At 35.0% G+C, this 72,089-nt stretch overlaps 4 protein-coding genes and 1 pseudogene across 5 annotated transcripts in view; 1 reads left to right on the top strand and 4 right to left on the bottom strand.

The window, feature by feature from the left end:
* The window catches only part of LOC132035486 (F-box protein CPR1-like), a 3,393-nt gene extending 898 nt beyond the window's left edge, over positions 1-2,495 (bottom strand). The window contains exons 1-2 of the mRNA XM_059425769.1: positions 2,407-2,495; positions 1-441 (exon numbers count right to left, since the gene is read on the bottom strand). The exon at positions 1-441 is cut by the window's left edge and continues 898 nt beyond it. Of these exons, the coding sequence (XP_059281752.1) occupies positions 1-409 (409 nt within the window). The 5' untranslated portion in view covers positions 410-441; positions 2,407-2,495. The remainder of the gene's footprint in view (positions 442-2,406) is intronic.
* Positions 2,496-5,862: 3,367 nt separating this feature from the next.
* On the bottom strand, positions 5,863-7,080 carry LOC132034938 (F-box only protein 8-like; annotated as a pseudogene).
* Positions 7,081-22,981: 15,901 nt separating this feature from the next.
* Positions 22,982-31,519, bottom strand: LOC132034000 (probable galacturonosyltransferase 10). Its single transcript, XM_059424205.1, has 2 exons — positions 31,094-31,519; positions 22,982-24,634 (listed from the first exon to the last, which is right to left on the bottom strand). The coding sequence occupies exons 1-2, from the start codon at positions 31,244-31,246 to the stop codon at positions 23,183-23,185; spliced, it is 1,605 nt and encodes a 534-aa protein (XP_059280188.1). The 5' UTR covers positions 31,247-31,519; the 3' UTR covers positions 22,982-23,182.
* An 8,795-nt stretch (positions 31,520-40,314) lies between these two features.
* Positions 40,315-56,903, top strand: LOC132033999 (probable protein phosphatase 2C 11). The gene is made up of 8 exons (XM_059424204.1): positions 40,315-40,723; positions 43,689-43,831; positions 45,202-45,300; positions 45,392-45,550; positions 50,392-50,478; positions 51,518-51,609; positions 53,691-53,762; positions 56,256-56,903. Exons 1-8 carry the CDS (start codon positions 40,524-40,526, stop codon positions 56,382-56,384), a joined length of 981 nt encoding a protein of 326 aa, XP_059280187.1. The 5' UTR covers positions 40,315-40,523; the 3' UTR covers positions 56,385-56,903.
* An 8,811-nt stretch (positions 56,904-65,714) lies between these two features.
* Positions 65,715-72,089, bottom strand: part of LOC132033998 (ras-related protein RABC1) — a 7,505-nt gene continuing 1,130 nt past the window's right edge. For both annotated transcript variants that reach the window (XM_059424202.1, XM_059424203.1), the window contains exons 3-7: positions 70,302-70,370; positions 68,047-68,112; positions 67,322-67,443; positions 67,028-67,156; positions 65,715-66,011 (exon numbers count right to left, since the gene is read on the bottom strand). In XM_059424202.1, coding sequence (XP_059280185.1) covers positions 65,904-66,011; positions 67,028-67,156; positions 67,322-67,443; positions 68,047-68,112; positions 70,302-70,370 — 494 coding nt within the window. In that variant the 3' untranslated portion in view covers positions 65,715-65,903. The remainder of the gene's footprint in view (positions 66,012-67,027; positions 67,157-67,321; positions 67,444-68,046; positions 68,113-70,301; positions 70,371-72,089) is intronic.

The following is a 72,089-nucleotide window of genomic DNA, read 5'->3' as shown; positions in this document are numbered from 1 at the left end:
ACTCTCTGGTGGCCGGATTCCACAAAGCCAAGCTAACATCATCTTCAGAATTAAGCTCCACTTTCTCCAATAAGAATAGGCCGTCAACTGGGCTAGCAACAGAGTTGAAATCAGTGACCCTCCGAAGCTGATGGAGAATTTTTAGTTCAGGATGTACATCTGGAACTATTTTGTCGGGAAGTAAGGAGAAATCGATGGACCTTCCTTCATCTAATGACATTGTTAAGTTACAAATGAGGAGACGGGCACGATTGTTCTTGTGATGAAAATGCTTTTCTATGAAACTCGGACTTTTGATGAGAGCATACCAACACTTGGAAACACGTCTGAAACGCAAGAGTGGTTCCACAGGCAACCTCAATAGAATATCCACTAATATATCTTCTGGAAAATGACGTCTACCAACCATAATGGTGGGTCGCTCGCTTCCCGTTTTATCTCCTGGAAGTATAAGCAAAAATATCTAAGTACATAAAAAAACAAAAAGGCAACAGACAAATTTATTAAAAAAAGAACAGATCAAGGAAACAAGCGTTATATTACATGCAAGTCAGCTTGGGCTTTATATTTGGAACCCAGTTTTGCTACCGCTAGGACTGATCACTAAAAGATATGGCGGGGGAAGATAGGAAGATATGTAAGAAGCAGTTTCTTCAGATGTGTATCCCTTATGCTATAGTAGTTCATTCTTTTCCTCAATTTATTATCATTGTTTGCTTCTTATCTAGTGTATGCTGAAAAACTTTATTAGAAAAATGTTGTTTAGTTAGACTCGGTTAAAAAAAATATGAATTTCCATTTGCTGCCTCGACTCAAAGACTTTTACCTCTCTATTATATTCTGATAAAGATAGGCGCTTAAATGTTTTCCTTGAGGTTATGCATTCGACCCTGCTCAGCAACATAATATTTTGGTGTTAACTTTTCAAAAAAGAAAAAAAAAAAAAATGTTCGGGTAAAGGTGAGTTGATGTTTGTGGTCCCTATCATTATGTAAGCAGCACGGTCTAAGATCTTGGACTTTCTTTTGCCAAATATAGATTCATATTTTGCAGACTTCCCTAATGCAGAGAGGCTTGGTCGTCCAGAAGAAAAAGGTAGGGTGTCATGACCGAAGTACTTGAGGTTAAATAGAATTTACACCCCCCAACCCCGCCGCCCCCCCCCCCCCCCCCCCCAAAAAAAAAAAACCAACCACAAATAAAGTTGTACATAAAACCTATGTTGCTTGGACCCTTCAAAATCCCTGCCGACACAATTTGGGTGTGGGTGTGGGATCTATTATGGATTAATTTGGTCAACAAAATTCAAAGAACCAGAATAACCTAATTTGCTTTTGAGGATCAACTACGCTGAAAAATTAAATTCCCGAATTGCCCTTCTTAACAGTTAACTTTCTGTTTGTTTATTTATGTTCTGTGAGTAGTTGGATCAAAATCACTCACATCGTTTAATTGAAGGTTGAATGTGTTTAGTTGAATATCACGAGGACTAAAACTGAAATATAGTACTAACACAAGGACTAAAAGTGTTATTTCCCCCTATAAAGTATGAGAACGCTTTGCTATTACACAAGATATACATGTATTGACCACATCCCAGCACCCGTATCCGCACTCGAATCAATACTTCGAATCTTGAATTTATGTGATGAGGAATTCAACCTCTAGATCGGCGCCCGTATCCTGTACAGGCATTGAGTCCAAGCAACATAGATGTAACCATTTTCTTGTGCTAGAATCTAAAAGCTGATTTTCATTTCTAAATCATATACAGTTAAGAAAACAAAGAAAAGGCATATTGTCATAATTTAATAGTAAAGGCATATTGTCATAATTTTTAATAGTCTTATTAAGATATTTACCCAAATGGGATATAGAAGATTGGAGAAACAAAATTTGGACAAGTCTTCTTATAAGAAACCTACTGTGGAGCAAGAAAGAATGATAAATTCAGATTTCCATCTTAACACTTTTAAGTCTTCCCATTTCCTAGTAAAGAAGTGGTCATTTGGTTTTCTAGTATTTTCATTAGCCAATCAATGATTTCCTCTTTGCTTTTTCTCTACACCTCAACTTAGCTATATACAACCATTTTGCAGGTAATTTAAGGAGCATTAAACAATAAATACACACCCTTTTGGACTAATATCAATCCACAACACTTGGAAATGGAACAAGTTTAACTTAGCACAACTTGCAAATAATCCTAGCAATTGAAAACTGTAAGAAGCAAAGAATGGTCAAAAGGGTGGTGGGATCTAATTTAATAGCAAGATCATTTCCACTAATACACAACCATAAAGAAGATAACAAAAAACCATAACAGAAACAAAGCAGCAAAACCCTTTATCACAAATAGACCAAAAAATTTTTTAAAAAAAAAGTAGAAAGAATTTGAGATCTAACCTTATAAGCTGATACAGAAGAGCTGGTGCAAAGACAGAAAAATGCAAAAGCTAGTCACTTTATCAACTTGGGTCTCCCCTTTTTGTTACTAAGTACAGGATTAACTGAGTGGGTGTACGAGGTAGGTGGCCACACCTTTAGGGGTCGTTTGGTAACTACGCAGGTATTAGAAATGCAGTTATTAGTTATGTATGTAGGATTTAGTTATGCATAAATTATTGGCCAAAGTCATAGATGGACCCTGAACTTGTCCTGATTTTTCACTCCCAACTGAAACATTGACCATCTGAACCCCCGAACATAAGATAAACTGTGTCATTTGAACCCCCTCGCTTACCGGCACACACGTGAAGCTCAATCGCTTTTAAACAGAGTGAGAGACCAATTTTTTTTTTTTTGAATTTTTAATCATTAAAAATTAATTTTAACAAAACTTATTTTAAAATCTATTTAAATAATTAAAAAAAATTGAAAAACCCAACCGATCCTTCCGATAGCCCACTTCACCTCCGCCACTGCCTCCACTGCCTCCTTCGTCGCTTCTCTCCTCTCTCGCCGCCTCCGCCGCCGTCGCTTTTTTCTTTTTTTAAATTTTTAATCATTAAAAATTAATTTTAACAAAAGCGCTATTTAAATAGATTTTGAAGCGGCGGCGGGGGCAGTGGCGGCGGTGGCAGCGGTGAAGTGGGCTATCGGAGAGAATGGGTTGGGTTTTTCAATTTTTTTTAATTATTTAAATAGATTTTAAAATAGAGTTTTTGTTAAAATTAATTTTTAATGATTAAAAATTTAAAAAAAAAAGAAAGCGGCGCGGGGCGCGGAGGAGGCAGCGGCGGCAGTGGCGGTGGCGAGGTGGGCTATCGGAGAGGATGGGTTGGGTTTTTCAATTTTTTTTAATTATTTAAATAGATTTTAAAATAGAGTTTTTGTTAAAATTAATTTTTAATGATTAAAAATTTAAAAAAAGAAAGTGGCGGCGGAGGAGACAGCGGCGGCAGTGACTGCTGCAAGGTGGGCTATCAGAGAGGATGGGTTGGGTTTTTCAAAAAAATTTTAATTATTTAAATAGATTTTAAAATAGAGTTTTTGTTAAAATTAATTGTTTTTGTTGACATGACTTATTTTTTTTAAAAAAAAGGTAACATGACATGGCTCCATGTCAGTGGTCTATTTTTCCATGTCACAGCAAGTGAGCTTCATTCGTGTGCCCAGCTGGCACGAGGGGTTCAAATGGCACATTTTATCTTATGTTCGGGGGTTCAGATGGTCAACATTTCAGTTGGGGGGTCTAGATGGAAAATCAGGACAAGTTCAGGGGTCCATCTACGACTTTGGCCTAAATTATTTCTTTGGATGTTGGTTTGTTATATTAAAAGTTAATAAATATTATTTACTTTTAAAATTAAAATATCTGTTTACAATTAAAATAAAAATATTAAAATATTACATAAATATGTAAAAATTTTGTTTAGAAAATGAAAGTAATTAAGTAGAGAGTGATAAGGGTAATATTGTCATTTTAACTTTTTATTCATGTGTTGGTTATTCTATTTTCTATCCCGCATAAAATAATATATAAATTCCCTCATAACTTATGCATGTATTAGTTATGCGGATTTCTAAATTGCAAACCAAATATCGTACTAATTTTATATATGAATAACTTACTTCCTAACTAGCTACCAAACACTGTATAACTATGCAAAAATTAATACATGAATAACGTGTCTCTTTACTAGCTACCAAACGTGGTATGAGTTAATGCCGAAATTAATATATGGATAACTTGCTTCTTGTCCAGCCACCGAACGACCCCTTACTCTTTAACTACTTGTATACTCACTTTCCTTGGATACTATGATGCCACACTTTGTCATTTTATAGAGAAATACTAGTTAAAAATAGAACTGTAACCGGTAATCCAATCGCAAAATTGACTTATTGGTATTAAGTTATCGAATTAAAAATTTTTAGTTAATGATTTATCGGTGCAGGATGGATTACTCAATTTTGCTATCGGGTAAACCGTAACTCATTAAGAATTATCTTATTTATATTTCTACCCTAGGTATATAAAGTATCTATAAAATTTTGGCCAGATTATCCCTTTATCTTTGAGGGTTGGTCTAACTTTATCTTCCAAGTATAATCTTGAGCACTATTTGTCCCTTAAATTTGCAAAAGCATGTTTAGTCTAACAAACAAAAAACTCCTCATCTGTTAAAAAACTAACAGCAATACATGAACCTGCACGTAAAATTTATTAAAGAAAAAGCCAGCTCTCTGTCATCCCCAGAACAGTCTATTGCCCTCTTCTTTCAAGAAATTGGTCTATGGAGAAAATGACTATTTCCATGGTTTTTAAACGGTATCCAAATCGTTGCGAACATACTCATATAATTCTCTGATAAATACCTGAAAGACAATACTCCATATCTGCATACCAATTGCATATGGATCTGGAAGCTATGATATCAATAATTGTTGGGAGAAGATGGATTGCATGTTGTGGTTTTAATTTTTATTGTCTCTTAAATTTAGCAGATATACCACCCGATAACCGCCCCAAAAGTGCTAATCTGATACCGAACCCACCGATATCTATCGGTTGGCTAGCGGATTAGTATATTTAAAAGCCGATAATCGATAAGCCGAGCTGATAAGCGTAATCATCCGTCCAATAAGCAGCTCCAAAAATACAATTCATATAATTTAATTTAAAGTTTTTAAATATATCTCTTATATTAATTCAAGGGGAAAAGGGTCAAAAAGGCCCTTAATTATGGGAAATAGAGCAAAATTGCTTTTTTTTTAAAAAAAAAACTTTAGTCTCAAATATACCCTTATCACTGATGGATTGGTTTAGATTTGCCTCTTAACTATGGGGAACAGAACAATTTTGTCCTTCATTTGAATTTGAACCTAAATTGCGCTTATCATGAACCGACTAGCTCATATTTGCCCCTCAAACGGAGGACGCATTTGGATAAGTTTCAACTTGGAACTTAGCTGCTCAGCAGCCCACCACTAAAACGGTAGATTTCGAGTAATTCAACGTGACTGCCTTTGAAACTTAATATTTTTTATCTTTGAAAACTTTAGACATCATGTGTTTCAACGAACGTATCTTGTTATTTGAATCAATGTCTTGCGAAAATATATACAGTTTATTAATAGACTAGAAAGGCAACTGGACATTGAAAAATTGGAAATTTTGAAAAAAGAAAAAAAATCAGATAACTACTTGGTTCTATATCGCATCCAGTTTCTTGCTCCAAGTTGAAGTTGGGTTTTTAGTTTGAAAAAGTGGGGAGAATCAATTTTTCACTGATCTTTTTTCCACTCACAATACTTCAACTTTTTTTACAAGCAAAATGCATGTCATTAACTTCCACTTCAAATGGTTTTTTTTTTTCGAATTTCAACCAAATCCATGTCTGGACTGTTCTTTATAAGCTATTGAATGTTCTTTAGGTAACAACCCCCAGCCCTGGATGTTCTTTCTAAGTTATTGAAGAAGCGATCAATGTGCTCAACTGCATTATCCTTGCTGTCATTTCCACCCTTTTATTGGAACTAGGCTCTCCTTGTAATGGAAAACCCCTGAGCGACCCAAGGTTAAGTCCAGCTGAAACCCAAGATCTGTAACTTGTCTTGTTGTAGGGTCATATAGCACCAGTTGCGAAGTTCCAGTTATTTGGAAAATCATCTTATCATCCTCCAGACGCCACGAGGCCAATGAGCAACTTTTATTAGAGGTAGAACAGTAAGAACTTTGGTCCAACTATCCCCTTGTTGGTTCATTACCCACACATCATATATGGATATCACTGGTTTACCAGGGTCGACACCAACTAAGATAGCAAGTGTGTCACCACGCAACATGAGCTTTCCCCACTGTGCATTTGGAATAACTGGTCCTTGCATCTCCCCAAATTGTTCGCTGCACATGTCAAATGAGCAAATGCGGCAGCTTTTTTTGTCTAGGTGCCCAGAGAGCCAATAATATACCCCGTTGAGATATGTGGAACCAATGGGCTCGTGTAAGCTACAACAGTAAGGGAATTCAGGTCCCACGAGTTGTTGCGTAAGGAATAGACACTGACAAAGCCATTAGGGGAAACGCCCAGTCCCCAGTCATCCCAAAACATTCGAATCCATAGAACCTTATAATCTTGAGTCAACGGGTCAAACCCCAACGCAAACTGATTATCATGATCTTTGAATGGCTGAAGCTCAAAAGCCATAGGAGGCAGAGGCCAGAACTCTCTGGTGGCAGGATTCCACAAAGCCAAGCGAGAATCATCTTCATCAAAAAATGCCGCTTTCTCCACTAAGAATAGGCCATCAACTGGGCCAGCAACAGACATGAAATCAGTGACCCTCTGAAGCTGATGGAGAGTTTTTTGTTTAGGGGAAACACCTGGAACTATGTTGTCAGGGAGCAAGGAGAAAGCAACGGACTTTCCTTCATCTGATATTCTTAAGTTACAAATGAGGAGACGGGCAAGATTGTTCTCGTGATGAAAATGCTTTTCTATGAAGCTCGGACTTTTGATGAGAGCATACCAATGCTTGCACACGTACGCATTTGAAACGTAAGAGTGATTCCACAGGCAACCTCAATAGAATATCCACTAATAGGTCTTCTGGTACATGACGTCTACTATCCATATGGAATCTCTAGCATATAAGAAACAAAAAAATGAGCAAAATGAGACAGCATACAAATTTATTTAAAGAGAATAGATCAAGAAAACAAGCATTAACACAATACCAAGTACAATTAGAAAATATCAAGCAGCACTATATAATACAGATTTCCATCTTGTCTTCGCATTTCCTAGAATAGAACCCTGGTCATTTGGTTATCTAGTGTCTAGCCAATCAATGATCTTCTTTTTACTTTTGCTCTACATCTCAACTTAGCATATACAACCATTTTGCAGGTAATTAATAAAATAATTTAAGGACCATACACAGAATATACACACCCTTTTGGACTAACATCAATTCCTAACACTTGGAAATGGTTTTCACTTAGCACAACTTGCAAATAATCCTACCAATTGAAAATTGTAAAAGATGCAAAGAATGGTCAAAGGAGGGTGGGATCAAAAGCATAAACATAAAGAACATAACAAAAACCCATAACAGAAACAAAGCAGCAAAACGATATATCACCAAATAGAAAAGAATTTGAAATCTAACCTTATAAGAGAAATGGGAGAGGAGAGTACTGATTTAGTGAAGAAGAGGCAAAAAGCTCGTCAATTTATCATCATGGCTAGTGTACCAGGTTAGTTGGAATTTGGAAAAAGCTAAAGTCTAGATATGACATTTTATAGTATTTCCTTTTATATGTTCTATGGTACGGATACTGCTTTCATTCTAATTTTCCTTGGAGTCTGGGACTGGAAGTGGAACTATATTACTTTACGTTTTAAATCTCATTCTTATATTAATTCTATTCAACACAATGATGGACCAAATGAATAAAATATAAATAAAGCTGTTAAAGCTAAAAGGAATGGAAGTTCAAACCGTTGGCTTTCTTTGAAAAGCATTGGTCAATTTTTATCTATTTAAATGCTCATTCTAGCCGCCAACAAGATATACATATAGTAATAAGAGAACAAGATATAAATACAGTAATAAGAAAGGCGAAGGGTTAAATTTACCCTTCAAGTATAGTTTTATAGTTTAAATTTGTCCTTCATCAAAGTTTGAGATCAAATTTGTTTTATGGATGGAAGTCAACATCACAAAAAAAAAAAAAAAATAGACACATTGTATCCACATCAAATCCACGTAGGCAACTCATACCCAACACAATAAACCCATAACCCGACTTGTATCTCATCCCATAAATATTTTTTCTACCCTAGTTCATTTTTTTTTCTTCCAGAGAGGGAATACAACAGCGATTAGGCATCAAGACATCAAATTCCTCCGGCAAAAAGCAAACATAATACTTTGCTAGAAGACGTTTTAGCACTGAATTTACCAGAAGTGAACCTAAATGAAAACATAGCTCCAATAAGAACATAATTTTATCAAGGTAAATTGCCATTTCAAAAACCATTTTGCTGATCCAATTATGGAAGATAAAGGATATATAGAAGCAGAAATATTTAAAAGAACTATCCTCCATAACAATGCAAACAGTATAAATTACGTAAAAAAAAAAAGTTTAAACACAAAGCAATCCACAAAGTTTAATATCAAATTTATCACTATTAAATTATCAATCCACAAAACTAAAACCCAGACAAGAATCTCTCCGAGGGAATCAAACATGCAGCAAAAGGACAGCGGGTGAAAACAGTGAGGAAAATTCTTTCATATAGACTATAATCTAATCTGTTGTATTCCCTCTCTTTCTGGGAAAAAAAAATGAACTAGGGTTGAAGGAATATTTATAGGATGGGGATACGGGTCTGGTTATGGGTTTATTGTGTTAGACATGAGTTGTGTACGTGGATCTGATATGGCTATTTTTTTTCATTTTTTTTGTTATGTGTGTTTCCTTCAAATATCTTAACGAGAAAAGCAAATTTGATCCCAAATTTTGACGGAAGGTAAGTTTAAACTATAAAATATATTTGGAGGGTAAATTTGACCTTTTTCCCTAATAAGAAATAAGTTTTTATTCCCACTTTTTGTGTGCCAATTCTTATTTCATTTACATATATTGCTATGTCTTCTAGAAACTCTTTTTTTTCTGTTGGGTTGAATTCTTGTGGTAAAAAGAATCAAATATTGCAACTAGGCATTATATTATTATATCTTATAAATGGAACTTTCATTAAATCATTTATATCTTTTAATTTCCTAAAAATGTCTTGCCTACCCTTATTTCATTTTTTTCGCAAAACTTTCGCGCATTTTTTGCCCTTTTAGAACTTGCCGTTATATTCCTACAACAGTTCTATCATAAATTTAATTGAAAAAACTGAAGTATTTTAATTAAACGCAAATTAATAGTATGCTTGTTATATTTGTAAAAGTGAGGTAGAATTTGGTATAAAAATACCGTAAAAGATTATGTTTTTCATTAAGTGGACTTAAAATATAAAGAAGTATAACACATAGAAAAGTTGAGGAGATTTAACATGTCATTATAAATATAGACAAAATTATCCATCGACACTGTACAATATTTCAGTAAAAAAAGTCTCAATTGACTCTCCTTGATAAGGGTGGCTTCCCACTACTTGTGAGTAGAATAAGTTGGTAGGATAACCTTCTAGTTGAAAAAAAGGGTGGCTTCCCCCTATGTGTGAGTATAATAACCTTCTAGTTGAAATATGCTCTCAAACTTTAGTATTGGTGAATAAATTCTTTAAGGAAATATGCTCTCAAAATATGGTTTTCTTTTGAGCCGAGGGTCTTTTGGAAACAGCCTCCCTACCTTTCAAGGTGGGGGCAAGGTCTGCGTACACTTTACTCTTCTCAGACCTCACACTGTGGGATTCAACTGGGTATGTTGTTGTTGTTGTTGTTGGTTTCTAACTCGAGTTAGAATGTATCTTTACTGAAGGCTAGAGACCCGACTGAAGGCTAGAGACCCTTTACTAGAAACGATGTGCAAGGAAAATTCCTACTAATTGTCTCTGTGACACAAAAGAGAATTCCAACAGTCACAGAAACGTTTTTTTTTTTTTTTTTTTTTTTTCTCTTTTCTGACGGTACTAAATTCACACATATAGTGAAAATACATTGGGTTAGTTGGAACACTTTGTAAGACTCAATTTTGAACCAACTATTCATTCTAACTAATCTATCTATGTTATAAATATTATTTATTATTGTGGATGTCTACCTTTAGGAGAAATATTAGGGTTTGGTGACTTTGGGATCAAGTCACTTTTCCCCTATAAATATAGAGGTTCTCCTTCATTGTAAATAAATCCCTAACAAGAGAAACAAAGAATTTCTCTCTTCTCTCCTTCTCTATAAATATTCTTGTTCCAGCACGAGTCTCTAATTTTTGAGTAAAATTTAATTTTCTTCCTCACTAAAGCCAAACTCAGATGGTGTAGATTTCCCAGAGAAGAGAATGAAAATCATCACAATACATCAAAAGCTGCTTTGGTCGATTTGGTAGGCGGTATCTTATCCCACTTGAATGGGATTTTCGTAAGGTATTTTGATATTACTTATTCTGTGAAGCATTCTTAATAATGATCTAATGGAAGGCTCTCTTAAAACGATGCAAGTTTTATTTGATATATATTAGCAAGTCATGTGATTTTATTTGTTGGAAAAAAGCAATTTTCGCTATTATATTGACACATGCCACTGCTCGGAGTTTCTTAGTTATTGTTTATCAGTGTATGGAATTATATGACAATTTATAAATATCAAATTTGAACTCCAGTAGAGCTCATAAAAAAAAAAAAAAAAATGGCATCACCAGAAGTGGTTATATATTTTACATGTCTTCATTAATCACTAGAAGTGATAATATATTTACAGGCTTATTATGATTATCATGTAAGATATGTTGGAGAAAAATTCTCCACATTATATTTACGCCTCGATTTGCTCCTGAAGTAGCAATATATTAGAAGAGGTTAGAAGCGATCATAATTTTATATGATTAAGGCACGTTCAAATGATTATGTTCCATTCTTATAGAATGAGAATTTTTATAAATGTTAGAAATACAGATCCATTCCCTGAAGTGAATGTAGTGATAGTTAGTAAAGATTATAAATATAGACGTGCTTGTGGTTAAGAAAATATCACGACTTACCTCCAAAAGAGGTAGGAGTAATTGAGAGGAAATATCTGAATATTTTATTCTTTAATTTTGAACTCTTAAAGTAGTAAATCTGAGATTTACTCCTGAAGTGGTAAATCTGAAATTTACTCCCGAAGTAGTAAGACTCTAAAATTTACTCCAAAAGTGGTAAAACTTTGAAATTACTCCTAAAGTAGTAGAACTTTGAGATTTACTCCCAAAATGGTAGAACTTTAAAATTTACTCTGCAGTAGTAAAACTTTAAAAGGTATTCGGAAGTTGTAGGACTTTGAACTTTACTCTCGAAGTAGTGAGGCTTTGAAATTTACTCCTGAAGAAGTTCAATTTTGAAATTGGCTTCTGAAATACTAAAATATTGGAATTTTCCTCGAGAAAAAAAAAAAAAAAAAAGGAGACTTTGAAAAATATACTGAAACGGCGTTTTCTTGTACTTGAGAAATATGATGAGCTATTGAAAGTTGTGTACAAAGTGCATCTATTAATGAAGAAATGCCGCAACACACCTCCTGAAGAGATAGAATAACAAATGAGATATAAATGTTATTTTGTGTTATGAAGGTTATTGCCACAGATTCTTGTCATACGTTGAAACATATTAAATACTTTTATTATGTATCATTCCAAGGCATATGAAATAGTCTTGTAAAATATTTTCTTATCATAATCACATTGACATAGGATGATTAGTTGTTATTGATTTCCCTGAAGGAAATAACACATTCAAATATTTTTCTCGATCAAGGATGAAGTCTTTTCCAAGGGCAGAGGACGTTTTTTTTGTATGGCCAAAAAGACCCTTTGAATTATTATGTGTAAACCTCTTTTTACGTTGTGATTATCATGCTTGAAGTTGACATTCTAAAAACTTAGTATATCTACAGTTGGCAATTAATTAAGAAATCTGATCACATGTATGTTGCATTGTTACTTTGGTTTTTAGCAAGAGACATTTATTATTATTTTATTTTGTTGCCTTCCAGTCGTGTATTGATACAATTAGCAGTGTTTTAAATACATAAGATGTTTAATAAGAAAAATAAAGGGTAGTTTAATTAGACCAATACTATTGTGTTGTATCCTAATAAGACTTACCAATTTAGTGTCAAAATTTATCTAAGATGGATACAGTGAGTTGTTATATCCTAATAGGACTTGTCAAAACTTATCAATTTGAAATATATGACGCAATTCGTGATATACTTAGTTTCACTTTGTATTTTCTGGTAGTACTAATATTTAATGTATATTTGTTTTTACTTTGGGTATGTCATTGCATTTGAAGATATGGATAACTTTCAAAGCAAGTTTGGATTAAAAATTCAAAATTTTAAATGTCCATTCGTTTATTGTTTTCTTTCATGTCATCGTAAATATCTCATCAAATTTTCTTTTATGACACCAAATAGTTGTTCAACAACAAAATCAATTAAGGGCTCCAGATGAGCTAACCATTTATCTAGAAGATCATGGCACTAGTAGTGTACAAACAATATGTGATTATGGAGAATAAATTAAAGGTTCCTGAAGAGCTTATATAGTATTATGTCATTCGTCAGAGTAGATTGTAATAAACAAAGTTCTTATGATTGAAATTCAAGTAGTAAAACCGAAGTTTACTAAAGTAAATGACTATCATATTGAAGCTATAAATGATTGGAGGATTAAATATCTTGAAAATTATAGTGGGTAAGAAATATGTATATGAATGGTTACCCTCTTTATTCTCCAAGCATGATGAATCACATGGTAAACCAGAAGTTTATTGGTGCAAAAAAATAATTCATGTCATAGTAAACCAAAAGTTTACTAAAACATATAGCACATGGTATGGTAAACCTGAAGTTTACTATTATAAATAATTTTATTAGTCGGCATGAGCGGTTTGGCCATTCCGATTCAAATATGATGTGAAAATTGAGTATTTGGCATATATTGAAGAACTAGAAGATTCTTCAAGAATTTAGTTGTTGCTTGTTCTTATGAAAAGTTGATTATACTAGCAAATGTTGGGATTGAATTCCTAAATCGAAAAAAATATAAAAGGTGAATAAGGGCTGTTTCATTGTTATGTGATCTCTTAAATAGATGCATCGATAAGACGGTCACATGTGCTTTTATTGTCAACCCGCAGTTTGACATATGCAAAGTTACTTGCTCAAAATAATTGAGTTGAGAGCACAATTTTCAAATTATGTAATCAAAATAATTCATCTTGTTAATGCCGGTTTATATCCAAGCTGGTTTGGCCTTAAATGCCTCTACTAAATAGCTAAACCATTGTTTACGAGAACAAAGCTCCATGTGTTGATTTGAAATATGATATATTGCATACAATAACACTTATATGCTTCAGGCCAAAGAATTATGATAAATTCTCCCCTCACAATTGGTTCAAGGTCAGGAACCAGATATTTCCATCTAACAATTTTTATGTGTGGTATATGATTAATTAATCTACCGTGATGCACAAAGATGGATTCCCCTAAAAAAGATGGGATATATGTTAGTTTTCTAACATAAGGGGGAGAGAAGAAGCAGCTGAGAAATATGTTATGAATTATCATTAGGTTGATCCTCATTCAAAAGATAATTCAACTCAAATGTTAGAAGCATTTGCTGACCCAAAGTTAATTTCTAATTTCAGCTGCAAAACGCTCCTATTAAATTCATGTCCCTGAAGGACAGAGTCTACAGCATGCATGAAGCGTGGTAGACTAATCGATTTCAAATGCAATAATCATTGAAAAGAAAGAGGAGCAAAATGATCAATGATCATTACAAGGAGACAATGATCATTATAAGGAGGCAATGTGCTCTTGAAGAGCCTACGACATAACACTTCATGAAACCTCATGAGAGGTTAGGCACCTAAAAATAATGGAAGTGATGAGATCTCAATAAGTTATGTCACATTGCGAACCGATACAAATGATATATTGTCGATGATATCTTTGGTACAATATAGCGCAATATTGTAAAAGATTGTGAGGATCTAAATTCTACATCTATTAAAGCATGCTAACGTAGAAATTATTATCAAGTGAAATGATGAATCTTGGTAATCGTAAAACTTATTGGACCAACTGTCCAGACACCAGAAGATGTCACATCATTTAAATAGAAATAGATGTTGTCTGACCTATATGAATTACTTGACAAAATTATATGAAAATTCTTGAAGAATTTTGAATGCCCTGAAGCATATACAAGTTCTAGTAGTTTTGTTCATTATTCTTATATGAATTAAATCAAGCAAGGTGAATGTGATTTAATCACCTTAATGAATGTTTAATGACTAAGGTCTATTTATCCCTACGTCTTTGTGAAAATCAAAATCTGTCATATTGTTTGTGCAAGTTGATGACTTGAGAATTATTGAAACCCTTGAAGAGTTTTCAAAAGAAATAGATTATCTGTTGAAATGAGAAACTTGCAAGATTTTTTGGCCCTAAAGTGTCATATCTTTATGCAATTGATGTATTTATATATTTTGCTATGACTATGAGGGATTATGGTCATATGATGTTGTTTTACATGATAGTCAAATCATATAAAGATAACATCTGTTTATAAAGCAAGTCAGGAATACACTTGGAGTGATTTCAATAATATTACATACCAATGCAACTCCATCCAAAGACTGAAGATGCAGCAGCATACATAGCCCAACTAAAGAGAGGATTCATAAAAGCACAAGGCATGTTTCACCAAAGTTGTTCTTCACACACTAGCTCCAGAAGAATGGTGATATCAACATGCAACAGATTTGTTCGAGTAATAATATGACTGATTTATTCACCAAGTCTCTAGCAACTGCAACTTTCGAGAAGATGGTGCACAAGATTGAGACGTGAAGATTCAAGTTTTTGGATTGAAATTCTCATCAGGGGGAGTTAATACGCGTTGTACTCTTTTTCCCTTTCAAGGTTTTTGTCCCACTGGGTTTTTCCTTGTAAGGTTTTTAATGAGGCAACCAAATAGCGTATTATTAGAAATGTGTACTCTTTTTCCTTCACTAGAATTTTTTCCCACTGGGTTTTTCTAGTAAGGTTTTAACGAGGCACATTATCTATCAAATAGACATCCAAGGGGGAGTGTTATAAATATTATTTATTATTGTGGATGTCTATCTTTAGGAGAAATATTAGGGTTAGTGACTTTGGGATCAAGTCACTTTTCCCCTATAAATATAGAAGTTCTCATTCATTGTAAATAAATCCCTAACAAGAGAAACAAAGAATTCCTCTCTTCTCTCCTTCTCTACAAATATTCTTGTTCTTGCTTTATTATTTTATAACAATCTATATATAATATAAAGCTAGGCATAGATAAGGTGATATGACACCTCTCTATGGCTTCCATTCCTATTTATCTTTTTTCTCCTTTTTTTGACATTTATTTGCATTTTCTCTATTTTTTCATTAATTCCACTATCCCAATTATTGCACTGCATGGTGTTTAATGTGAAAAAACGTTTCTTTCACATTATTAGGTTGTACAAGCTCTTAAATAACTGCAAATGGGTGTCAAATAACCGGTAAATGATTGTCCATTTCACCTTCTCTATCACTCTATCTATGTAAAGTTTATAAATGTATTCCAAATATCCATAAATGCATACCTTCTTCCTTCATACATGATGTATCCCGCCATACTATAAATTGAGGTGAAGGACATACAAGTTTTTCACTCTCCTTCTCAGAACAATCATGAAATATATTTTACTTTCGGTTTTTTTACCCAATGGGGCTATTCTTTCTCAATAATTTTGACAGATAACGGAGTTCTCCAAGCCATGTATATTTTGACTTGATAAGATATGTAGAATCTTAATACCATCTATTGTTTTGTTAAAGGGTCTCAATAACATACATTTCAAAATGCACTTGTGAATATTGTAAGCATTTTTTGCATTTAACATTCTGCTTATGCCAATCATTTACGCATAACGTCAATTGCAGGTTTGATTTATTCACACAAACCAAAAGAGATTCATAAGGTTTGAACATTTGAAGCTATATAGATTTATAAAGTATATAATTAACTCAAACTCTTAATGTAAATTGTTGATGTCCAAGTGAGATATTTACTATAGACAAAAATGTCAGCAGCCTTTATATACATGGTGGTGAGTACATGGTGTTTAATATACATGAGTCCTCTGTTTTTTTATTCTTTAAAAAAGCTCAATAGAAGCTCAACTCTGATAATTTTCCACTTAAAAAGAAAGTGTAGTAATATTTATGTCGTGTTTCGTTATGTCTAAAAAGGAATTGTGGTGGAAAGAAATGGATACAAAGGAATAGTACGTAAGAATAGAAAGCAACGCTAAGAAGGATCAACTTTTAAAAACTTATTAGAAAATTTAAAGAGTATTATATGTTAATGAAATACCTAAGGATGTAATTTGTAATTGCACTAAAAAATAGAGTAGAGCATAAAAATAATATTCTCTTCCTCCTACTTTGTTTATGTGACACAATTTGGTGTACGAGGTCAAATTATCTAATTTTCGGAGTGAGTTCGGACATAAAGTTTTCATAAAATTTGAAATAATATAAACTTTTGTAAAAACTACATAAAAGTTACTATATACAAGGGAAAAAACAAAGCATTTCGTTTTGTAAATAAACAATTTTCTTACCAAGGAAAAAAAAAATCAAAGCATTACTTATATGAGAATATGATATTTAAAAATAAAGATAGGTTCAAACATCATGTTTATTTAGATTGAACTCAAAGGAAATAATATTTTATGATTTTTATCAAAATAATAGAAAATGTCGATAGTATTTTTACAAATATAGGTGTTAAATTTTTTGTTAACATCGTTTGAGTATTTTAAAACTATATTATTGTGAATAGAATGTGAGTTCAAAATTTTAGGTTTATTTATTTAATGAAATTCTTTTTGAATTTAGATATTGAAAAAAAAGATAATTATTTCATAATTTTAGTAAGAATTTAACAACCGCATGAAGCGCAAATCAGTTTTCTAGTTTGTTCATAAATTCGCACACATTGTATATCCCCAACAAATATATTATTCCTCGATGCTTTAATTGGTCGTGTGCCTGTACACTTACATGATTATTACATGTCTATTGGGCTATTGGAGTCAAAAAAAATTATTAAGAAGGCAACTGATATTTTCATGTCTGCTCTGTCAATAGTAGAAATGGGTAAAAGTTGCTATTTTTTCATATCGCTCTGTTTCAATTCTCTTCCAGAGGATTAATTGTCTTCTGTTATGAAATATATTATGGATGTCCAATACACAAATATAATACTTCTCCTCCACCATCTTAATGGTTCCTCCATTTTCCTCCACCATCTTAATGGCTCATCCACCATCTTAATGGTTCCTCCATTTTCTCATATATTGAATGCATATGTATCACTATAAATAGAGGCATAAGTTTTCATATGAAAGACAATTGTAATACATCTTGGAAGAATAGTAAAAATCTCTCCTCTTTGTCATTCTATTTCTATGGTTTTCATCCATTAATATTGTGACTCTTTTAGCTTTATTTTATAACACGTTATCAGCACGAGACTCTAACCAAAAGGATAACTATGAATAATATCATGCCGCGTGAATTATTTGGGCACTAGCCACAATTAATAAGTTAGTTTTTTTGTTTCACGTTGACTCCGTACTACTACTTTGATGACGGTATGTTTTCTTTAAAGCATTGAAAGTGGTATTTGTCTCTCAAATCTTATGGAAGAAAAGAAAATTGAATCAAGTAAGGATTTCTTTCAAATGGCTATAGCCTTCTTTAATTTCACACGGCTTAAGCACTTATTTCGGAATATTTGAAGAAAGGAAAATAAGAGTTTCCTTCTACAAGATGTATTACTTAGCCAAAGAAGTTGGCGTTACAATTTTCTTTCAATAGTGACAAAGTAAGTATCATGCTTTTATCCGACGGTAAGTAGTATTCATTATCCGCCTTTGAAAAGGTATTAGAGTTTTATCTTGACTTTTGATAGTTTATCAATGTTGGCTTCCGGAGAAATAGTTCTCCATGTTTTTGGATCCATATATGGATTTTACCGTTGAAGGTTAATTTTTAATTCGGTATGCAATATTTTAAATTATTTAATTCATGCTTTCACATGATAAGGATAGCCCAAGGAGTATATATGGCTATCACGAGTTTGCTACTAATGGTACAACTCGTTGGGTTTGTTTGATTTATGAGAACCTAATTGGTTCTGGATCATTTATGCCTCAAATTTGTTCCTGAAGAATAATAATGTTAACAGGGATTATAATATTAATTTCGTATCCCTTAATGGCTAAATGATAATTGGCAAGAAATATTTAGTCACCGGAAGTGACAATATTTTTATGTATTGTGTGGCTACAATTGAAGACGTGCTAGAGAAAAATATTCTCTAAATTATATGTATGCCTCGATTTGCTCCTGAAGTAGCAATATCTTAAAAGAAATTCTAAGCTATCACAATTTGATATGCTTAAGGCCTGCACGTTCAGATGATTGTGTTCCATTTTTGAAGAATGAGAACTTTTGATATAAGCTATAAATATAGATCCATTCCCTGAAGTGAATGTGATAATATGTAGTAAAGCCTATAAATATAAACGTGCATTTGATTGTGAAAATATCATGATCCATCTCCTGAAGAGGTAGAATAATTGAGAAGAAATATTCGAATATTATATGCTTTACTCCGAAGTGGTAAAACTTGAAACTTTACTCCCAAGCAAAAAAACTCAAACTTTACTCCCGAAGCGTAAAGAATTACCAAAATATCGAGAAATACACGAAGCAATGTATTCTTGTGTTTGAGCAAAATAACGAGCTATTGATGAGCGTCGTATTTCAAGCACATTTAAATAATCAGGTTTCATTCCCCGAAGTGAATGAACTAATACCACAACCTGTCTCCTGGAGAGATAAGACATAGCAACACGTACCTGTCGTACGCAGAAACATCTTAAATAATTTTATCAAAATATCATTCTAAGGAAAAGGGAGCAGAGTAGAATGGTTCTGCTATAACCACATTAATACATTATGGTTAGTTGTTATTAATTTCCTCGAAGGAAATAACAATTAATGTATTTTCCCCTGAAGGAATTAATAACTATATGGTTGCCTCTTTGATACAAAATGATCAGATGTTAATGATGAATCTCCCTGAAGGAGATGTTTAAAATATTGAAGTTTAGAATTCAATATTTATTTCGTGACACCAGTAGTGTCGAAATTTACTTTCATGGTACCAAAAGTATTTAAGAAATATTTGGTAATAGAAATTAATGATCAAAGGCTCCAGAAGAGCTAATTATTTATTTGCAAGTATCATGACACTAGCAGTGTCCAAATAATATCTGATCATGATAAATAAATTGAAGTCTCTTGAAGATGTTATATATGATAATACCATTCATTGTAGATCGTAATTGGTACGATCGGAACACTGTAGTAGACCTGAAGTTTACTAACAATAAAAATGGTTATCATATTGAGACTACAAATGATCGGAATATTAAATATCTTCAAGTTACTACGGGTAAGAAATACACATGTGAAATTTTACCCGAGCATGATGAGATCACATACCACGATAAACTAGAAGTTTATTGATATATAATTTCATGCAATAGTAAACCGAAGTTTATTAAAAGAAATAGCACTCGTCATAGTAAACTTGAAGTTTACGAGTACAGATAATTTTATCGATTGACAAGACCATTTTGATCGTCCCGATTTAAATCGATGTGCTAATTGAGTATTAAAAACATATTGAAGAACTAGAAGATTCTTCAAGAATTTGTTTGTGTTGCTTGTTCTCATGATAAGTTGATTACACCAGCTAATGTTGGGACTGAATCCCCAAAATTCTGAAAAATATAAAAGGTGAATGTGGGCCCCTTCACCTGTAATGTGATGTCTTAAATAGATGCATCAATGAGACGGTCACATGTATGTTTATTGTCAACTGGCAGTTGCTTGACATTTACGAAGTTGCTCGCTCAAAATGATTGAGTTGGAAGCACAATTTTCGTAATATGTAATCAAGACAATCATCTTGATAACGTCGGTTTATATCTAAGTTGGTTTGGCACTAGATGCCTCCATAATCTGACTAAACCATTGCTTATGAGAACGAGTTTCGTATGTTGGTCTGAGATATGATATATTGCATACAACAACACTTGTATGCTTCAGATCAATAAATTTTGATAAATTCTCCCCTCATATTTGGTTCAGGGTCAGGAACTAGATATTTACATCTTTTAGCATTTGATGTGCGGTATATGATTAATGGATATACCATGATGCACACGGATATGGATTTTCCAAAGAAAATGGGGACATATGTCACTAAAATAAGGGGGAGAGAATAAAGCGACTAAGAAATATGTTGTGAATTATCATCGGTATGATCCTCGGATAATTCAAGTCAAATGTCGGAAGCATTTGCCGACCCAACTATTTCATATTTCATCCGCAAAATGCTTCTAATGTCCCCGAAGGACGAGTCTATAACATGCGTATGGTATGGTAGACCAATCGGTTCCAAATATAATAATCCTTGAAAAAGGAAGGAGCAAATGATCATAATAAGGAGGCAAAGTGCTCTTGAAGAGCTACGACATAACACTTCATAAACCTTATGAGAGGTTCAGGTACCTGAAAATAATGAAGTGATGAGATCTCAGTAAGTTATGTCGAATTGCGAACCGATACAAAATGATATCTTGTCGACAATATCTTTGATACAATATGGCGCGCAATATTGTATAAAATTATGAGGATTCGAGTTCTACGTTTCTTAAAGCATCCGACGTAGAAATAATTACCAAGTAAATGATGCATCTTGGTAAACGTAATGTTTATTGGACAGAAATTCAAACATCGAAAATGTCACATTATTTATACCGATGGATCTTTACATGCACCTATGTGGCTTACTTGATGAAATTTAGATGAAAATTCTCGAAGGATATAAAATGCCCGAAGCATTTGGTTTAAAGTCTCGAAATGTATTCAATCGATTACAAAGATCATTATATGGTTTAAAACAATCGGGGCGCATGTGGTATAATCGCTTAAGTGAGTACTTGATAAATGAAGGATATACAAATGATGCCATTTGTCCATGTGTTTTTATTAAGAAAATAAAATCAGAGTTCGTTATAATTGCTGTTTATGTTGATGACATAAACCTAATCGGGAACCCGTAAGAAAGCTCCAAAAGGCAATTGAATATTTAAAGAAAGAATTTGAGATGAAAGATCGGGGAAAAACAAAACTTTGTCTTGATTTGCGGATTGAACATTTGACATACGGGATCTTATCCATCAATCGCTTATATAGAAAAGGTTTTAAAACGATTTTACATGGACAATGCGCATCCTTTAAGTACTCCAATGGTTGATTCGCTCACTTGAAGTGAGTAAAGATCCGTTCCAACCTCAAGAAGAAAATGAAGAGCTTCTTGGTCCTGAAGTACCATATCTTAGTGCAATTGGTGCACTTATGTATCTTGCTAACGCTACAAGACCTGACATAGCATTCTCTGTTAATTTGCTGGCAAGATATAACTCTTCTCCTACACGAAGACATTGGAACGGAGTTAAGCATATATTGCGATATCTGAAGGGAACTAGCGATACGGGTCTCGTTTTATACTAACAAAGGTAGTACGAGATCTTGTTGGTTATGCGCAGATGCGTGTTATTTATCCGATCCACATAAAGCTCGATCTCAAACAGCTATCTCGTTTACATGCGGAGGTCTTGCGCTATATCCACGGTGATCCACAGAGCAGTCCATTGTTGCTACTTCTTCTAATCATGCTGAGATAATAGTTATTCATGAAGCAAGTAGAGAATGTGTGTGGTTGAGATCAGTGATACATTTCATCAGAGAAAGATGTGGCTTGAAGTGTGATACAAAAATACCCACAGTATTATATGAAGATAATGCCGCATGCATAGCTCAATTAAAGGAGGATTTATAAAAGGAGATAGACCGAAGCACACTTCACCAAAGTTATTTTTCACACATGATCTCCAGAAGAATGGTGATATTGATGTGCAACAAATCCGTTCAAGTGACAATCCTGCAGATTTGTTCACCAAATCTTTGCCAACTTCAACTTCGAGAAGATGATATTCAAGATTGGAATGCGAAGACTCCGACATCCGAATCTTAGTCTTCGTCGGGGAGTGAAATACGCGTTGTACTTTTTTCCTTAACCAAGTTTTGTCCCATTGGGTTTTCTTGGTAAGGTTTTTAATGAAGGCAACTCTCAAAGCGTATTACTAGATATGTGTACTCTTTTTCCTTCATCGAGGCTTTTTCCCACGTGGTTTTCTCAATAAGGTTTTTAACGATGCACATCATCTATGGACATCCAAGGGGGAGTGTTATGAAATATATTATGGATGTCCAATACACAAATATAATACTTCTCCTCCACCATCTTAATGGTTCCTCCATTTTCCTCCACCATCTTAATGGCTCATCCACCATCTTAATGGTTCCTCCATTTTCTCATATATTGAATGCATATGTATCACTATAAATAGAGGCATAAGTTTTCATATGAAAGACACTTGTAATACATCTTGGAAGAATAGTAAAAATCTCTCCTCTTTTGTCATTCTATTTCTATGGTTTTCATCCATTAATATTGTGACTCTTTTAGCTTTATTTTATAACATCTTCTCGTTTTTCCTATTAGTTGGTGAAGAGGGGGGAGGGAGGAAGAGGATTAGAAAAGATATTACATCTTGACAAATCTTGCCAACAGGAATCATACAACATGAAACTTTATCCATTCTGGCTAATAGAATACTGATGCCTTGATGTTTGTTGCAAACCTATACAACAAATTGGAATAAGCACAGAGATAACAATAGTTAAACCTTCTTAATCTCACAGAACCTCTAACAGATTTCCAGAATGATAAACTTACCACCTCTGTCAGAACTATGATAAAATTAATCAAGCCAACTTAGTGAAAATTGCATTGTTGTAATAAAGGATGACCATAATCAACATATTTGTCCCAGAGCGGCTTGTACTTCTCAATACCAATCTTCAACCAGGGTTTTGAGTTACCATTAAAGTGCAGCACAGCTCCCTTTTCTATCAATTTGGGATCGACATTCGTGTAACCAAAACCTAAGACATGCCATGAAGGATTCAAAGCCTCTGTCAATCCATAGAAGGTCAGCAGTCCAGGTGGTAAAGTGCCAAGCTTCCACAAAGTGCGGTCCACGTTCTTTTCTTGCCAGTAATGATATATTCCAGTAACATTCCTTTTTCGCCACTCAACCAAATCGAAAACATTCATCCCGAAGGCCCACCCACATGCATCAGGATCAAAATGTTGACGTATAAGTGGGTGAGAATAATTTAGGTACTTGTGATATCTGTGGAATGTCTCCATACAAGTCTCTACTGCACCATTTACATTGCCATTCAAGTCTGTGGAGAATAGGCCTGAAAGATCCTTCTGCACTACAACATCATCATCAAGAAATACAACCTTCTTAAGTGCAGGAAAAACTTCTGGGATATAGAATCTCAGATGGTTAAGCATCGATAGATATTTAGGGTTTCTGAACTTGATTGGAGTTCGGCTGTTCTCATGGTTGCCAGAAAAGTAGTAGTTCTGGGTGTCAGAATCTTGAAGTTGTTTGAGAACAGGTACATACGAAGCATTTAACCAACTAAAGTCTTCAATCTTTTGTACATCAACAGTCACTCCTCGGAAACTGTTCATGGTGAACCATGCCTTCATTGCAGCATAGTTCACCTCGTCCGTTACGAGGTGGAAGACCACCATATCAGGATTCTTGGAATGCATAGCTGTTGAATTCACCACAACTGAAGTTGCAAGGATGTTGTCTGAGAATACACAGAAATGATACAAACCGGTGTCCACAAGTTTGGCAGCTGCTTGCTTTTCTTCCTTGGGTTTTCTCTGCAAATTGGAACTTCTGAACCATTCAGCTGTTAACCGGACACCAAGGCAGTACAGACTTTTAGGGACTTCTTCAGCAGCTATTTGTCCATATTTTGAACTCTTCTCGCTGAAGGAATTCGTCTGTTCTTCAAGGCTTTGGATTTTAGCTTTCAGTCTCATAAACATGGTTGCACTGTCATAGTGAAGTTGCTGTGCTTGGTAGAGCAGAAGTGCCATATCTCGAATTGCACTTTCTGATTCTCTGTTTGTCAAGGGATTTCTTCTGGAAGCAGCATTAGAAAGAAGCATCTGTGAGTTGCGGATTTGAGCACTTAGTTCCCATGCAAATTGAAGGTTGTTGCTTTCTTTTGCAATTACAAGAATTGCCTTTGCAAGAGAAATCTGATCATTAATTTGCCTTGCCACCGATTCAGGCCTCAGCATTTCTTCAGTGATGTTGAGACCATCCGCAATTCTGTCATGTCTATATGGTCTCTGCAAAGAAACACGAGAGAGTACAGGTTCAGATTTATCCATAAGCTTACAAGAGACTGTCAGACAAAGGGAAAAACAGACTGCAACTTCAAATTGAGAATGCCAACATGAAGGCACCCTTGAAATGAAATCTTTATTGTAACAAGCGTCAGCTAATCAGCTAATGAGTTAATAAATTCTTCCTCCAAACATATGTAGTTTCCTGGGTAGATAAATAAAGAATTGAATGCCCAATTCCTATTGCTTTAATCAAAGGTACCACTATACACAAGTTAACAGCATGGTATGATTCAAATAGGGGGAAACACCGTAGAATGTATTCTCTCATCAGTATTAGAAATTTGGAATCATCACTAAACTCTAAATGTCACTTAACTTTTGATTTCTCATTCATCAATTTCCATAATTCTTTTCCTTTTCAAATGAGCAGACAGATAGATTCTCAGAAACCGCATAAGCCTTAATAGTGTTGTTGCGCTAGCTTGAGGAGCATTTAAGCCCTAAAGCTAGGTGCATTTCGGGCAATTCCCGTTGTCACATGGTGTTTCAATGCAGGAACCGAAGCATTAATATGTGTCTTATTGATCATGGGCTTGTCCTAAATAAAGCGGCACTAAACAATGCATACACCTGGCAAAGTGTCGTATTAATTGCTATATAAATGTCATATTAAATACATACATTAGTCACTAAGTATAGGAATTAGAAATGTATAGGAAAACTAAGCACTAATTTTGAATTAAAAACTTAAAATTGCACTTTTTGTTCTGGAAACAGAATTTTAAATGGTTTTTTTTTGCTTTTTTTTTTTTTGGGTGGGGGGGGGGGGGGTTGATAAGGGCATCATTGACATGACTTCTACTTCATACATTTCAAGTTTTGTAATTTTTCACTCCCATGGTATATAATTGTTGTTTTTGTTATACTTGTTTTTTCTTGTATTTCATACAAAGCTCTCCTTTTTTCCCCTTAATTTGTGTCTTTCTTCACTAAAGCGCTCTTTTAGTTGCCCTTTTTACTTAAAGCTCCATAGGATTTTGGTGTAGTACATTATTCGTATTTAAAAACGCTAAGCATTTGTCGGGAACGTATTTGAGTTTCTAGCATCACCAACAGCTTTTTTTCCTTTTACAGTCAGACTTCAGTTAAGCAGATGCATTATGATGTGGAAACCATGCAGCAAAGAACATTGGGCAACTGAAAAGCACTAAATGGAAATATCAATGGTCGAATGAAATGCTTGTAGGAAAATAAGAGAAAATAAGAAGTACCAAAATTGACTGGAACAGAAAGATTTTCGCGAAAACAGTCGCCACAGAATCAATAAATTCCAAAAAGATTTCCACGTGATGTCAACATACATTTTGCTTTTATTTTTCTCCCGCACTATAAAACTTATCATTGGCAAGCATGAAGTGGCATAATGACCAGAGGGGGCCTATATTGTCCAGTGAGGGTGCCACCGTAGACTTCGAGAAAAAAAAATGGTATATACATGTAATATCTACAGGAAATAGACATATAAAGACAGAGGCACCTGCAAGTGCAAAATATGTTTTGGTGCACTGGTTGAGAGGGCTTTTTGCAAGTCCTTGTGTTTGTAACCAAAGGTTCAAATCTCCCTCAATGCAATTAATTTTACTTCGAGTAGATTTCGACGCTAGTCTCCTATCTCCCCACTTCAGTGTTCTTTTTTCATTTTCTTTTCTTTACATGTGGTCTTCTATTTTATTTTATTTTTGGCTGGTTTTAATGCACCAGCCTTTTCCTTTTATTTTTTTGCCCCCTTAAGCCTTTGTTTTTCTTTTTAATTTTCTTTACCTTTGTTATTTCATTCTTCTATACTACCAACTCTCCTTTTGCCCTAGTATAGAATGAATTTTTTTTTAAGTAGGACGAGTTAGGTAATGATCTATTACTTCGAGTTAGGTCTGATGTATTACTTAGGGTAACAATTGAACCGCACATCTTCACCTAACTAGAATGATAGCTGATGAATTCAGTTGAATCAGTTCATAGTTCTTTGTGATTTTAATTAGTTAATGAGTACTTATTTTCTTTCCGATTTGATTGACTCCAAAATTGTGACGGCTTGCTAAATTCGCCTTTGGATGTTTTAAATTTAGTATTTCTGAAATATAATATAATACATATAGAAATTATGCATAAAAATGAAAATATTATAAAGGCAAATTAATCTAAGAAAAGTCTATCAAAATTGAGCTACGGTTTTTCACCAACTTATCTAGTTGATAGGCACACTTTTTTGTTGATATTTTTCTACTTTTATGCTTTATTCAATAGAATCAAATGGAGAGAAAAAAACTTAATGATCTGAAATAACTTCGGTCTGTTAATCAGTTGGTTTTTTTAAATCAAATACCTATTACCCCAATCCAAAACTAATCTTGAACCGACCAACCGACCGAATAACCCTTATTTTAAAGAACCAGTGACAGATTCTACATTAAATGTAATGGTGCACCTGTGGTCTTTAAATCACGGGTCCGCCTCTGATAATGACGTAAAATGCGAATCTTCTTGTTGTCGTTGTTGTTGTTTTTTTTTTTTTTTTTTGAAAACAGATTTTTGCTTGGGGAAAACCTGAGTTAAGTCCAGTTGAGCTGAACCACCAGGAGTCTTCCTGCCTTCTTTCCATATTTAACGCTCCAGAATAAAGTTGGGGAAAATTTTCAGAACTACCGGACGGAAAATTTGTGGTCTGTATTGTGTAACAACAGAGTGTTTTCTAAGATAGAAACTCTTCGTACCACATTATTATCAACAGAAAACAGAGACCTCTCCATTTTATCTAGACCACCTCTAGAAGCAATATTTCTAATTATTCGATTTATTGTAAGAACTTTTTCTCAGTTAGCTATGTTCTAAACTAGGAACTATTGTTTTATTATTTTACACTAGTTGCCTGTCAAAACTAATATATGTACCATGCAACTTTGCATTCTTTTTCTTTTTTCTTTTTTTTTTTTTGAAACTAGTAACTTTGTATTCCTCAGCATTAAGGGCAGGCTGGCCACCTCCAAAAATTTACACTAACTAAAAATTAATTACGGCACAAGTCTGGGCATTGTTCATTAACTTGGCTAAGGTGAACTGGACTATGCCTGAACACACTGCAAACCTTCTAAGCTGTTGGATAAGAAGGGGAGGGAGCAAGAGTCAGAAGATTTTGTGGAAAACAGTTCCTGCCTGCATCTGGTGGAACATTTGGAAGGAAAGAAATGACAAAATTTTTAAAGGCAGAGAAAGTTCATTGCAGAAGATCCAATGGAAGGTCATTTCTTCATTAAGTTTTTGGTGTAAAGAACAATATGTAGAAGAGGAAGTTCAGCTAGTGGACTTTTTAGGATTACTGTACGTATTTCTCTTTCAGTAGAGTGTAAATTTTTGGAGGTGGCCAGCATACCCTTAATGCTGAGGAATACAAAGTTACCAGTTTCAAAAAAATTAATTACAATAAGCCTATAAAGTCCACTAACTGAACTTCCTCTTCTATACATTGCTCTTTACACCAAAAAGATAAAGAAATGATGACCTTCCACTCTGCTTTCTTAATTATCAAAAATGGGAACTCTGCATTCTTGGTTCCTTTGAGACATTTAATAAGATTATCAAATTACAGAGAGACTACCAGGAAGACAGGTAGCTAGTTTTGATATGCCTTGCATGTTTTTTTCTTTTTATGTCCTTCACCTATTAATCGAACAAAGTATACTAACGTGGACCCCTGTATCATTCTTAAATTCCTCAACTCCAAGCATAACTTATTTGGAATCTATTTTCTTTATACATACTCAGTATTGAGTATTCTGCTAACTTTGTTCAACGTCCACGAGGAATTTTTAGGCTTTTATTAAGAGGCTTCTCAGATCGAGCCACTTTGTACTTTGTCGTTGATGTCACAGCTTGACAAAGGAACTACTCGAACAATAATCAAATTGTACTGCATTGTTTAATGCTAAACTAAAAAAGTGTTGAAGCCACAATTAACTATATACAATCGGATAACTCTTGGTTTCATTTAATTCTTCCGGAAGGCATGGAGAAGTGTACTATGAAATGTTCAGTTTAGGCACTAGCCACCAAGTTTGGACATCTCAATGTTCCCGAAAGCTTAAATTTGGGACGACGGGACTACTATATTCTTCAATGTCTTAGACTAGGATGTTTAATTTTCCTTTTCTATTTGCTACCTTACTCATCTTTGAAGCAGATTTAGTTGAGGCTAAGGGCATCAATTTGACAGACCTTTACGGTACCCTCACGTCTTAAATCCTCTCTTTTTCTTTCTTTCCTTTGACCAAATTTGCTTTATCCATTGGTAGCACAAATGTTCATCTTGATAGCCTATTCCAGAAAGATAAAGATGTCAGTTCTAGGCCTCAAAGTAGCCCAGATATTTTCACGCACTATTTAAATCCCACCATGATTTCTTTTAGCTTTAAAGTTTTTTGCCAAAATCAATACCTAATGCTCATGGTAACCAAAAAACATCAAATTGTTTCACAAACTCAGCTATAGACCCGTCCAGAAATGCTAAGCGTAGTCACAGTCTCTTCTGATTACTCAATGCAAGTGATGAACTTGTGACGTTTGTACAGCAAATGTACTTCTTGACACTTTTTCCTAGCAATAATATCGCTAAGTAATAGGAAAAAGAAGTTGACTAGGATTATCCGCTAGTAGTTTGTTGTCAGGCACTAAAATACCAGTAGTAAAGGACCAGGGAAGGTGGGGGCATTACCAAAGAGGTTCTAGGTTTGATACGTATCCTCAAAGAATTAGGTATTCTTCGACAAGAAACAATTACTTCAAATTCAGTTGGAATTTATCTTGGAGGAAAGAAAAGCTTCATAGTACTTTAAACTTATTAACAGATAATAATAACTCAACCAGGCATAAACTGCTTTTGGATATAGAGATAATTTCATTTTTCATAGAAAGTTCCACAAATTTACAGCTTTTCCTTTTTGTTTCAATAGATCAGTATGCCGCCTTAGTTTCTATATAGCCAACTCTCAAGCCTAAATGACCATTATTAAACAAGAAATGCAGTGACAATTACACATAACGACTGTACAATATATTAACTAAATTCCGTGAATTGGTTTTATGCCCACCTAAGAGATAATATTGAAACAAAAAGCTAACATTTGGATAACAAATCAAAATCCATCTAAGTTAGGATGTAAAAGATAATGTTGAGAACTATTGAGAAAGGTGCGACTTAACTTTGGTTGGGTTGCTGTGGTCAGAGGCAGATCCAAAATTTAAGTTTTGAGAGTTCAACATTTTAAGGTTCTTAGCATTGCACATTATATCTTTAAAGTTATGGGTTCATATCACTAGTTGTTGCAATTTTCATGAATTTTTGTGTATAAATTTATGCTCTTTGTTGAAAGTACTAGGTTCAGATGAACCTGGTGTCGGTATGCTACATCCGCCTCTGGCTGTGGTTAGCTTGTAGTTTGGTAACTAATTATTGTTAAATGGATAGGTAGTTTGTTATAAGGAAGTAATGAGTAGTTAACCGAAAATAGTTTGTTAATAGATTCTTGTGAACAGCACACACAAGTGTAAGTATATAAGCCTTGTAAAGTTCATTAATGAAATTTGAGCTCACATTGCACAAACTTCCCTTAGTAAATTTTCACTCATTTTCTCTCTACAATTCTTCTTCATCTCTTCGAATAAGTCAATGGTTCCTGAGATTAGTGAGCTTGGATCTGTGTAAATTTTGACAAGAACTCCAAAATGGAAAACTGAGAGAGCTCTAATTGCATGTTTGGCCAAACTTTTGGGAGGCCAAAAATGCTTAGAAAATAAGTGTTTTTTGGGAGTACCAGAAGTTGTTTCTCATAAGCTAAAAAGACGTAGCTTTTCCCCAAAAGTATTTTATTGAAAAGCACTTTTGAGAAAATACACTTAGAAGCTAAGTTGCACGGACTCTTCACTTTGGATGCCGCATCCGTATCGGATTCTCCAAAAATGCACTACTTTTGGAGAATCAAACATGCACATTTTGATATTTTTGAAAAGTCCGAGCAAAATAGCTTAGAAACGCTTCTTAAAAGATCGGCCAAACACTAATTGCTGCTCAAAAGTGTTTTTCAAATTAATTAGCCAAACACAAACTATTTCTCACCCAAAAAAGTACCTTTTAACAAAAACACTTGTCAACATCAGCTGATTTTAGAAGCTTGGCCAAACAGGCTATTAAACTGATTGCAAAAATCTTTTAGTATGACACTACTGCAAACTGCTAGATCACAAATGTCAATAACCATTTAAGTTCGTCCATATTCAAGCCTATTTAACAAGCACTAATTGAGTAACCCAAAGCAAGCAAAAAAAAAAAAAAAAGGGATTTCTTAGCTTAAAAACAGAAAAGAAGAGCAAATTATAATAGTTGTAAGAATGAATAGTATTTATTATTACCTTAGTATAGGCCAATCTAGAGGATGAATCACGAGTTTCTCTACTAAGCAAAATAATGAGAAGCAATATGGCCAATCCACACACAGTTAACCAAAATACATTGGAGAATCGCCGCCTAACCGGTCGCCGGAAATCAGAGTTCCTCCGTCTCATTTTTCCGGCGACTACTCAAATATAAATAACTTTAGTAACTCTATATTTTACCACAACCAAAAAAAAATATGTGTGGTAAGTTGGAGAATTTGGGTGAAATTGGAGATTTGGGTTTTATTGTGAGTTATCAGTGTGATGGTAATGGAGATTGTTATCAGATCTACAACGGTGCAGAAAGTTGCATGAGAAAACGGAATTGAGTTCTATAATTGTTCTTTTTTTTTTATGTTTTGGTTTACCCAATTTTCTATTGAGGAAAAAGAGAGTAAAAATAACTGTAAGATTTGATGGAGACTTGTATGGTTTTGTCGGTCGAATTTGACAATTTATTTTGATGGACGAGCCATTTTGGTAACAACAATGGCATAAATGAGCAAAATTATTAATGAATGACATAAATGAGTTATTTCCGATTCTTTGATGGCATATTTGAGCCTTTTCCCTTTTTTTTTTTAATCCCAAGGACACTCGCGATCTTTATAAGGTGCGCGCGAGGGGTAAGCTAAAACACATCGATAGCGTGCAAACCACATAGGAGAGATAACCCGCAAATCACATAGGAGAGATAACCCGCACTAATGAGTGCTCATGCGACGAGTTTGATCCAGAAGGCAAATCCCTTATTATCATTGACAGGGATTTTGAAATGTGAGATCAACCAACTGAACCACTCTTGCGGGCATATTAGCCATGGATAGTCTCTTATTTCAATTTTACATTTTTTATTGACAAAAGAACCGCAGCTGCTACCCTTCGAATGCACACGAGATAAATCTTGCTCCAATGTAATAACCAAACTAATTATTGTCATTTGTTTTTTTTATTATTTTGCAAAATCAAATTTCGAACCTTTATTTTTGTAAAAGAGAATTTGTTTTGATAATAATATTAACAGAGATTAAATTTTTATTTAATGTAAACGCTTTAAAAAACATGGTATGAGTTTTGATCACACAATTTCATAAAAATATTAATTTTTGAATTTAATGTTGGATGACAATTCAAAGTAGAATTGAATGAAGACAAATATGAGTGTAAGATTGTCAATGAATAGTGAATAATGGAGTGATAGATATTGAACTGAAGTGTTAAATTATATATATATATTTTTTTTATTATTATTTTTTTTTCAAACAAATTTTATTGCAATTTTTTCCGTGTTTTTATGAAAGTTGGAAAGAAACACCATCTTCCAACTTAACAATAGGTTTTCAAAAATTAGTGTTAAACAAATGCAGGTGTTCATGAAAAAACAAAAAGATATGAACCAAATAAAAATTAAATCAAACCAACCTGAAAAACAACATGTACTTTTATTTGACGATTTTGAAGTAATTTTTTAAAAATTTGTATCGACCAAATCTAAAAAGATCATGCACTTAATACAAAATAATTGCGTGCGACACACCCAATGTCTCATAGGTTTTCATGCTTTCTTTTTTGTCGAGATGCTATTAAATAAATGGGAAAATACATAAAAACCCCCCAACGTATAGCTAAATTAATTATGACGCACGCTGCGAGGCGACACAATTACCACGTCTTAGTTTTTACGTATTTTTGTACCATTTTTTGGTCGCGCAAAAAAAAAAAATTGAAGCTTCGGTTGCACGGTGGAGAGTGTTGCACACTCTCATCACATTGGTGCCACGCTAATAACTGTACGTCAACGCCACTTTGCCTTCTTTTTTTTCATTTGATTTTTCTTTTTAATTATATTTACACTAATTAACCATTAAACCATTAATTTTGTCTTCTTCATCACTAGACTCTTCTTCTTCATAACTAAACCCTTCTTCTTCTTCTTCATTTCAAGAAATCCATCAATCCATTTTCTTCCTCCATTAGCACACACACATTCAACCCATTTTCTTCAACTCATTTTCTTCCTCCATTAACACACACACATTCAACCCATTTTCTTCCTCCATTAACACACACATTCAATTTAATCATCAATCATAAAGAGCTTATTTTCTAGAAACATTCAACCCATTTTCTTCAAGCCATTTTCTTTCTCCATTAAAACTCATTTTCTTCCTCCATTAACACACACACATTCAACCCATTTTCTTCCTCCATTAACACACACATTCATTTGAAGGCAAATCAAACACCAAAATATTTTTAACCATTTTCTTCAACCCATTTTTAATATTTTTTGTACCTCACCATTCTTTAACTTCTTACTGCGGATATTCTTCTTCTGTGCGTATGGCGGCGGCGGCGGTGGTTGAGGAGAAAGAAGAAGAAAGAGAAAAAGGAGAAAGAAGAAGAAAGAGAAAAATAAATTGCATTTAATAATTGAAATGTGGAAGAGAGGCAGAGAAGGTGTCTTCAATGTCTTCTTTCTCAATTTTAAGCATCTGAGTTGCAACATTTCATTTTTTTCAATTCACTTGCCATAATTTTTTTTTTTGCCACGTCAGTCGAAAATGGTACTAAAATACTGAAAAATTAAGACTGGGGGGTAATAGGTCGCCCGCAAAGGTTGGGTGCGTCATAATTAATCTGGCTATACGTTGGGGGGTTTTTATGTATTTTCCCTAAATAAATTAAAGTGTAATTGGGATATGAAGTAATTTACTTCAAAAAAAAAAAAATATAAAATTAAAAGCTTTAAAGGACAAGAATGAGATGAAGATTAGGAAGATTAAGGACCGTCTGGCCATGAGAATTTTTCACTTTTTCCTGGAAAACTTTTTCACTTTATTTAAAAATCAATGTTTGGCCATGAAAATTTCAAATGCAACTTGAAGTTGGATTTGGAATTTGAAAAACACCCAAAAATCTGTTTTCACTTTTTTCACTTTTAGTACGTTCAAACAACTATATATTTTTTGCAAAAACTATAACCAAACACAACTCTAACTTCAAAATTTCAAATAAAGTGAAAAATAATTGGTTTTCATGGCCAAACACCTATTAAAATCTCAACCACGTAGTTTTTTCTACTTCATTTTTTAAAGATGTTGATCTAAATAGTGCACGTTGAGTTTTGAAATTCCGAAAATTTTCGTATTTATAGATTTTTTGTTAGTTTCGACATGCGGCCACACATACATACGTACGCAATGGCAGAGTCAGGATTCATATTAAGGGATGTCAAAAATTATAAATGTATCGCGACCCAAGTTCGAACACACTATCTTAGGGACCTTTTGCAATCCCTTAATCGCTGCGCTGAGCCTTCAGCTTGTGTAAAGGGATGTTGAAACTAGTATAGATATCTATAAAATCAAAATTTCACCTGCCTATATAATGTAATTTTCCGGCGAAGGGGTGTCGCTTGACACCCCTTGGACAAGGGTAGCTCCGCCCCCGGTACGTACGTATGTTGGACATATAATGGTGATGATTTGTTTGTGGAATAGGAATATCATGATTGACTATATGCAATCAAATTAATTAGAATTATATTGCAGAACATTTTGGTATAAATATTATATTAATCAAACAATATATGTTAATTGTTTAAGTAATAAATCCAATGGAGTGTAGAAATATGATTTGAAATAATATTTGTGAATTTTAGAATAATAACTCACATTTATATTGAATGAAGAACAAAACATACCTACTGTCTCATTGAAGGTTCATGTTGTCATCGACTATTGTAGATCTTCGGAAAAGGGTTGGATTTGCCCCTATACTCTCACAAATAAGTTATATTTGCTCTTCCTTATTTTCTTTTGATATATTTGGCCTTATCATCCAATTTTAGGGTCATATTTGTCTCTATACTCTATTTTCGGGCCATATTTACCCTCCGTCAGTTAAATCCCTTTTCCCCACCTTTATTTCCCTACCAGGCGCCTACGTGAAATTTGTAAACATACACACAAACTATGAGAGCGAACCATAGAAAGGGGTTTCGCTATAGGAGAGAATTGGAGAGAAATTCTAGTACGATTTAATTATTCACTCCACTAGATTCCATTTAATCATCTCCAGAATTCTACTGCTTTAGTTTGGGTAGAAGAATTTTTTCAAATATTGTTGCATGCACTCAGAGATCGATACAGTAACGAGCTTAATTAGCTCCATCATTGCTTTTTAGGTCTTCAAATACGACGTTTTACCACGTGATGTTAAAGGCCTCCCCCTTTCTAATACGAAAAAAAGGTTTTCATGATTGGACACCTAAGTTAGGTGCTTTACTTGTCCATGTTCAAGTTAAGAGCCCATTAGCATATTATCTTAATTTGAATGTGAAGCAATTGTTGAATTGAGATTCTGACAGGAAGAAGATGGTGAAATTAATTTCTATATTTCAATTATTAAGGCCGCACAAAGGACAATTCTTTTTGAAATATTACAAATATACTACTCCCATTATCCAAAAATAACAAAATGTTAAAACAAATGAAAATACAAGGAAGTTAATGCTCAATATTGCACTCCAGCTAGACATTTCTTTCATCTTTTCCTTGGAAACTGGTATTTCTATATACAAACAAAAATAAGAGATGGTTGCAACGTGTATGCTTAATGGCATAAAATTCAACCTTAAGGGCAATTTTGTCTTTTCAAAATCTAAGAATAAAATTCACATTTAAGGGAAATTTAATCTTTTCAAAATTCCCCATGAAACGTGCCTTTCAACCTACAATTAAAACGAGTCCGCAACTTTTTTAACCCAAAAAGTGTCAAAAGGCACCAAAATAACCCCCCAAAAAAAAGTGATCGAAGTACCTTTTGCGCACTAATTTAGTGCGCAAAGGCCTATTTTTTTCCACACAATTTTAAAGCTCTCAAATTCACGTTTTTTCATACTTTGACGCAAGATTATTCATGTTTCAAAACTCTGAAATATTAATATTTTATATAGAACTTGATATCTTTTTTTGTGGACAATAATGTCGGCTCATTACATGAAGTTTACCTAGACGTTTTGATCATCATTTTAGGGGTTGTAAAGTGCCTCGAAGTAAGTTTTGTTTGAATCTTGTTATCTTTAGGTTTAAGTCTTTTCTTTTATAAGGTTTTGTTTTAAGTGTTTTATTTTTTAGTCAAGGCATTACTTTTTTTCAAATGTACAAACAAAAATATTATATTCAAAAATAATTCATCCAAATCGAGAGGTTCAAAAAAATTCATTGCAATAACCAAATAATACATCATTATTTACAATAACAAAATATTTAAAACAATACATCAAGTATGGGAGACTCTTCTAGTACGAGACGTACTTGCACCACCACAGCCTCGTAGGCTACACAAACGCTTATCATAGCCAAACTGCTTACACGTCGAACACCTTCGAGAGTATGTCCTCTCCGGAACATCCATTTGATTGGGAATTCGAGTTCGTGCGTTAACCCGAATTTTACGGATATACTCCTTGTTAACAACCATTGAAAATGGCTCGTCTGACCAATAAGCTTGATCACCAAGTGGGTAGAAGCGGCCGGCATATGCTTTAGCGTAACTTTTGATGCTGTATTCCGATGCCACATAACTTGTTACTGTATTTCCTATTGCCTCGAAACACTTGACGTCATGAGAACACGACATGTAGTATGTTTGCTACTTACCACAACTGCACGTTCTCATGCCCTCATAAACGGTATGTATGTTTCCTCCCTTACCATGGTAATAACCCGTTGTGATTTCATACACACGTTCAATCAGGCCATACTCGGTCATCTTGTGCAGCTGACTTTTTTGCCTGTGATGCTCCGTCATTTTGAAAGGTTTTGGCATCCATCTCCCACCCTCTGCTTATATGGCTCTGGCTTGCTTGGTTCTTGTCACAAACCGCTCCACAACTTGCATGAAAGTCATTCTTACCATTGCGAACGGGTAGTCCACGACGCATTTTAGCAAACCATTGAATGACTCCGAGTTGTTTGTTGTGAGCATCCCCCATCTTCTGCCTTCATCAGCGTGTAATGTCCATTTTTCAACTTCGATTTTCTTCAACCAAGTATATGCTTCTGGACTCACTTAAAACTAAAGTCCCCATAAAAAAAATGGCTTGCGAGGATGGAGACGATCAAGGAAGTGAGTCCAGAAGCATATAGTGACTACCCGCTTAGTCCAGAAGAAAAACTTATTTTGGTGCATTTTGACACTTTTTGGGTTAAAAAAGTTGCGGACTCTAATTAAAACAGCCACGTATCATTTTTCTTGTTCTCTTTTTGCTTTCTTTCGGACATTTTTCGTTCTGTCTTTCTACATTCCGATCTGGAAATTTCTTGCATAAACCCACCTTAACTAACGCAATGCAGAGAGCAAGAGCTAAAACAGAAGTTTCTTATTTAGCATTTTAAAAGTAACTGGGTAAAAGCAAATAGTGAAAGAATCTGTATTAGGATGTTCAAGGTGTTAGTTCTTCAGCATATGCAAAAGAAAGATGCATAGCCTATTATCTCAAGGTTTTCAAACTTCTTTCTTTATGTTTAAAAATAGTAGCTACCATTAGTAAATAGTGAGACAGAATAAAAAGCTTACAAAAGCTAATTTTCTGTGCTTTAGAATTTTGAAAGATTGATAAAGAGAACTTTGATTCTTTTGAGCATTACTGATAAATTTAGTGACTGGGAGAAGAAAAATAAGAAGAAAGAACACGATGATTCTTGCAGAACTGAGTGTGTTTAAGCAAAAGAAAGCAAACCTGCATTCCCTTCAAAATATGATGTATATGCTTCAATAGGTAATTTTCTGAATCCTTTGCCCCTATTCAAAGAGTACAATAATGTCCAGTCTATAAATCATATAATGGGACCACAGACAATTTCATTAAACAAAGATTTTTAGATGATAGATTGCAGAAGCTTTGCATTGACAGGTTTAATGCATGGAATAGGAGGAAAAAGAAGTGAAAAGAGGAAGATAAGGTGCAAATTACTGCTGCTGTAGCTGAGAGTTGAGTTGTAAAAATTAAGGTAGAATCGAGAGAAACTATTTTTGAGAAACACACAAAAATCTGAAACTACTCTTCATTTGAAGTGTGGCTAAATAGTAAATTGATGTATACTCTTGAGGTAGCAACAGTAGAAAGATCAATTTACTTGATGATACGTCAGATTCCAATCAAATCAACAAGAAAGTGACGGCAACAACTTTAACAGCTCCCCTTCGTACTCCTTTTTTTTAGCTTTGGTTTTAGCTTTAATAGAGATTGATGTGTTAATATCTTTCATGCGTGGGTGGAAATTGCAACAATAAGGTGCACATCCTCATTTTCATCACTTCCTGCGACATTCTCTGTTTATATTTGTTGTCCAGCACTTTGGGAAGGATCTACTATCTTTCTTCTCTTCTTTGCTTGAGATATAACTACTAACAACTCATCATTACGTCTTAATTGTATAGGTATTTTTTGTCAAAGACTGCTAAGAAGAAGGCTACGACAGCAAGCACCATTGATTCCACTATGCAAATACTATAACCTGTAAACAATTTTCTCCTATGTGATATAAAGAATGCAGCCATGGGTGTAAATAATGTAACGTTTGCCAACCACGAATGGATACTGTGATTCATATAATGTTGTCCGTCTTGATACTAGAGTCTAGAATTTAGACTACCTAGATATATCAACTGAACAGACCCTTACTGTTGTTTTGGCAAAACAATATATACAGGCATCTTAAACTCTTCCATCATTGGGCCTGTGCTGGCACGGACCATAACTGCCTAGTTAGTATATGTATGATAGTTATTTTGAACTAGCTGAATAAAGAGAAGGGAAGAAAGGTGGCTATAAGGAGATTTAACGGACGGAAGGTACATATGACCCAAAAATATAGTACAAGGTTAAATATGACTCTAAAGTTGGATGATAAGGACAAATATATCAAAAAAAGTATGACGAAAGATAAATATAGCGAATTTATGAGAGTACAGGGGCAAATCTAACCCCTTTTCAGTAGTTCTTTTATCGCCTATTTCACTTTAATACTTTTTAGATGTAATCATTTACATCAAAATCACATTTAATTCAGTAGTTCAAATAAAATCAGTGTTAACTTGATTTTGATAATTTATACATTCTTGTATCTTAATAATGAATCAATGCACTCAACATGGCAAGAAAGAGTAAGATTGAATTTAGAGTGGGCAATCGGGATGAAGGAATTTTTAATCAGTGTAAAGTGGGATATTTAGTTAATATACTTTCAACCATTTAATAACCAGTGAATAAACAAACTTCACTAAAATATATCGTTTGTTTTCTATTAATGACCTAATTAGAATGTTTAATACTCCTTGATTCTTGTAGTTTCTCTTGAAATTGTTGCCTCATCTAAATTTTCAGTAAACTTTTTCTAAAAAGTCTTAATGCAATTTTCTCGCATTTTAAGAATATATTTTTCCATCACTTTTGTTAACGTGCTCACTAATTTATTTGTTATTTAAAGACTCGATACTTCAATAGTTGTAATTTAGTTCAGAATATACTCAATATTGATCTTTTTATAGATATCTTTAGTTGCTTCAATATTGGGAAAAGTGTTCAAAACACACTCTAACTTTGGCCGAAATTGCTATAACACACTCCAATTTCTTGAAGGAGTCACATGACCCCTGGACTATTTTTTTGTGTATTATTGAGGGTATTATTGGTGGCTAATTTCGGACCAATAATACCCAATATTGAAAGGGACTCACTTTTTTGTCCACGTCACCCAATAATACCCTCAATAATACACAAAAAAATAGTCGGGGGGGGTGTGACTCAAGAAAATGTTATGTTATTAATTTTTTTGGAGGTGTGTTTTGAATACTTCTCCCTTCAATATTCAATAAGTTGTTCATTAATTATACAATTTTGACTTTGTTGCAGGAAATATGAAAATTCATGCATTCTATACCAAGAATAAGAAAAATAACACTATAAACTTGTTCTCATTAGGTAATAATTATTATATAATCAAAATACATTATGTGTATTGTATTAAAAGAACGATAAAAGAAAGTCTCAATAAAACAATTAAGTTATTACTTCACATAATTGAATAATACAATAAGATCAGTTTAATAAATGTGATGGTCCAAGGACATTAATTTTCTCTAGGTTTAACTGTATATTTGTGGTGCAGAATCAAACTCCAAAATTTATCACAGGTTCTTTCTTTTGCACAGAAAAGGAAAGTAAGCAGTTAAGATTAGGGGCAAAAAAGGTAACTCAAAAATTTCCGAAAGTAGCAAAGCAATTCGATAATTCGATTCCAAAAAATATAAAAGAAGTTTCTTCTAATAAACAAACAGTTGCTCTTTTCCGCACATCAATTACGAAAAAAGTACAAAACTGAATGCGGCGATTACGATGAACGTTAACGAAGAACAATCCGATCTTCCAGAACCTTCTCCACCGTCCGTTAACAATCATTCGCCGTCACCGTCACCGTCACCGTCACCGTCACAGCAACCGCCGCTGTCTCTGCCGGAGATGAAACAGACGCCGTCAGCAACTGTTACAATTCCGTCTATTGATCCAAATGCGCTCTTTAGTGGCGGCGGTATTAGGTAACTGCATTATTTCATTTTTTTGCTGCTGAATTTATTGGGGAACTTACCGAAATGCATCTAGTTAGTATACACTCGGGCTGTATAGGTATGTATCTATACACTATGTACGTATTTTGTAAACTAGATGGCCGAATGGTATTTGGCTTAATTTTCCCTAAATCAATTTATTTGCTGTTAGCGGGCTTGAGAAGGGGTAGAGGTAGGGCGAAGAAGTATTGGGGGAGGTGATTAGGCAGGTCGGCAGGACATGACACATCTTTAGCTCACCGAGGATATGAAGGAGGGTGTGGAGGTCTAGAATTAGGGTAGAAGGATAATAGGTAGTCGGGCGTTCTTTCCCGGTGTGTTATTCTTGTATTTTCGCATTCTTACTTTTTTTAGACTATTACCTTGATGTTGTTTATGCTTGTTGCTACTACTTAATGCCTTCCTTATTCACATTTCTTTCAGCTGAGGGTCTTTCTGAAACAGCTTCTCTACCTTCTCGAGGTAGGGGTAAGGTCGCGTACAATCTACCCTCCCCAGACCCCACTTGTGGGATCACACTAGGTTGTTGTTGTTGTTGCCAATGCTGTAAATGAGTTATCGCTTATTTTTAGTTTGTTTGTGATTCGAGAAATGATACTGGCACTCCACTTTGTCCTACTACATTATGGTTTACTGTTTAATAATTCCAGAGTTTATGATTATTTTGATTCTTTCTTATAGTGTTAGAAATGAGAATGACAGTCCGCACTTGCTTTTTCTACTCGAAATTATGGTCTAAAGTTTTTTTTTTTCCCCTTAGGTTTTCTTACAATTTTTTTCCCAAAGTATTCTCTGTTTCCCAAAGATGGGTAGTATTTACAAATGTGTAGCATGAACATATAAAGGAGGCACACTAAAAATCTAGCCAACAATCACAAATTGCTATTTCTGTTATACACCAAATATAAAAGAAATAAGGAGAGCCCTCAACAATAGTCTCTTTATCTTCCAGGAATGAGGAAAACCCAAAACTGCAAAAGGAGACGTCATGCTCATCTTCTTTTTCTTCACACCCACTTTGTTTTCTAGATTTCCATTCTTGCACCCGAGGGTGTGGCCAAGTGGTCATTGAAGTCGGTTGAGAACCATGAGGTCTCAGGCTAAATTCCCAGCAAAGTTACCCGGTACCTGTGCTGGTGGGATGTACGGACACCACATTTTTTGTTTTAAAAAAAAAAAAAAGGCTTTTTGTTGTTCCTGCAACTATTTCAGCAAGTACCTGTTGGATGTTGAAAGTTACAGAAATCACAGACCTCAGCTCCGAAGATGCAGCAAGAGATGATCCACATCCTCCCCATGTTTCTTACACATACATCTCCAATTCATGGTGATGCATGTTCCTGAAAAAGATGTTTATGGTGATGCATTTACTCCTTAAATTATCTACCATTAAGAGAGGCTCCTCATGCAGCGCAATATGTGACAAATATGTCTTCTTTTGACGCCTTTGTTCGGAGATTTTGATATGAGATTATGATTTCCCAACTAAACAAGCGGTAACAAGACATAACTGAGAAGTACTTTAATTTCGAGCTTTTTCCGTATAAAAAGTTTACCTCCTCAAAATCTGTATCACATAATCTCATTAGGATCAATTCTTCTGATTGGTCGCCATTCAGTCTCAAAACCTTAGCAACTGTGATCTTCATATGCTTGTCAAATGAGAATGAGTTGGGATTTTTTTTTTTTTTTTTGGCTAATGATGGTGGTGTCTAGGCCAACTTGTTGGCAAATGAGAATGGCGTAGTTGGTGAATTTACATGTTAAATTATTATCTCTGCACCATAAATGATCCAGAAATATGTTCTATTTTCGCTTCAAAACAAACTCAAAATTTCATTTCATGATCCCTCTCCACGAACTCACTCTATAGGGAGGTTTTACTGAACCAACCATAATGACTGATATCATATTTCACCAGAATCACCTTTCTGTATGTGACCTATTCTTCTACTGAAAATTTCCATATATGCCCAACAGTGTCTAATTAAGAATTTCCAATCTTCGGATGGCTAATCTCACAATCTGCATGAAATCTATTATACCGTGTCATAAAATAACTTCACCGTTAAACTTTTGAGATCTTGTCCTAATTGATACCAAAGTGAACAGGGACAAAAGAAAGTAAGATTCTTAAAATAGCAGCACGTAGAAAATGGATCAATGGCTTCATGGAAAGGTTTTAGAGGCTCTTCTAATATTACGGTCTCACACATTGTATGTAGACCCTTGCAGGACGGAGCCAGTGTAGTAGATATGGGTTCAGCAGTTTCCAGTAACTTCGGCTCAAACACTATATTAGTGTTACAAATTCCTATTAATATGTACAAATTATCTATTGAGAACCCAGTAAGCAAAAAAAGTTGTGATTCAAAACCCATAAACTAAATATCCTGCCTCTGCCTCTGGACCCTCGTTCTATGTGATGCTGAAGTTTCTCTACTTACCTATGCCCTCCGTTTTAATTTATGTGAACCTATTTGACTGGCCGCGGAGTTAAAGAAAAGAGGAGAAGATTTTTAAACTTGTGGTGTTAAATGAGTCTCATATATTTTTTGTGGCTATAAGTCATTGCATAAAGGTAAATTGTTTCCAAATATAGAAAGGAGTCATTCTTTTTGGCACGGACTAATAAGGAAATAGGTTCACATAAATTGAAATGGAGGGAGTATATGATATGAGAAGTTACTGTGGATTACCTTGTGTAGCTTAAAGAGCTGGTCGCTGGGCGGGTTAGGTCTTGAATTTCAGCCTGGTTGCTGTTTTTGGTTGTGGTTATGATAAATGCATTTTCTTTTGTTCAGATTTTTAGATTTTAATACGACTGTATCGTCATAGTGGGGAGAAAAAGTAATGCAATACTATTCATTTCTAAATATATCTTTGGGGATGAACTTTTATAAGAAACTAACTGTATCTTTTTCTTTTATTGAAGCTTTCTGACTGGGAATAAAAATGCTAAATTCAGCTATGGATATGCTACTTTTAAGGGAAAACGAGCCTCCATGGAGGACTTCTATGAGACAAGCATATCAGAAGTTGATGGTCAAATGGTGGCATTTTTTGGTGTTTTTGATGGTATTTCCCAGTTTTTCTTGCATATCTTGTCAGGATGGGTATTTTCTTTTTGGTAATTAAAGTTATATTATTACCAACTGAGGGAAATTACAGTTCCAACCAAAAAATAAAAGATTCAAGATTGGACATGCATGCCCCAATCTTTTGCTAAGCTACTTCTCATCACTACCTCAGTACTTAATGTTATTCATGCTTATACATCAAGGATAGAAGTTTAGACCTTGCAATATCCTAGCTAATCTGGGCCTCAAGCTTGCTCCGAAGAGACTTCTTGGACAATCTGTTTTCACTATTGCTGCTTGGGTTCTTCTTTTGTACCGGAACACCCTCTAGTTCCTTTATTTCCATACATAATATACTGCTGCGGCCAATGTCATCTTAAAGATTTCTGCTTTGCTTCTCTTTCCTTTGCAATAGTTCACAGCCCACCTTATCTCCTCTTGCCAATCCATAGTATCCCGTTGTATCTTTTCCCAATGTAACAGTTTGCACCATATACTAGAAGTTTCAGGACATTTGAAGAGCAAGTGCTGGATACTTTCAGCTTCATCACATAAGGGACATTGGAGGCTAACATTCATTCCTCACTTTGCAAGTCTGTCTTTAGTAGCCAGCCTCTCCAGTATTTCCAGTCTTAGTATAAATATCCATTTAGGAGAACCCCTTTCTAGTGTACCCTCCGCAGATCCCACTTGTGGGATTACACTGGGTATGACGTTGTTGTTTTTGGAAGGGGCCTTGTAAGTTTCTTTATATTGCTCGAATAGATATTTCTATTCCATTTGCATCAGTTCAGTCATTGTGCAACCAGCTTCTTCAATATATTTCCTGGATTTGAGTATCTTCCTAGTCAGCCATGCAGCCTGTTTTGGTTCAATTTGCGAAGTAGCTCTCCCTTCCACATAGTAGATATGCATCCATTTCACCCATAGGCTGCCCTCTTTATGCAAATATTCCATTTAGAGTTTACATATTGCAGCTTTATTCCAGATCATGATGTTGATGAAGTCAAGCCTCCAGCTGATTGAGGTTGACAGAGCTTTTCCCATGCCACCAGTGCCTTCCTAGATATTTCAGCTTTGCCGGTCCATAGAAATCTATTACATCTTTGCTCTATGGTTTGTGTGATCTTCTTAGGGAGTATGAATATCTGTGCCCAGAATGTTTGCATTGGAAAAATGACACTCTTAATGAGCTGAGCTCTTCCAGCATATGATAGGAATTTAGCAGGATGGGCATTTTATACTTTCAGAGTGTAATTCTTGTTTTGATGACATTTTAATGGTTGTAGATAGGACAATTAACTCATGAAGAGACTTTCTTTGCGACCTAGATGATTGTTTATCCCTTTATACTCTGCTTGGTATTAGGTCATGGTGGTTCAAGAACAGCAGAATACCTAAAGAACAACCTCTTTAAGAATTTGACCAGTCATCCTGATTTTATCAAAGATACGAAGTCAGCTATAGGTATGAACCAGAGCAGACCTCTATGTTATTTCTAATTTCATCCTATCTTCTCTCTTCTGTATCATTTAATGGGAAAAGCTCTTGAATGCAGTTGAAGCATTTAAGCAGACTGACGCCGATTACCTTAATGAAGAAAAAGGCCAGCAAAAAGATGCTGGTTCAACAGCATCAACTGCTGTTCTTTTAGGTGATAGATTGCTTGTTGCAAATGTGGGAGACTCTAGAGTCGTCGCTTGTAGAGATGGATCAGGTTTGTTGCTTGTTGACTAAATACTATATGCTAAATTTTCACAAACACAACTTGGTTTCCAGAGAGATGTATATATTATTTGGTCTATCTCATGGTCAGTTAGCTTTTTTTTTTTTGTTTTTTTTTTTTTTGGTTTTTTGTGGCTTATCTTTGTTATAGGTAACTAAAGGCTTTATTAAGGGAAGTACACCCGGAAAAGTGGGTAAAACTCACAGGGATAGAGGGAGTGTGTCAGAGGGTTTGGTCTGAATAGTTTACATCTGATATGTGAGACGTATTATTTGGGCTGTACAGAGCTGTGATTCTGGAACTACCTTTTGTAATTTTCAGCACTTTCTTCATTATCATATCAATGAAAATTTACTTAATCTGATTAAAAATACACGTGTGAAGAAGTATATAGAATTATAGACCTGAACAATCAAAATAAGAAATAGCGGAGTACATTTCAAACCTCCCAAGCAAATAAGAACCTCAAACAAATTTAGACACTTAAAACAACTTTGTTACTCAATGCTGGCTTATCATAGTTTACGTTAAGCATTCCTAGAATCATAGTCAACGCTATACTGGATTTGTCTGGCTAGTTGCTTTCGGTGTGCACTGTAAATGACCTGATCATTAGGATCACTTTCATCTTGCTGTCTGTTTCCTGTATTGATTATACCTTCTTTACTCTGATTGTTTGTGGAATAGCTTATTCAATGATTTGGAAAGCTTGTTTTATAGTCTTCTCTTTTGCTTTGGCCATAGCCAGGCCCAACAAATTTTCCTTTGGAAGATGTTAGCTATGAAACTTTTGCAACAAAGGAATGTAACTTATATAATTTAAAATGATTACCTATGAAGTTTTCCTTGTTAAAAAAAAAAAAAAAAAAAAAAATTACCAATGAAGCATGTTTCCTTATTGGACAGCCTTTATCCTATTTGTCTCCAGGGTCATTTATCAAGTTAAAATGTTATTATAATCTTTTATCTGTAGGTTCTCACAAGAGCGCTAAGCATACTATTCTATGATAGGTGTTTTTCATCGGACTAAGATAATTAAGGACCTGCTGGGTTTCTTTATGTTGTAGTCTTGTTGTTTCTTGGCCCTCGCAAGTTGACATTGAGGCTGTAACAATTGATCCTATTAGCATAGAAAAGAACCAATAAAAGGAACTTCAGAGAAAATGCAAATGTTAATCATTGTCTGTCCAAAATCTGAATAGTTGATAGTAAATCAAGGATAAATTCTGCCTTCCGGGTTTTGGTCTAATTGGTAAGAGCGCAACGCATAATGTGTGAGTAGGCGCACGTCATTGGTTAGAACCTTGTCATAAACAAAAGCCATGTATGGAAGTGGAGAAGGGTATAATTTTTGTATTACGAGTTAATCTTTTTTTTTTTTTTTGGTTGAAATTGGTAACATTGGTATTGATAGCACTAGGGCAGTGCTGAAGCCATATTTACAGAGGAGAAGTCCCCGCAGCCAACGAAAATCCTAAAAAAACAGTTAATCTTATGAATAGAAGTTCTTGACTCATTAAATAAGAAAAAGAAGACTAGGGATAATAGGATGTTTCTTATCTATACTATCTAAAAAATCTCAATGATTTACCATATTTATGGAGTGGAACTTCGCTTCATATTTCTTTCAAATTGGGGAAGTGTTTGTTATAACTTGAATGGTTGATTGATGAATTATGTTCCCAAAAGTTCAATACGACAAATATATGGTGTGGTAAAAACTTACTTCAATATTCAAACCAACCCAATAAAAACATGACACACGCCTTCATATATACTTGCATCACTAAATCATAGTTAATTAATACACATTCTCACCTTAATTTATCACTTAGCCATGCAAATCAGTATGGTTTGCTGGAAATACTGGGTGTGGATGAGTTACCAGTATGGTATTCCATAATAAGAGAGACAACTACTTAGGGAAGCTTAATTAAGAATAGAGAATATATTTTTTTGATCAAGGAAAAGTGGCGCCATATAGAATATATTATTGGGGAAAAATCCAAATATACCCCTGAACTATAAGATTTGGAGCAAATTTATCCTCCGTTAAAAAAAAGGCCTATATCTACCCCTACCGTTACGCAAATGGCTCATATATACCCTTTTTGATAGACGGAGCTCAAATACCCGTTTTAAAAATATTTCCTTGGTGTCTTTTTATAATTAAAGCCGCGTGTAAAAAATAGCAATTTTTTTAAAGGAGGGTAAATTTGCTCCAAATCGTATGGTTCAGAGGTATATTTGGACCTTTTCCCTATATTATTTATACAATCAAATACCACCAATCATTAAAATCAAATATCTAAAATAGTTAAGTTTATTTGAATTTAATTCTCTTTTAATTTACTCTTTCATCGAAAAAAATCATAAACTACTACTTTCTCCTCTCAATTTATGAGATGTACTTTGATCGGCATGGAGTTTAAGAAAAAGAATTTTGAAACTTGTGGTTTAAACAAGCCATAGATATTTGTGTGGACACAAATCATCTCATTTGGAGTAAAATGTTAAACTTAAAGTGTTTTTAAATATAAAAATGTATCATTTTTTTTGGGATACACTAAAAGAATGTGTATCACATAAATTGGGACTGAGGGAGTATGTCATATTGCACTGCTATGAAAATCAAACATTTTCTGGGCAAAATAAATCCTGCACACTAAACACTAAACTAGTTTAACTTTCTTTTAGGGTGGAAAATGTTTTCTTTGAAAACAAGTGGGTTTCTTACTTATTTTCTAGTATTTGGTAAGTAAACAAAAAATGTTATCCCAAGAGCATTTATATGTAATCTAGCTAACTATGGGGTGAGATGGGGTGGGGTATGGGTGTTCAGGAGTGGTAGGGGGTGTGGGATGGTCAAGGGCTGGGGGTTGGCGGTGTTGGATGGGTGGGGTGGAGACAATGAATTTGGAATGTAACTTATGGAACTTCTTTTCCCTACTTCCATTAGGGAAGTCTTCCTCATTTTAAAGGAACCTGTTTTCCTAATGAAAATGTTCTCCAAAACATATTGATCAACCAAACATAAGAAAAATATGAATTGAAGTTTTCCTTTTGGATAAGGTAAATTATGAGATTGAAGTTTCTAAATTTATTTTTTAAAAGACTAATAAATAATTTGACTCATGAGCTAAACTGAAAAAGGAAACAATAGATTGGCCTGTTGAAAAATTTCAATAGAGTTACTTACTTATCAAGGAAGAGAATCAAAGATCATAACACTGTAAAAGTTGCTTGTCATTTAGTTAAAACTTTGAGAACTATTGTTTACTTAATTATATTTTAATTAGTATAATTTTGATTGTAAGTTGTTAAATGAAAGATAGAAGTCCATCCGTCCCAATTTGTTTTGGCCCTTTTCACTTATTGAGGGTTAATTTGATCAATTTTTGGTGTGAAATTGGACTAAGATTAGTTCATTCTTCTCAAGATATTAGGCACCTACATGAAAAATAGTAAAGTACTACAAGCTGCAGCACTCTATGTACCAAAATAGGAAAGAATACATTTACATATTAATAAAAGCTGACCTAACTTGATCGTCGGAAAGAGAATGGTGAAATAACTTGGGACATTTAAGGGAAGTTCCTATTTTTCAGCTAATGGATTGAAAAGGAAATGTACCTTATAATTCATTTTTGTTCTGACTGCAAAGGAAATATGGTTATTCCATTTGAAATGAATAAAATATTTCTGATTGAAGTTAGATTTGCAAAATTAAGAAGAAATCATTATGCAAGTTAGGAATTAATTAAGAATTTTTAGTGGTATTACTATCCGTGGAGAGCGAGTGACACAAATGGATTTCATGTACAAAAGGATTACATGTATAATTCCTTTAAAGATAATAGAATTAAATTACCATCGCATTGTAAATCTTCCCGGAGAGAAACTAAAATGTAAATATGAGAAAGTCAAACTAAAACTATTGACCTAATATAGTGGATAAATAAAGAAAAATACTCCTCGTTGATGGAAATTTAACAAAATTATAACTAAAATGTATATTCGTTTTATATTTAAATATCATTTCTAAATAACCACCTCAGCAAGAAATGTAAGGGATCTATCCATTTTCTTATCGCATATAAGAGATTTAGCTACTTACTTTTAGTTTTTGATTTGAAACACTAAAGGAAGTGAAATAACAAGACAAATCCATTGGAATGAGACAATCATAAGTAAAACACTCCTTCTAACCCAGCTTGTAATTTGTATGGAGCACTTATTATTTGAGAAGTCAAACAACTTTTTTCCTGACCTAGTTCTTCGTTGGAAAAATCTAGAAATATTTTTTATTCTTTAAATTCAATTTTTGGTTTTACATTAAAAAATCAACCAGAAAGTAGGGCATTTTAATTTCACTTGCTGAATGATGCTATACATCGTAGGACTGTTGGAATAACTTTCAGCAATTTGAAATTCCACCGTGTCCATATACTTTTGTATTCATTCTCTTATAAAATTATAAGAAAAAGTATTCTTCATTGTCTGTTTGTATTGTGTGCCACATGCGTGCAAAATGTATTTGCTAAATGTTAGTATGAGTGGAAAGCAAGAAAAACCATCATTCTCATTGGACCTGCCATTTGAGCGTTATCCCTAGTATAGCACCTAAATTATGATAAATTATATGGCGGCAATCTATATTCTTCTCAAATTTCAACATGTCTGAACTTAATTATTTATTTCTCAGATTTCTAAAGTGAATTCAGGAAGTGATTCATCAAGTTGAATGATTATTAGCCACATTTAAGATTTTTAAAAGATGTTACTCATTTAAGCTATATGGTTTCGAGACATAACTATTGCAATTAATGCAGCTATTCCTTTGTCCGTCGATCACAAGCCTGACAGATCTGATGAGCGTGAAAGGATAGAACAGGCGGGTGGTTTCATCATGTGGGCAGGTAAAAATCTGTTGGAATCTTTGTATGTGTTAATTGCTGCTTTATTGGCCTGGTAAATGCTATCGGAGACTGGAGTCGCAAAGAATTGTACTGTTCCGGTGCTCTTTTTCAATTTAATCAGAATTTTATCTTATTTTTCCTATCGGGTTCTATACATACTTATTTTGTAATCTTCATTAGGCGCATAAAGTTTCCTTAAAGAATCTTCCAGAATCACATTATATAGATCTTTTAACCTTCATCATTTGTGAAGTTTGTGAGACTTCACTAAAATTTGCTATTCTGCCATTCGGACCTCAGCCTAGGGTTAAAAGTTGGCGAAGTTACACTTAGGCATTTATGATATGCCTTGATTGCAATTTGGTGGTTGAATAAATTCCATTATCATTGTTGTCGTGAAATCGTTGGCTCTTCCAGTAAGATCATGCATAGATTGCATTTGAAGCTCAAGAAGTGAAGACGATAGGTTTTCCATGTTTCTTGACGAAACATTATTAAACTTTCAGGGTGTGATGTGACTTGATGTGTAATAACCCAATCCTTTCAACCACCCCATCTTCCGATTCTTCCTTCCTGGGCTAGGAGAATTTATTGCTAATATATTACACAACTGTGTAGTTAAATATTAGTATAGTATACTAATGTAGAATCATTTATTAAGTGGAAGAAGGATACCAACTTGATTAATGTGTTAATTTTAGATGTATTTTTCTATGTTGTGGAACTAAAAGCTGTTGGTGCTGCTTTGTTCTTATGTTGATCGGAGACGTAAGGCTGCTGTTTGAGCGTGGAGCAACATGAGTTTCTCAGTGTATGGAGTAGAATTGATAAAGATGTTTATTGTGGTGTGCTTCATGCGGGTTCTTTTCCTGTCAGTGCCTTGTATGAGCAAATACTACATATTCGTGCTCGCATGCCTTAGGTGCTTCTTACTGAAAGTTATTACTGTTCAAAAAGACAAAAATATGCATGCGTGGTATCTTAGTTCCTCTTTTTCCTGTTAGTAGAATTCAGTGTAGTGTCCTGCTGCTCTCTTCAGGTACATGGCGTGTAGGCGGGGTCCTTGCTGTTTCTCGTGCATTTGGAGATAAAATGCTAAAGCCATATGTTGTGGCAGACCCAGAGATTCAGGTATATTGGCTTTCTTTCTTGAAGCACTAGTTTGTCTTCATTTGCTGCTTTTTTTGCCTGATCTGTCAAGGCTCGAGAGCATGGTGTTAATCTGGAGTATGGTTTTCCACTGTCCCCTTGTGATATATTATTGCAAAAGGCAGTTTTAGATTTTAAGGAAACGTATGGTGTTTTTAGTTTCTTTATACGAAACTTTTTTGGTTTATATGGTAACGTACATCTACCTTAATCTTATTCCTCAAACCACTTTCCCGGAGTCTAGAGCTGCCCTTCCTCCACATTGCTTACTTGGTAACTCAAACCTTCAACCTCAAGGTTGGAGGTGGTTGTTGTTTTCCACTTGATAAACCCTCTCGTCTTAGCTTCTTTAATTGAATAAATCAACCTCTTTTTTTGGGTTTGGGGCGGGGGTGGGTGGTGGTGGTGGTGTTTGGGAAATGATGAAGGTAATTTTTTTTTTTTTGGCCTGGCAATAATTATTTGGTTTAAAAGAGATGCAAAAAGTATTTCCACAGTGGTGTTCCAAATGAGATGGTGCATTAGCATGATTGTCCATGCTTTTAGTCTAAAAGTAATGCTACGTTTGAAAGGTTATCTTGACCCTAACTTCCTGAAGCATCTAATAGCAATATGACCAGCAAACAGGCATCTATCTGGTTCTATCATTTGACTGCCAACTTGGTCGAGCAGAGATAGACCAAAAAACTTCTTCTGCCATCTTTTACCTTGTTTGTTTTCTCTGATTAGGATTGGAATCTCTGAATTTGCATAATCCCAAATCTCCCTGAAGCTACTTCTGTTGCCTTGAACGAAGAAGTGCAATTACAGCTTCACAGAATGTATTGAAGAACTCCATCTTGTTAAATACTCCTTCTGTCTTATTTTATGTGTCTTAGCTTGACTTGGCTCAAAGTTTAAGAAAGTGAAGAAGACTTCTGAATCTTGTGGTCTTAAACTAAAGGTGTGTATAACAAATACCAATTACCCTTTGAATCTTGTGGTCTTAAAACATGCCATGTCATTTCTACAAGGGAGTGTCATTAAGGGTAAAATGAGAATGTTGGAACGAAATACTTAGTATTTGAAACAAACTAAAAATAAGGTAAGACACATAAATTGAAACAGAGGGAGTATGACATAAAACATTTGGTCTTCTGCTGCAATACTTTTGGCAGCAATAAGAGCTCTTCATCATACACTTGTGGCCTTTAGTAGTGCGAGTGTAATTTGTCTAGTTATTTCAGTTTGTACTATGACGATCAAGTTAAACTATTGCATAATAAAGGGTCAGTTAAAAATATATTTGAAATGGTATAGCCATATAGTGAAGTGTGAGAATCGAGACCAAGCTGCTCATGTTAAAACATTTTCAGTATGTACTCCTTCCCTCTAAGAATTTGTTTCTCAGACCAGACATAATTTTCTTGAGGAATGCATTAATTGTCCCCTGAAGCTGTTATATGAGAATTGAAGGTTGATCGAGCACATTGCTCTGGGACTGTTATGAAGTTTAGAAGAGGGAAGAAAGGAAGGAAACTAAAATAGAATTTCACAGCCTTAGTCTTCCTTTTCCTCCTATTCCACCGCACTTCATAAGATGATACCATAACCATCAGAACTCATAATAATTGCACAAAAATATTGCTATTTTGGCCCATGCTTGTAGATGGAAGAACGATATGTTTGCATAGAGGTTTGGCAGTTCCTATCCAAGGACTGGCGGTAGACAAGAACCTCAGTAGAAAAATGTTTGAGATAGTACATCGCACTTAAAACATAAGCATACAGGGGGAAACTGGCATTCAGTTATGTCTTTTTTCTTTTCTTTTTTTTTTCACTATTTTGCAGCTGAAGTATTTTATGTCTCCCAGGATTCATGCTGTATTTTTCTTAGCACACCTTGTCCCTGTAATTTAGTTGTTTTATTCTGATACTGTAGCTCAGTAGTTTTATTGAACTAAAATATTGCTATGCACCTCTCTCTCTCTCTCTCTCTCTCTCTCTCTCTCGTATAATTAGCGTCCAATGTTAATTGACTTGTATTGATGGTGAGTGCACTGGTCTTTGATCTCCTTTTTCAGGAAGAAGAAATTGATGGTGTAGATTTTTTAATAATTGCAAGTGATGGACTTTGGAATGTCCTGTCTAACAAGGTCAGGTTTCTTCGCCAAATGTGTTAAACCTTTCTTGGTTATTCAACACTAACCAGATTTCCTCAACTTAAAAACTCTTAGTAAGATGACAATGCTTAAATGTATATGGAGTTGGATGTCTTGATTGCATAAATTAATTAGGCTTACTTATGGCCTAGATGTCCTAGCTTTGATCTAATTTCTATCTTGTAATCTTTATAGTTGGTAAGAAAATAACAAAAAAGAAAGATAGGCTGCAGAAAATTGCCCTCCTTTAATAAGGTATTTGCTACTCCTTACAAATAGGAGGAAGGCCAGTGATGCAGGAATAGAGGGGCCAAAAATTAAGTATCTTCCATGCAGTAGCGTTCTTGCTACAATGACTGTGCAGTAACCTCATTCTTCGAGGGTTTGGGCTTTAGTTACGTAATTTTTTCTTAAATTATCTTATAGGACTTATTTGGTTATTTCTTTTCCTTACAGAAATGCAAGGTAAGACTGGGTTCACTAGATCTGAGGCGATCCGCCCTTCCCTAGAGTCCACGCCTACCCTGTGGAATTAGTCTAGATGCACGGAAGCTGGCTAGGGCACCACGGTTATTTAAAAAAAGGCTTTGCAAGTTGACTTTATGTTCATTTTCAAGGACCAGTAGATTTTGCTGAAATTAGCCCCCAGTCAAATCCTCTTTTCGTGTTTCCCTAACAAACTAAGGTTTTGTCATGAGTTTGAAATAAAACCCATTCTTACCACTCTCTGGCTTTAGCCTTTAGACATGTGGCAGTAGGTAGCAGCGAGAGTTTGATGGGGTAGGGAAGGGAAGAGAAAATCTGTGGGGGAAGGGAAAGGAAGGAGGAAGGACTTAGTGGGAAAAGAAGAGGGGAGAAGGGGAAGGGCTTAGTGGGAAAAGACGAGTGGAGAAGGAGGAAGGACTTAGTGGGAAAAGAAGAGGGGAGGCTCATGGGGGTTAAGGAAGAGGGCTGGCACTATAGTTGTTTTTCTTTTTGTGTTGTTGTGTGTGTGTGTTGTGGGGGGGGGGGGGGGGATGTTAAAGTATAGATAAAATGTGTATGTCAGTTGAGAGAAAATGAGGAATTGAGATCCATGTTGCTTGTTAAGTGTTGCCATTTGTTTTTAGGTGGCAAGAGTGGTGGCAATGTCTCATGCCCTTGCATGCCGAAAGGCCATTCAAGTGCTAGCTTTACAACAACATACCCTGTGTAATCCCACAAGTGGGGTCTGGGGAGGGTAGTGTCTACGCAGACGTTACCCCTACCTTGTGGAGGTAGAGGTTGTTTCCGATAGACCCTTGGCTCAAGGAACGCATTTCAGTTGTAGCTTTGTTGATTAAAAAAAGGCCCCTATTCTATGGGCTGAAGTAATTTCTAAGAAGGACCAGAACAGTTATTGGATATTCTTTATGGCCGAGCTACTTGTCTACATGTGTGTCAAAGGTAAAAGTCAAACGTGTACAAAAGCATGATGGTTTGTTGGACTTAAAAGCTCAACCCTCACTTTAGTTAAAAATACGTCAATGATGAAGAACAAAAGAAAGGAATACATATGAAATGCTAGAAAAATTAACTATAAGCATGTATAGTTGATTGCATGTAGAGAGGAATTTTAGAAATGTCTATTATTAGGGGATTTTGCAGCTGCACTGGAGGGAAAAGACATACCTGGTTGTGGAAGATAGACGGAAGGTGGTCTCAAAAAAGGATGGAAGTATATAAATTTGATGGGTAGAAGGTAACTGAGGATAGATGCTCTGAGGTGGATGATTAATCCAGACATCTCCCTTTGCGACCTCAGAGCCTGGATTGAAGGATTGAATTTGAATGCCTCATACAAGGGTTTTCTCTTATTTCTTCTGTCTTTATTTGAAGCTGGAGCTTGTCCTTCAAAGGGCGGGACATCAAACATGTGATTAGAATCTTCGCTAAGCTCATTAGTGGTCAGGAATTCAATTTTGTAATTCAAACTTAAGCTCAAATTTTTCGTAGTCCTGAGGTTAAAATTGAGGGGGAAAGACTTCTAATATACTCAATATTTGGGGTAGTTTGAAAGTATGCTCATAAAAATTGGCTGGTAACTGTTCTTAGGCTTAGAGCTTGATGTACAGGTGAAAGATTCAAGGGGAAGCTTCTTTGCTTAGGCAAGCTCAAGTTTGGTTAGGGTTGTAATACTTTTATCATATTCTTGTTTATACAGTTAGGAGAAAATAATAAACCGGGGAAGTTTTTCTCTCTTAAAATTAGTAGGCTTCTATGTTACCATTATCAAAAAAATTAGTAAGCTTCTTCTCTAATTCTAGTTTCATGATTGTTAGGACATGATAGAGTAGCTTTAAAGTTGATGATTTTGCAAGCTTTGCTGATGTTTCTAATATGTTATCATTTGCTGATTGGTTCCTAAAGATTAATGCATATCAATCTTCTCTCTTCCTATGTTGTAACTAGAAGTCGCATCAACAATTTATGAATTTCAACGATCTAACTTCTCTTCATTGCATACAGGAGGCCGTGACCATTGTGCAGGACATAAAAGATGCGGAAGCAGCATCACGTAAGCTTATAGAAGAAGCTTATTCAAGGGGGAGTTCTGACAACATCACCTGTGTGGTTGTTCGATTTGAGAGCGCATGAATGGACCTTTCAAGGTCTGCCTACCTTTACTCACAAACATAAAGAAAAAACAAACACACACAGAAACTTTCTCCTCTGTTGTTTCGCAACAGTCTTACTCCTTTTCTCAAGCATTAAGAATGATGTTTGTCAACGATGCTACTCACTCTGCAGACAAAAAGATCCCGAAGGGAGGATGTAGGCCTTGTAACTAGCTTATTATTTTCCAAATTTGCTATTCTTCTGGTGATGATTAAGTTATTCGGTAGCCATGTCACTTGGAGTTGTGGTCATGGGGATTTTTACAGATGGTCTCTGCTTGTAGACTTGTAAAGTTGCCTTAAATTGTTTTGTGATGACGAAGTGTAAATCATGCTGGCCTACATTTAGTTTTTTCTTCTTTATTTACATATAGCTCTTTTATGATAGGCACTCAGTGTTCCCCTTGGCCTACCCAGAATTCTCAATCCAATATTTGCTGACGTTGTATTCTCCTTATATATTTACAGTAGAAAACAGAATCAGATATTGTCTTCTTTCCGTTTTCTGTCAAGGTTGTATTTGGGTATATGTCTTCTACCTCTACCAGCGTTACTGAGAGCGGTGTCTCTCTCTTAAGAATTAATGACATTTGCTAATATTATGTCGAAGAAGATCAAATATTGGTTTCTTTTGGACATCAGATTTGTCATGAAGTTGTCATTTACGACGTAATCTGAGAAGCTATGGAACTTTTGCAGGGAAACAGAAACTGAACAGCAGAAGCAATAGCTATGCCTCTTTGAATTCAGAAAAGTTGAGCTACATGCAGCTGGCAGGTTGTCCCAACTTGGGCAGATGTATCGCAATATATTTGGTTTACCAAAGACTGGCAAAAATATACCTTCTCGACAGTCTTAACCTATTATTTGCGGTAACTTTGGGAGTTAAACTCCTAGTTACAAAACAAGTAGTATCCCTAGGACCTTTAGTGAACCTGATAGGCTGGTATTTCTTGCGAAGTCCGCATGAACGTGGGAAGCTTCGTGTACTAGCTGCTTCTTTCTATTATTTTGCTGGTCTTCTCCAATTGAAGATAGTTTATGCTGATCATTGGTCAATCTCCTCTTGTATACGACTTCAAATGATATTGAAAACCAAGTTACCCTCAATTTGAGTATGTTGTTGCTGCTTTATACCCACTGGAAGGTTGTGCAATTGACGTGTCACAGCAAAGCGATGATGGTGGTCCACAACATCAATAGCATTTCAAGATTTTTTTAATTTGCAACCATATTTTTTCAATGATAGTCCCAAGATCACCCTTGTACTTCTGAGAGTCTTGTCAACAAAGTATTAGTCATCGTTTACTTCCGAGAAAATAATAAAAACGGTCTCTTATGTTAGGGGATAAGTTCATAGTAATCCCTTAAAATACTTTTGAGCAATTTTAAATTTGGGACGAAAAGTTTGGGACGAAGCTGATTCAAATTGAGGAAAATATTTCAATGATGAACAATGACATGTAGCCGTTAAGATGCCATACACATTGCTTTTTCCTACAAGTGAACCCGGACTTACTGCCAAAGGATTTCCAAATAGTATCTCATTCCTCGAGCTTTCCAGTTCCATTTCCTCTCAAACAGAGCAACTCATCTTCGCTGTATCAGCACAATGCTGTTGGAGTTTCACTCAGAAGCCAAGCATACGGCAAACCATAAAAAAATAAAAAAAGCTTATCATACATAAAACAGCATGAGATATGTAAGACTAAAGTGGAATCAGTCTACTTGTACCTGATTCACAAAGAAAAGGCGATCAGACCTGTACTTGTCAGCAGGATAAAGCCAAGAAAGAGCAAAAATCGTGAATTTTCAGCTAAAAAAATATCATACAGAGAGTGGTCAAGTGAACATGTCACTCTCCTAAAATAGATACCAGTTGATATACAGATTAGCACCATCTCCGAAATGGCGTAGCGCGTAGCTGAAAGGGAGAGAAAAGGCCATAAATAGTCCCTTATCTATGGGATTAGGTCTAGAATGATCCCTTAACTATACACTTACCGATTTTAGTCCTTTAACTATCCAAAAACTTATCAAATTTGATCTCCATCTATTTTTATATACAAACAGCGTACAAACTCATAAACCTTCATGAGATTAATCGTTAAACTATTTCTTAGACATATATTTCTCTCTCCCTACTTCTTTTTCCTCAAGTTTCACTTGTCAAAAAAAAAAAAAAAAAGACCATTCTGGCACTGGTGTCGCTCTCGAGTCTCTAAAATTCGAAAAGATAAACTCAGGCACAAAATTTTTGTAACAATTTTTCTCAAACACTACTAAAAAACTGGTAAAAACCGATGGAAAAAACTGACGGAAAGACCGACGGATTCCGTCTGTTTTTTCAATAATTTTTTTAAATCTTTTTTTTAAGAAAACCGACGGACTGCGTCGGTTATTTTTTGCACAAAAATGCGCGAAAAAATATAAAATAAACTGATGGAGTCCGTCGGTTTTTTTTTTCTAATTAAAAAACCGACGGAGACGGACTCTGTCGATTTTTAGAGCGAAAAAACAGTATAAATTAAATCAATGTAAGTATATGAACAAAAAATATTAGTGGTCTAGTGATAAAGCCCTTTAATGCCAAGGAACATACCCAGGTTCGATTCCAAGTTCCTACATTTTATTCTTTAATTTAAAAAAAAGTAGGGAGAGAGAAATATAGATCTGAGGAATGGTTTAACGATTAATCTCATGAAGGTTTATGAATTTGTACGCAGTTTGTATAAAAAAATAGTTAAGGACCATTTTAGACCTTTTCCCGTACATAAGGGATTATGGCCTTTTCTCCTGAAAGGGACAACAATGTTCATTTACACTTGGAATCAAACTAAAATCATCACATACAATAATACTTGTAATTGGATGAATATATTCCTTATGAACCTTAGCAGCAAGCAAAATTTCTAAGACCAATGAAGACTGCAAAACTATTTGTCTCCTCTATGCTTCCGAATTGCTCTGATTTCAGTGTTATTAAAAATGATATTTTGAGCAGAATGAAATGATGGATCTGAAGTAAAACATTGATAATTCCGCTATCTAGGGCAGTGGAGAAGGTAATAACACTCCCTGTTTTCCCAATAAAAAATGACCCTTTTTTTTTTATTTGTGGTGGAATAAGTGTTTGATTGTTGGAGCTTTACAATTTCTTCTTTTGGCTCCCTCTTCTCTCTCAGTTGGTGATGCTGTTTTAATAACTATCAGATAAGCCTATAGTCCCGTTATGGCAGAAATAGTGAGAATACAACCTGCCTATTCCAAAAAAAAAAAAAAAAAAAAAATTACTGTCCAAAAGAAGTGCATGTTAATGTTCAGTGGTACTATAGCCTTGAGACCCTTGCAGAGTGGCATGGAGAAAAAGAACTGTTCTTTGGCACTCATGGCGATATTGTGTCTTCAGAAAGCACACAAGGATATAGGAATGCTGTGATAGCTAAAGAACAACTCTCTCTCCATGCCCATTCCTCGAGCTTTCCAGTTCCATTTCCTCTCAAACGGAGCAACTAGTCTTTTCGGTACTGACAAAATATATGAGTCCACCAAACTGTATAGAGAACCAGGTTTTCTATCTGTTTCCTTAAGTCAGACCGAAAGTAATAACGCAAGATATTTACGTGAAAACCTTCTTGCTTAATGGAGTAAAACCATGACCACTGCAGTAGGATTTTGCTCAAACTTCACTATAACCGAGCAAATTTTAGATTACAAACTATTGCAACCTAAGAATTAAACTCTTAATTCCTCCCCCTTAGAGTAACTCTATTGCAAGACCTATACAATAACTCTATTGCAAAGACACACCTTGACTAACTCTAGCCAAGTGAACAACTCAGAATGGTTGAGAAACTGTCCTACTATGACACTTTTTGAAAGCTGGGTAGGTATACAAGATAAAGAACAAAAGACAAAGACTCAACAAGCCTAAGGACTTAAGACATCTTCAGTGATTGGGAACCGGTCGCTCTGTTTGTTGCAACTTTGTTCTTGAGAGCACTTTGAGAGACGGAGGGTTGCACTTGAGATGTGAGTGATTTTCTGATTTGCAAGTGTTAGGTTTTCACTTGTACCATGTTGTTTATATAGGTGGAGCAAGTGGGTTGATATGAAAGTGACATTTCATACTGCTTTGGCCACTTGAATTGCAGTGTTCTTTACGCATCTACCGTCGATGATCATCGATAGCTTTACAATGTAAGAGTTGACTTGCACCGTCTAGAACCTGATCCCATCTAGTTTCTCTAAATACATAGCCGGTTCCTTGAATTAGTTTGTCAAATCATCAAAATACAGAATAGGATAACTTATCAATTTTCCCCTTTTTGATGATGACAAACTCATAATTGTTATTCCCCTGAGAACCAGATTCCCCACTTGTTCCCCCTGAGAATGAGACCCATCAATATCACAACATTTACCTCCCCTAATTTCTTTCCCCTTTTGGTAACATTGAAAAGAGTAAGTACATAACATGAGCAAAACAAAACAATAGCAACATTAACTCATGGCCACTGGGGCAACACTAACATGAGCAACAACAAAACAAACAAGGTTGAATATCATTGCATAAAAAGCATAATGCCCAATTTAATACCATCAAAAACTTAATAGAGTCAGGAGTACAAAATATGATAACTAAACAACCAAGAGTACCACAATCATTAAAAACAGGATTAAAAAGGATGGAACAGTCATGAGAACAGGGAAACAGGGGGTTTGAGGAAAGAGGACAAGGAAGTAAAGGAAATGGGAGACTACAAATGCACACTTGATCCCTCTAGGACCCAACTTGGTCCGGTTTGGATCATTATTTTTGTAATATGCAAGACACCCCCACACTTTAAAATATCCTATATTAGGCTTCCTTCCCCTCCATAATTCATATGAAGTAATCTGATTTTTCTTCATAGGAATCCTATTAAATATATGACATATAGCAAGAAGTGCTTCTCCCCACAAATTAAAAGGCAATTCAGCACGTAGCAACAAAGCATTAATCATTTCTAAATAAGCTCTATTTCTTTTTTCTGCTAAACCGTTCTATTGAGGAGTGCGAGAAGCAGAACACTCATGAATAATACCATTTTCTACACAAAAAGCATTAAATTCTTTGGGAAAATATTCTCCTCCTCTATCGCTTCTTAAGACTTTAATTCTTTTTCCTAATTGATTTTCTACTTCTGCCTTATAATTCTTAAAAGTATTAAAGACTTCATCTTTGTGTCTCAACAAATATACATAAGTATATCTAGAACTATCATCAATAAAAGTTATAAAATATCTATTTCCTCTTGTTAGCATGCCATTTAACTCGCATATATCAAAATGAATTAAATCTAACAAATCAGTATTTATTTCAACACTTTTAAAAGACTTCTTAGTCGATTTAGATTTAGCACATAATTCACATTTTTTAAATTCATTTAAGTCACCTGAAATTAATCCACTTTTAACCATTCTTTTCATAGTACTTAGGCCAACATGTGCTAATCTATAATGCCATAAAGAAATTGAATCCAACAAAGAAAAGCAAAGCAAAGGAATTTCTCTTGGTCCTAAAAAAGATCAAAATAAATTCAAGAAGTCCAAACAAGGAGGTTGCTTTGAGTGTGGAAAACCTGGCCATTATGCCAGAGATTGCATTAGAAAGAACCAGAAACCAGAAGTGAATTCTACAAAAGAAAATGAAGAGATCATTGCTACTGTGAGCGAGATCTATGCCATAAAAGGCAAAGTTTCTGGTTGGTGGTATGATACATGTGCTACTGTTCTTGTTTGCTATGACAAGTCCCACTTCAAGACTTACAGAGAAGTTACTGATGAGCAAGAGGTTCAAATGGGAAATGAAGGAAGGTCCAAAGTTTTTGGCAAGGGAAATGTTGAACTTGCATTTACTTAGTTACTCTAACCAATGTCTTACATGTTCGCGACATGAATCGAAATCTTGTTATGGGGTACTTTTAGGCAAACCGGGTATTAAATCTGTAATTGAATTGGGAAAATTAATTTTATCCCGAAATGGTGTCTTTGTTGGAAAAGGCTATTCTACTGATGGAATGGTTAAGTTGTCTGTAACCGATGATTTTATTATTAATAATAAGAATGATGCTTCTGTTTATATGTTGGATTAGTGGATGGACCAGCTCAAGGGATCATCTTGAGAAGCTTGTCAATCCTTTCATTTGCAGCCCGCTGGTCATGAACCAATTGTCCAGTCAGTTACTCGACTTCTGCCTTCAGTTTTTCCATTACAGCCTGTAGCTGAGCACTGTCTTCTTTCAAAAGCCCACTGGCACCTGGCTCCTCCCTTTCTTTTGCACTTTGCTGAAGCTCAGTCTTCAGAATGGCATTTTCAACCCTCAACTTGTTGATCTCCTCAGTTGCCCTTTTCTGCCAAAACCTCCCTTCTTAGGCACGCATTCGCAGTCCTCAAGAGTACCCAGAGTAAACATTTGCTTTCTGGTTCCCACCATCACCTTTCCAACCTTGATTTCAAAGTGCTCGAACACTTTGGTGAGAAAGAAACCATATGCCAATCCATGCCTGCCTTCCTTAACCGTGACCACTTTTTTCATATGCTCGATCATCAGAGCAGGCAAGCTGACTGGAGTGAAGTTGGCCAACGCTTCTATTAGATACAAGTCTGGGATGGCTGCCATAGATCTCCTTTCATCATGGGGCAACAACACCTTTTTTACCAGTTCAAACAGGAGCTGGTACTCTGGCTTGAGCTGTTGTATAGCCGTTCCCCCGATATGGTCCCCTCCTGCTTTGCAATGATGTTCAAGAACTCCACTGAGGCTGATATCTTTTTAACTATCTTTGCCGTCAGTGGAAACTCCAAGAATTTCCCCAATTTTCTCTTCATCAGGAGTGAAGTCTGAATCATTCACATGCAGAAATAAAGATTCATCTGTGAAAAACAAGTTGGTCAAAAACACCACTACTTCATCTTCAAACAAGCTTGGAACTGGAGGTTTGAATAGATGACTCCATTTCTGAAATTCCACCATCTCCAAAAGTTCCCTCATCCCAGGCTTCTCAGCGATCTCGGGATCAAATACCCTTCCATTCAGTACTTTTTGAGTTTTCAAAACTTCTTTCCTTTCCCATTCTGTTATTTCAGTTTTCTGTTTCTTTGATGAGGAACCAGGTTCCTCACCCGCACTTGTCTTTCTTTTCCTGAGAGGGTAGGTTTTTTCTTTATTTTCCTCAGATTCTTCAACCTCAGCACCAGGTTCCTTTGCAGCAACAACTGCTGACTTACCTTTCCTCATTTTTTCTTTCTTGGAGCTTTTTCTCTCAAGTGGAGTTTCCTCCACTTCATTTTCTTCCTCATCAACTTCCACCACCTCAGTTGGTGACACCTCATCCTTATCTACCAAAAACCTTTTGACTAGACGCCTCTTCTTCTTTAAGGAGCTTTTCTCCTTGTTAGCTTTCAGGGTTGAGTCTAACTAGGCTTTTGCTTTTTGTCTAGTGGTTGGCTCCTTTTTGGCAACATGCTTCTGTTTAGTCACTCGATCCTTTGGCGAGGACCCAAACTTTCTTTTGAACACGAGGTTCAAGGCTACTTCATCCTCATCAACCTCCTTAGAAGGAGTAACTGTACCAGATTCCTTGCCTGTAGAAAGGTCTCCTAAAGGCACAGTAATGATTGACACACGTTGGGAGTTGGTGTCTAAGTTTAACTTTTGAGGAACCTGGTCCCATCCCACACAGGGGCAGTCTTAAACACAGGGGAATCAGATTCATCAGATGAACCAAGGTCCAAAGGTATCTTTTTCACGAGCAAAACAGTGCCATTAATCATTTTGCTTTCACGTGTACCAGTGGATGCCATTATCTCTTTGTTAATAAAGTATATTTGCCAATGTATTGTATTTGTGATGAGAAACAAAGGCAGGGTACTCTGATTTTATAGGTGAAGACTGGCTAGCCTTGTAATCCACTTTCATATATGTCAAAGTGTAGGAATTTGTGTTTTCTGTATTCCAAAAAGACTCCTTAATTCATGTGTGACAATCACTTTGAACTTAAACTTAATAACCAAGACTAATTGGAAAGTGTGTGTTTACCAGTTTACATTTACATGTTCGTTGAATGTATATCCCCTTTTTGTGGCAGAGACCCTTAGTACTTTGAGCTCACAAATGAAAAGGTTTTTCCATTTATTATCTTGACGTTGAATTTTGTGCTGAACTTGGACTAGAAATGCTCTCCCTTTTTCCACCGCCTTGCTTTACCAGAAATGAAATTTTACCGTTGGACAAATATAAACTACATACCAATTGTTGTATTTTTATTCATACTAATGTTAAATTCTTAAAAGCTGTTTATTTAAGAAAATATAGAATCTTACCAGGTTTAAGGATTACTTATACATGTGAAAAAACTATAAAAATGTTGCTTGAACAATGGCATCTCACTATGTATGTGCATAGTTTTATACACCGTCCATGTAAATGATCTTTTTACATTACAGAGGTCATTTAAAGGATATCGATAGGTAAATATCCTTAATTTATAGGATTTGAAATCCTGAAAATAACATATGTTACCTGCTGCAACATGTAAAGATAAGCTGATGGCCCGTTAACTCTCAACGTAAAAATCCCAAAGGAAAATATAGATGTATTTAATGAGTTAAAAACTAAATTATTCAGATATTAAGACGTCTTTTAAATAAAAATAAATAATACGTTACTCAACCTCAAAAATAGATAACATCTCATTTTCTCATCCGATGTGACACTCTAAAATGGATGTGCTGATAAATTAGTTTTTTCCTTTTCACCATTACTCAAGAATCAAGATGCATGTACTAAACCTCAACCGCAGTACCCAAGAGGAATTAAAGTTAGCGTTTGTGCTGCATTCAAGTTCATAAGAAGATCAAGGAAACTGATAAATTTAGAAGAAAGAAGATACCATCTCATATTATAATTATACTACCAGAGCAGAAGCTGGATAAATATTAAAGCTATGCAACAACTTGAGAGACTCGACTTAGATAGCAGCCCAATCTTAAATTTATGATAAGTAATCGGCTTCCAAAAATTTGTGTTGGACAACACCTAATCATACAATTGTCTCTAAAGACAGCTACGTTGTGGCTTGTAATAACTAACGGTAAAAAAACATCCTTTTCGACAGGTGATAATTTAAAGAATCTTTTGAGTTGTCAAATATTTTTAGCATCGACTAAAACACAAACAAAAATAGAAATAAAAGGCAAAAGCTTTACTATTAGTCACTTTGAAATTTTCAATTTTTCAATTTTTCGCCTTTACTATCACAAAAGGAAAAAAGAAATCATCTTCAAATATTAAATTAAAGTCGAGTGGACAACAGAAGAACATTCAGTCACAAGAACTACAAACGTGAAGGATAGAAACACAGTTAGCTGATCTCCAAGTAATTACATCATTTTCTTTTACAAAAGAAAGGGAAACCATAGATGTGAAAGCATGAAGGGATGTAAACATCCATCTCAACAACAGCCACTTGTTGATGCATCAGTTTCTGGAGGTTTCTGTCTAAATATATTTTTCTTGACACCAGCTGAACCTTCAGCCAGCAGACTTGGAGTGTCCAAAATCTGCAAAACCAAAATTCATCATCACAACCAAGAAATGTTTCTCTTTGATAGAGAGAGGGAAAGTAAAAGGGACTCCATCTTTTATATTGAAACAAAGCTTCATTTAAATTGAAATCCAAGCTAAGTCGGTCAAACTACTGCGAAGAGACATAACAGCTGAGACAAAATAAAACTGAAGTTCGCAAGGCATGCATACAGCTGAGACAAAAATAAAACTGAACTTCGTAAGGCATGTATATATGTGCGGCGGCGCAATAATAAAACCATTTATTGAGATAATATTTGCTAGCAAGGCTGTTGGACAAGGAAACAGACCCAACAAAAGGTTAAGTTGCAGTGACTACTGGCGGATAACTGCCAAGTTCACCCAATCTCCATCTCCCCAACAAAGAAAAAGTTTAATGTTGCCCACTCCAGAGTGCAAAAAACCCACCAGCTGTTCCTCAAGGAGATTTCCAGGAAACACATGGGAACATAGTTAAGACATTAACCACTCTAGGTATACTCGAGAAGTATTATCACCGGTAAAGACAGTTAAATATCTAAAATGAAGGTAGAGATCTCACAGGCATGATAAACCTGTTGCTCAGCCAAACTCAATACTCGACATCCAGCACATCTTATATTTCAAGTGTCCATATCAACTAAACTACTATAGATAAGATACCAGCCTCCTGGAGCTTAAATAAAACCAGCTGGTCCACGTAAGAGAGTGAACGAATTTCAATTGATCAAAGTAAACCACAAAAGATGCTATGCTGTCTTGTTGGTCTACATTTGCTTGAGCAATTGTTTCCTGTTTTTCTAACTGCAGATATGAATATGCATACTATCCACACCATCCCAATTAATAACTCCTTTACCAAGACCTACAAATGCTATTAGGCAACAAAAAAGTTTCTTCCCGATAGAAGATCACATCATGACCAGTCCATTCAAACTATTTTTTAAAAAAGAAATTGACCAGTCTATTCAACATGAACAAAATACGAGAAAGATCCTTGGATTATTCATACCTTCAGCACAAGCTCCTCAAAGCACTGCTCGACATTGACCCTTGTCTTTGCACTGCATTCAATGAAAAGACATCCATATTCCCTGGCAAAATCAATTCCCTCTTTTTTGCTGACAACCCTTTCACTCTCCTGCAGAAAAGTTCAGATGTATGTAAATGAATCATCCCTTGAAAATTCACAAGCATCATCACATGCCGACATTTCAACTAAAAAAAATGCACCCGGTCAAAATGGGGTATATGATTGTGTTTGGGAAGATGGAACAAGTTCTCTTCCTAGAAGAAGGAGAGGTACCTTATCAACTTTGTTGCCAACAAGCATCTTGATGCACTCCTGATTTGTCGAGTACAGGTCTATTTCTTTGGCCCATATATCAGAGAGATTAGTGAATGTGTCTCGCCTTGTTACATCATAAACTGTTGAATCAAAGATAGATAAGTCCAGAATATGGCAACATGCTAATAATATCTTGGATGGCAGGGGAGTTGGGTGAAAGAATTTGCTCCAAGAACAAGAAACCCATTAAGAAGAAACTGAATTTGCTCCAAAAAATAAACCAGCACGAAGAAGCATACTTTTAAATAGTACTCAAAAATTAACATACTCAAGCATATCATTAAAGAACAGTCCAACCCGCCCCACTAATTTTACCTTTTCACTCCCATTTCTATTCTTTTAACAATGCAAGAATGGACGTATACTTCTCCTAAGAAACATTCTAAAAAGCCGAGACAATCTTTTCCATCCATTCTTCGTGGCACTAGAGCAATCTTTCAAAGTTCTGGACTACGACTCATCAATTCTCTAAAGCTATGACAACCATGTGAACCAACACATAAGACAGCATAATGACACATATAAGCCAGATGCATACTGTGCCAACTTCTTGCCTTATTCTTAGTGAACGGCAGTGATTGCTGTCTCTTAGAAAGAGATTGAAGTAAGTGTAGCATGATGATTACATAAATGGATATCTGTCAAATCAAATAACCAAGCAGAAAGAAGAGACAGCAGATTACCCATGATTATTCCTTGAGCTCCTCGGTAGTATGAACTTGTTAAAGTCCTAAATCTTTCCTGTCCAGCTGCAAAACAAGAAAGTCATAATGCTATCTAAGAATTGTGCTGAAGGAAACCTCCCACTAGCACATTCACCAAAACATGCTGAGCTCAATCACTGAATTAAGTCGACAACAATATTGAGGAAGCAATACCAATCAGCTGCACCCTCTGCCACCACCTTATTTCCAAAGGAAATAAGCGGGTCAGTTGGTGATAAGTTGATTTTCAATATATGAGCAAATATCAAGCATTCGTTAAGATTTGCTAAGTTTCAAGGCACTTCATAGGTTTCTCTCACTCACTTCAATATATTTTGCAGAAGAAAACTCTTGGAGGTACAATACTCAAGCTACCATTGACTCAAATTCAAACATTAACTCAAGTTGGATACTGTTAAGGTGCCACGACCCACACCTAAATGAATAGCAGGCATCACTCTCTCACCTTGTGAACAGCGACTAGGTCCTCTAACCTTAGCGCGTAAGTGCTGCTTTGTGTTCACAGGTTTCCATTTTGCTCACATATATATAGCATTCAATTTATTTGCACTCTTCTTCAATTCTTCCTGGTTTGTTTTTTTTGATGAAGGAAGATGTTGTCATTGATATAGGGCAACTGGAAGGTGCCCTAATACAGAAGCAAAAGCCAGAGGACGTTTGCAATTCTTCCTGGTTTTGATGGATGATAAACTGAAGTATTGAATATTGTGCTTGATTTGATGAAGTAATTGGCTTCATTAATGGCATCAAGAAGATGCAAATTAGTTACAATATTGCGCCTGATTTGTCTAATTGATTGTAGATTTATTTGGAACCTTGTGATTGAACTTTTTCTATGGTAATATAAGGTTAGATTATAATTAAATCGCATGAAGTTTAAAACACTTAACTCATTAGATAAATTAATTAGCAATTAGGATAGGAATATGCCTAACTGCCTTATGCAATCAGAAATATGGCTTGATACCAATGGATCTTTGTTAACATTATTCTCATGAAACATATAAAATAGGTTACAGAAGGTAAGCTGTAAGCAATTTGAAAGATACTTGCAGGTTTAATAGCGCCCTAGGATAACTTAGTTCATTAAGGTACAGTTAGGACTTAGGAGAATAGAAGAAGCTCAATAAAGCATTCTACTTGCTCTTAGTTTGTCAAAAATTAAATTCATGCTTAGTTTAGTTCTTTAAGTCAAGTTTAATTGTCTAAACAAACCAAAATTGTTCTAGTCTTGATAATTAATAAGTGGCCTGGGTACTCAAGCTCCTATATTACGAGTGCAATAGCATATACTTGCGAGTGTCGTGACCAACAGTTGGCAGTACTAGTTTCTGTCAAGTAAATTGTAATATCTAATGATATAAGGGTCACATAATTTTCAATTTCTTCATTCTACAACAGATGCAAAATATGCTTTTTTAGTAGGCGTTTGGACATGCGATTTCATCTCATGATTCCATCTCATGAGATGAAATCCCAAATCATCCAAAAAACCATGATTTGGAATTTCAAATCATGATTTCAAAATTTTTAAATGTAAAACTTGACCCATAAGTTTATATTTTGTAAAAAAAAACCCCATAAAAATTTTAAATGTAACAATGTTGGTTCGTCTTTTCAGTCATCTGATTGGGAAATGCATACTCGGTGTGAAGAGATTGTTGCCATGTGGGAGAGAATTATATTAAAGAGTAGTTACATTACTATTCATGTTAAATTTTCCTTTTTATTGAACTAAAGTTTGATCAATTGATATATTTTTTAGAAAGGCCTAATAGTAGCGTATTAATTTTTTTATGAACTATGACTTGCTCATTTGTATGATTGTATAAGAATTAGGAAAGTTTTGATGGTTTTCACAACTTGTGGGGTCTTTATGTCTATAAGAAAAAATATAATTTAAGAAATTCAAATTGCATGTCCAAACATGATTTCATCTCATGATTTCAAATCATGTCCAAACGGCTCCCTAGGTTGAAGAGATTTTAGCTTTTAGATGGAAAACCACAAGATATATTTTGGAAAACCACGTCGTATCATATCCAGCTTAAGGGTAATCAATAATGCCTCTATTTGGTTCGCATACGATACATTTGGATAAGAATTATTTCAGCGGTTTGAAAGAATGCTACTTGGAGAAAAGGATATGCAACTAAACCATTTAAAATAAAGCAAGACTTTATTGAAGATAGGGCATAAAATGACTGGATTACCTGTATCCCATATAGCAAGCTTCAACTTCTTACCCCCGACGGTGACATGTTTAACCTTGAAGTCCACACCTGAGAATATGAGAGACAGCTTATTCCGTAACTAGTTATCTAGGGAACTAGGCCTGTGCACGAATCGGTTCGGTTCGGTTTTGGCCCTCATCGAGTTGAAATTTCAAATTTCGATTTTCTAAAATTCTCAACCAAACTCAATCCATTCTAGGTCCAATTCGATTCATTTTTTATTATTTCGGTTCGGTTACACAAATCGATTTGTTCGAAATTTAAACAAGTAACTATTTTCATTTCAGTTTTAGAGTAAACATAACAAAAGATAATGAGATAGTAAATTTGCAGCCTTATAACCAAGACATTAACCAAGAAAAAAACATAAACTTGCAAGCATAATAGCATATAAATAGCAAAACAAGAGCTTGACAACTTGTGCAAGCATACAAATCCGCCAACACCACATTACATATACCAAATTAATAATCCAGCATCTTGCAACTTGCAAGCAGACAAGCATAATAACTCAGTTTGCATCCTCAAAAAAAAAAAAAAAATCTAATTTGTACAGGCTAAGATCAAAGAACAAACAAAGCCATGGGTGGAACAAACAAAGCCACTCAGTTAGCAAAACAAGAGCTTGACAACTTGTGCAAGCATACAAATCTGCCAACACCACATTACATATACCAAATTAATAATCCAGCATCTTGCAACTTGCAAGCAGACAAGCATAATAACTCAGTTCGAAAAAAAAAAAAAAAAAAATCTAATTTGTACAGGCTAAGATCAAAGAACAAACAAAGCCATGGGTGGAGGTAATGGCCAAAAGGCAAAGATGGCTCGTGAGAAGAACGCTGAAAAGACGAAAGACCAAAAGGGAAGTTAGCTTGAGGCCAACAAGAAGGCCATGGATATTTAGTGCAAGGTGTGCATGCAGACATTCATTTGCACCACTTCTGAAGTTAAATAAATATTACTTCACTATAAGTATTAAGCACATATATAGTTAGACTATTAGAGTATTAGTCATTAGTGGCATATAAATTCGGTTTGTTCGGATCGGTTCGGTTGACAATTGAAGTCAACCGTATCCAAACCGTTAAACCGTAATATTTGACAATTGCATTTGTAAATCGAAATCGAATTGTATTATCCAAATTGAATTATCCGAATTGTTTCGAATCGGTTCGGAAATTCGGGTTGAACCGATTTGCGCACAGGCCTATAGGGAACTATGTTGCTCGGACTCTTCAAAAAATGTTGACGGGTGTATGTCGAATCCTCCAAAAATAGTGCATTTTTGAAGGATCCGACACGGATGCAGCAATATTTTTGGAGAGTCCGAGCAACATAGCCAGGGAAAAAAACACCACAGAATTTTTCTGACACACATTTTATGGCATATCAAGTGAACAGTGTAAACCTGCTAAGTTCAGTTCAGAAAGATTTTACACAGGTTTTCTTTCTTCAGATGTATGCACTATTTCTCACTTACAAGTGACTCAAAATACATCAAAAAACAACATTTCCATTCTCAAATATATTTGTCAATTCTCACACCATGTATGGAAAAAACCATCATGAAGTTGGAAAGATCAATTAACTGTTCCCACCACCAGTTTAATTCTAGGTATTCCTTCTCTTCTTTTGTTTCTTTTTGATGCTGCTGGTTATGCAGCACTACATCAATACCAGAAATTCAATAAATATTCCCCTTCATCTAGTTAGACCAATGCAATACCACTCATATTGAATTAACTCAAACTGTTAGTCTCACTT

This window comes from Lycium ferocissimum, chromosome 10 (genome assembly GCF_029784015.1).
Source record: "Lycium ferocissimum isolate CSIRO_LF1 chromosome 10, AGI_CSIRO_Lferr_CH_V1, whole genome shotgun sequence".
Taxonomy (NCBI): Eukaryota; Viridiplantae; Streptophyta; class Magnoliopsida; order Solanales; family Solanaceae; genus Lycium; species Lycium ferocissimum.
Note: the sequence above shows the minus strand (reverse complement) of the source record. Positions and strands in the feature narration are given on the sequence as shown.

What these genes read in the sequence shown, in the direction of transcription:
- LOC132033999 (XM_059424204.1), top strand. Translation starts at nt 40,524, where the DNA reads ATGAACGTTAACGAAGAACAATCCGATCTTCCAGAACCTTCTCCACCG. An exon ending in CGCTTGTAGAGATGGATCAG is followed by an intron (nt 45,551 to 50,391) that starts GTTTGTTGCTTG and finishes CAATTAATGCAG; the next exon opens with CTATTCCTTTGTCCGTCGAT. An exon ending in TGGTTTCATCATGTGGGCAG is followed by an intron (nt 50,479 to 51,517) that starts GTAAAAATCTGT and finishes TGCTCTCTTCAG; the next exon opens with GTACATGGCGTGTAGGCGGG.
- LOC132034000 (XM_059424205.1), bottom strand. Translation starts at nt 31,246, where the DNA reads ATGAGACGGAGGAACTCTGATTTCCGGCGACCGGTTAGGCGGCGATTC. An exon ending in CTAGATTGGCCTATACTAAG is followed by an intron (nt 24,635 to 31,093) that starts GTAATAATAAAT and finishes GTTTCTTTGCAG; the next exon opens with AGACCATATAGACATGACAG.